The sequence below is a fragment of the Perca flavescens genome, chromosome 19 (genome assembly GCF_004354835.1).
Source record: "Perca flavescens isolate YP-PL-M2 chromosome 19, PFLA_1.0, whole genome shotgun sequence".
NCBI lineage: Eukaryota > Metazoa > Chordata > Actinopteri > Perciformes > Percidae > Perca > Perca flavescens.
Genome location: NC_041349.1, coordinates 29634704 through 29706792, shown reverse-complemented (window position 1 = coordinate 29706792; position 72089 = coordinate 29634704). Strand labels below are relative to the sequence as shown.

The 72089-nt window shown below is 42.4% G+C and overlaps 3 protein-coding genes across 6 annotated transcripts in view; 2 read left to right on the top strand and 1 right to left on the bottom strand.

Annotated features, from left to right (window-relative positions):
* si:ch73-40a2.1 (tyrosine-protein kinase receptor TYRO3) overlaps positions 1–8282 on the top strand; it is a 26471-nt gene extending 18189 nt beyond the window's left edge. For both annotated transcript variants that reach the window (XM_028563588.1, XM_028563587.1), the window contains 5 exons: positions 2126–2247; positions 3960–4069; positions 4686–4845; positions 6950–7086; positions 7681–8282. In XM_028563588.1, coding sequence (XP_028419389.1) covers positions 2126–2247; positions 3960–4069; positions 4686–4845; positions 6950–7086; positions 7681–8023 — 872 coding nt within the window. In that variant the 3' untranslated portion in view covers positions 8024–8282. The remainder of the gene's footprint in view (positions 1–2125; positions 2248–3959; positions 4070–4685; positions 4846–6949; positions 7087–7680) is intronic.
* Positions 8283–8814: 532 nt separating this feature from the next.
* rab1ba (zRAB1B, member RAS oncogene family a) lies at positions 8815–20491 on the top strand. The gene is made up of 6 exons (XM_028563589.1): positions 8815–9135; positions 13075–13147; positions 13307–13402; positions 16847–16942; positions 17545–17676; positions 19514–20491. The coding sequence occupies exons 1-6, from the start codon at positions 9122–9124 to the stop codon at positions 19706–19708; spliced, it is 606 nt and encodes a 201-aa protein (XP_028419390.1). The 5' UTR covers positions 8815–9121; the 3' UTR covers positions 19709–20491.
* An 11132-nt stretch (positions 20492–31623) lies between these two features.
* On the bottom strand, positions 31624–67060 carry peli3 (pellino E3 ubiquitin protein ligase family member 3). Of its 3 annotated transcripts, none has more exons than XM_028564237.1 (7): positions 66586–67060; positions 52309–52509; positions 47441–47570; positions 42047–42148; positions 39271–39495; positions 34277–34465; positions 31624–32491 (listed from the first exon to the last, which is right to left on the bottom strand). In XM_028564237.1, the coding sequence occupies exons 1-7, from the start codon at positions 66588–66590 to the stop codon at positions 31892–31894; spliced, it is 1452 nt and encodes a 483-aa protein (XP_028420038.1). In that variant the 5' UTR covers positions 66591–67060; the 3' UTR covers positions 31624–31891. The 3 variants fall into 3 exon arrangements, with proteins under 3 accessions (XP_028420038.1, XP_028420039.1, XP_028420040.1); XM_028564238.1 differs by having other exon boundaries at positions 52309–52506; XM_028564239.1 differs by having other exon boundaries at positions 52309–52506; positions 66804–67060.
* Between the last annotated feature and the right edge of the window lie 5029 nt (positions 67061–72089).

The window sequence follows — 72089 nt, the reverse complement described above, 5'->3', positions numbered from 1 at the left end:
AATCCCACCAATCGGACCCAAAAGGTCCCAGTTAGAGAGGAAATGCCGTAAACATATTCTTTGTAATTCTTCACAATCATTCCCCAAAAGAACCAAGCAGGCCTGTCTTATCGCGCGATCGAAATTTTCTTCAAAATCTGCCATTTTCAGCGTATAGAGTTTTAGACAACAAAGCGTGTGAGCCACGCGCCAGATGTCTGTATCCTGGACATTCTTCCGTTGATCCAGAATATAGGTCGACAGTTATGCTCGGATCACGATGATGATCATATAATAACTTCTAAAGACTTAACCAAGTTATAAAGAAAGCTCAAACATTTAAAAGCTAAAACACTCTTTTGCATTATTAAATCACTTGGCAGAAAGACAGATTTGGGATAACGTAAAATAATAATAAAGTAAATCTGACACAGTTTGTGCCTGACTTTAGAGCAGGGTTCTTCAACGTTTTTTTTTTTAAGCCAAGGACCCCTTAACTGAAAGAGAGATGGAACAGGGACCCCCTACTACATATTTTATATAAAATGAAGTAGTTTATTAAACTGGGCCCACAATAATGTGTAAGACATCCTAAAGCCTTTATACATACCTTTTTAGTGCATAGAATACTAAACTATTAAAATAATAATTGTCGGCATGATTTTATAAATCATCTTTTAATGTTCCACACATGTGGCAGAGTGAATCCTTATGTACTGTGTCTGTGGATGGCTACCTTAGTGACTACCTTACCTATAGGCCAGAAAGCATACAGTACAGGCCAAAAGTTTGGACACACCTTCTCATTCAATGTGTTTCTTTATTTTCATGACTATTTACATTGTAGATTCTCACTGAAGGCATCAAAACTATGAATGAACACATATGGAATTATGTACTTAACAAAAAAGTGTGAAATAACTGAAAACATGTCTTATATTTTAGATTCTTCAAAGTAGCCACCCTTTGCTTTTTTTGATAACTCTGCAAACCCTTGGTGTTCTCTCAATGAGCTTCATGAGGTAGTCACCTGAAATGGTTTTACCTTCACAGGTGTGCTTTGTCAGGGTTAATTAGTGGAATTTTTTCCCTTTTTATTAATAAAAAAGCAAAGGGTGGATACTTTGAAGAATCTAAAATGTAAGACATATTTTCAGTTATTTCACACTTTTTTGTTAAGTACATAATTCCATATGTGTTCATTCATAGTTTTGATGCCTTCAGTGAGAATCTACAATGTAAATAGTCATGAAAATAAAAAGGAAATGCATTGAATGAGAAGGTGTGTCCAAACTTTTGGCCTGTACTGTATCATCAGTGGGGATTTATATATGCTAATATGTAGGATTCATGTTAAGAAATTTAAAAATGTTAAAAACTTAACAATGTGTCCGTTTAGCTCAGTTGGTAGAGCAGGCTCACATATACAGAGGTCTGTTCCTAGACGCAGAAGGTTTGAATCCGTCCTGTGACGGTTTTCCTGCATGTCTTCCCCCCCTCTCTCTCCCCTTTCATATCTCAGCTGTCCTATCCAATAAAGGCAGAAATGCTAAAAAAAATTTAAAAACATACACTTAACAATAATTTGGAGGCCCCCGTGCAGTGCCTCTGAGGACCCTCTAGGGGTCCCGGACCCCCTGTTGAAGATCTCTGCTTCAGAGGCAATGTAGTCTATATCCACAACGTTCCACTTCCGGGATTACTCTTCTGGGAAACTTTTCGGCCCGGATATCCGTCACCTTCTGTTTTCTTTGTGTTGGAATTTAAAACTCTGGTCGATTTTTATGATGACTGTTCTCTGCAGGGTAAATCCAGACAGCTAGCTAGACTATCTGTCCATCCCCCCCCACCCCGAGGCTGTTTTGCGGAGGCACCGTTGCTGCGTCCGGCACCATCCATGGTGATTGTGATTTGTTTAAAGATGCAAATAAACCAGAACGCGTTTTTCTCCCAAACCGGAATGCTGTGTGGACTAGCCAGACCCTCCTCCGCAACGCTGTGGAGGAGCAAGACTAGAGGCAATGTAAAGGTTTGATATTGTACCCACAGACTCAGTTTAGCCGTCTGTCCTCTAGTGCAGCAGCAACCTTGTGACAGGTGTGTGTGTGTGTGTGTGTGTGTGTGTTTGTGTGTGTGTGTCCTGCAGCGGTTACTTTACAAAGAGAGCAGGACTGTCCTCTGCCTGTTCCTCTGGTCATCCTGCCTTACATGAAACACGGAGACCTGCGACGCTTCCTCATTGCTACACGATATGGCGATATTCCTATGGTGAGATGCAGTCTGCACATGCATGTACATAAATGGGGCTAACTGCAACGTCAGCACATGCTGACATAGACAGATACACACAAGGACACTTTGACATTTGACTTCTGGAACCCATAGAAGATTGGTTTGAGAGTGGCTCGCTGCTTCATGATAAACAGCATAGAGAACAATTACATTACGGTCTTGTTTTTGTAGCTTTTTGAGCACATTTTTGTTTCCCAGAAAGTAAAACCTTTTCATTTTGGTCCCTTTATAGTCTCCTTAGCCCTCCAGACAAAATACCAATGTTTTACATATGGATTTCAGAAACAGAACCACAATAGACTGCATTTAATTCTTTAGACGTGCATTAACGGCGAAGCTCTAAGACAAGCTAAAGAGTTAAATCCAGGGGCAGCTAATTTGAGTTCTGCATGACATTTATGGCTGATCGGACAAAAACAACACACAGTGAACCACAGTTTATACTAGCAAACCGTATTTTACAACTGTAAAATGCTACACCCTGCTACGTCCTGCTACACCCTAAAGTGCCCTGCTACACCCTGCTACACCCTGCTACGTCCTGCTACACCCTACAGTGCCCTGCTATGACCTGCTACACCCTGCTACGTCCTGCTACACCCTGTAACGCCCTGCAGTGTCCTACTACACCATGAACTACTACAACTACTATTTCTAGTCCTAGTTCCATTATCTTTAATGTGACTATTATTGCCACTGTTCATCACACCCCCAACCAGCACCGTCAGACACCACCTACCAAGAGCCTGGGTCTATCTGAGATTTCTCCCTAAAAGGGCGTTTTTCCTCGCCTCCCCCAAGAGCAAGCACTAAATGCTTGCTTCTGGGGGAATTACTGGAATTGTTGGGTCTTTGTACATTGTGGTGTAGTGTGGTCTAGACTTACTCTATCTATAAAGTGTCTTGAGATAACTCGTTATGATTTGATACTATAAATAAAATTGAATTGAAATTGAATTAATATGGAAGACGGACAAAGGGACCTATTATAATAATTATAATGCAGCCTTATTCAACAACCTGCATGCATTTGCAGAATCACACTGTAACAGCTCCAGATTCGTAAAAACAGTATCCTAATAACATTTCAGTAGTCTTACGTCTTTTAGAAGGAAAAAGTAACACATTTATGGGCTAAATGAATCAGCAATCCCACTGAAATTTGGACTGTTAGTAATAAAATACCTGGGACAAACCCCAGAAACACGCAGGCCAGCATGCTGATATAAAAAACGGCAAGCAAATGTTAACACAACTTCACTTTCAGCTGGCTATTTTTGTGTGTATTTTTTATTTAATTTTTTATCTATCAGTAGGAGGATTAACTCTATGTTAGCCAAAGTTTTAGCTGGTCGTCCTGAGCTAAACCCAGGCAGTAGGCCTACATTTGTATTTTAGTGAACAGACGAGAACTACACCTGTAACCATAGTAACATGTATCAAAGAATGTGACCGCTCTAACGCCTATGAAACAGAAATCTAAAATTCATGTAGAAACTGAAACTGATAACATAACTTGTCCTAATGTTTGTTGAACAGTGATCAAATAACAAAAATGTGACTTTTGTTAAAAAAACAAAACTATACGTTCTCTTTACACCACATCCCTCCACCACACAACATGCTTACATCTGCACGTGTGTATGTTCAAAAATGCTAAAACATCACAGAATACACCTTCTCTGCAGTTTGTGCCCCATCAGAGTCTCCTGCGCTTCATGATTGACATTGCAGCGGGGATGGACTATCTGAGCTCGCAGGGCTTCCTGCACAGAGACCTGGCTGCACGCAACTGCATGTGAGTCCATCAGAGGGAGACATTGAGAGGGTGTGTGAGGGGGGGGTGAGGGGGGGAGCTTCAAATGAACGACTCCTTGTCCGTATATGACTGTGTCTCTGTCCTCAGCCATTGGTATTCAGCCATGGCTTGTACCCGGGAAGGAAGCTGCTTAAAATGTTAATAAAGCAGACCGAGGGCCTCAGTAGAGACGGTGTGTTTAGGGACAAAATATAGAAAAAAACCCTCAGAACTCTCATTTTGTTAATTGATCTGACTCCAGAGGGCATAGAGAGCCAAAGTCCCTCCCCTTCCGGTGAACCACAATGGGACCTTATTTCGGGAACAATATGTACGGTAGTGTACGTATAGAGCAAATCAAAGTGATCATTGATACATGATTATTTTCCATTGAATATTGAAGTTCATAAATAAGTGTTTTGGCATGGCTGGCTACCACTATCCATGGTATTCCAAGGGGGATTTAATTCTTGCACGTTTTGTTTTGTCAAAAAAAAAACAATAGATTTCACACACAAACGTCGTCATATGTGTAATTCATGGCTTGGAGGAGGGACTTTGCCTTTCTATTGCCTTACCTGTGCTGATTATGCAAATGCATTTTTTTCATCGACAGGCTTGGTGATGACCTTAGGGTGTGTGTGGCTGACTTTGGCCTGTCCAAGAAAATCTACAGCAACAATTATTATCGTCAGAAAGTAGCTATCCGTGTGCCAATCAAGTGGATGGCCATGGAGAGCCTGTCTGAGTCCGTCTACACCACCAAAAGTGATGTGGTGAGTTCTCCGTGGAACGACACCTTTTTTTCCCGCGACAGTCGCATGATAATCATCTTTGAAAGCAGAGATTAGACTTTCTGGATTGTGATATTTACCGAACGTCTGAATTTGTACGTTGAGTGTGTGTAAAAAAAAAAAAAAAAAAAAAAACATGCCGCCATAATCTGGAATAATGTAGTAGTGTTTTTGTTTGTGCTTTGTGCTTCTGTCTGTGCTTAACTGCAAATGTGTTTTAATGTGCATCTATGCACTTTTACCTGTGTCTATATGTTACTTGTGTTATTCTCATGCCATTAACCTGCCAGCTGTCATGATCTGGAATAAGGGTCGTGTCATTTTACTTGTCTACGCTCACGTGTTCTTGTTTTATGCTTATGTGTTGTATTTTTTTTTTTTTAAAGAGCCCCTATGATGCTTTTTTGTGATTTTCCCCATCTTTTAGTGTATTATATAGTTTTTTGTGTAGGTAATAGATGTATAAAGTACAAAAAACACATTTCACTCCAAAAAGAGCTTTCTATCCCACATACAGCTCTTTCTCAACTGCCTGAAAACGGCTCGCCCACATTCCTATTTGACATTCCTCTATTAGTGATGTCACTGATTGAGAAACCAGCCCAGTTTTTCATACCTGCTGCCCATTGGTGCTGCCTGAGCAAGCACAGCACGCCCAGTGACTTGTTTGAACTTGGTTGACCAATTAAAACACAGAGGGCCAGCTGACCAATCAGAGCAGACTGGGCTTTTCAGGAAGGCGGGCCAAGAGCTGCTTCGCTTCAGAACGCGAACCTCCGATGGCGCCATTTTCTTTGCTACAAAGCGATCACCTCTTGTTAGCATTCCACTGACCGCCATTTTTTTTTTACATCACTTGACAGTGAATAACTTTACATCTGAAGCGTTTAAAGACTCTATTTGTCCATTGTTTATTTCTAAAGAAACACGACAATGTATAAAAGGCTCCATTACCTTGTAGCTCACGTTATAGCTCCGTAGCAGACGTTTTTGTAAAAATAAGCTAACGATTGTGTCATAACCAAGTGACTTACTGTCGCACAGTAGAGGAATTACCGTACAGTACAGGAGAAGCTCGCAGGCAGTTTCGACTTACATTAGCTGTTTAAGTTTAATTACTAATGTTAACTAGCATGTTAGTTAGCAATAATTAGCCTGTGCTTATGTTATCTCCTTACATATACCTACACTCTCCGTCTCTGTAAGATTGGAAATGATTGAGATTTCTCTTGGCACAGCTACCAGAAGACTTCCAACTTTCAGACACGTTGCTCACGTCACATTTACGTTGTCTCTGTCAGTTGGAGGAAAGCAAGAGATCACCGTAAAAGTGCTTCTAATAGCCTTCACTGGTCTCCGTCCAGAGCAACGGGGCCTACTGGTCCATTGTATATATGTCAATGAAGAGCTCAGACAGAGTGCATTTCTCAATCTGTGTTCTTTTATGGACTTGTGTTCTTGTGTCCCTGTGAAACGTCATCTTCTGTGGCCAAGTTCGCATTCCGCCAAGAAGAGTTAAAATTCCCGGAAATGTTCTTGACACGCCCATTTTACCGAGGATGCATTGGTTAGTTATCTTGTATGCACCCGTATCCCAACATTCATTTCGGCATTCAACGAGGGTTGGGTTTCCGGTACATACACAGACCAACGACGACGGGACAATTTTAACAATTCTTATTCATCACTAAATTCACTTCTGAGAAGGTTTTAAAATAAGTGCCAAAAATGCCGAAAAAAGTGACAAAATGTTGGGAAAAGTGACAGCACGTTGGAAAAAGTGACAAAAATGACGACAAGAACTTCAAAAAACAACAGAAAAAAGTGTAAAAAAGTCGTGAAAAAACGGACAAACCATCGGAAAAAGCTAGATATTTTTTTTAAAAGCAAGCAAAACGTTAAAAAAACTAACCCAAAAATGTAGATAAAAAGAACTTTGAAAAAAGCAACAAAACATTGAGAAGGGACAACAGAAGTGTTGTTTTCATGGTTGATGGGAAGAACAACAACAAGGGTTAAATAAAAATTAAAAAAAAAATCTATATATATAGGCCTACTTACTGATTTCCTGTCCCTGTCCTGTCAGTGGTCCTTCGGGGTGACCATGTGGGAGATTGTGTCCCGGGGGAGGACTCCCTATCCTGGGGTTCCCAACCACGAGCTGCTGGAGCTGCTGCTGACCGGACACCGGCTCAAACCCCCCGAGGACTGTGACCACAAACTGTGAGTTCCTGTGCTCCTTCAAGTGGTGTCTTTTACTGGTTTTTAAGGCTGCCTAACAGTAAAGTGATGTCTTTTTCTAAATTTGATTGGGGATTATTTATCAAAGCGCACACTGTGTTAACATTTTGTGAAAGCACCAATAGTCAACCCAAACAATATCACCGCAATATCAACATTGATGTATTTGGTCAAAAATATTGTGATATTTGATTTTTTTTCCATATGGCCCAGCTCTAATTAGGTGCATATCCTAAGAAAACCTACAGTAAGCCCTAGTATACAGCAGAATGTTAGCAGTCCCCCACTTTTCAAAATCCCATTTGTGTCCCCTATTTTATACAACAAAGAAAGTAAGACATATTTTTCTCATACATAGTTTATAGTACTATTCTTTCTGGCATAATTTATCATTATGGTCAACCTAATTATTTCCTGTATTTTTTATCACCTTCGTCCCTATGAATGAATACAAAAATGCAGGAAATGGGATTCAAATTAAAAACATTTTTCTGGCAGAGGACCCTCCCTATGTATAGTTATCTATAGCTCACCCTGCCTCTTCCCTCTTCTGTCTCCATCTCACCCCAAACACAGGTATGAGGTCATGCAGAGCTGCTGGGATAAGGAGCCGACCCGCAGGCCTGGCTTCGGGGAGCTGTGTGAGACACTGAAAGGTCTTCTGTCGGAGCTGCCGGTGCTGGAGGCCAGCCAGGAGGCCAGCTACATCAACCATGGCCTGGAGGTTGCCGCCGCTGCTGCTGCCTCTGCCTCTCAGGATCCACAGACAGATTCTGGGGGGAGATGGGAAAATGTCTACCTGCCTACTCCTGTGGGTGCCACTGCTGCAGCAGCAGCCAGGGATGACGATTTGGAAGTAGATGATGGCTACCTTAAGTATATTACTAGCTCTGTAGTTAAGGGGGATGCTAATCACTAACAAAAAGAAGTTACAAAATGTAATTCTGTAAGTGGACCTCTCCTGATCTGTGGGTGAGGGAGAGGCAGAGAGTGTGTGTGTGTGTGTGTGTGTGTGTGTGTGTGTGTGTGTGTGTGTGTGTGTGTGTGTGTGTGTGTGTGTGTGTGTGTGTGTAAAAAAAAAAAAAAAACATTCAAAGGCATTTCCAGGCTGCAAGAGGACAGCCAGGAGTGGCACAGGCTCCCTCATCTCATTGACTACCATGGCTGCCCCCCTGTATTAAATACTGAAATGATATATTGATTTATATAGAGTGAGAGACAATTTTATTTTGCACTTTTTTTTATTTTTGTATATTTGTATTGTATATCTGTTACTAGATGATGGTAGAAATAAGAGTTTAACTCTTTACTTGTGATTTAAAATACTTAAATGAATATTTTGGCTTATTGATATTGTGTTGACCTGTGATAATTATGGCAATATAAATTGTGTTTATATCACCCAGCCCTAGCAGCTGCTTGAAAAAAGAAAATGTATATCCCTTTAATCCGTGTACCTTCCGTTCATTCGTTTTTCGTAGTGAAACCAAAGAGAAAAAAACGAGCCTCTTCTTTCTCTTTGGTTTCACTACGAAAAACGAATGAACGGAAGGTACACGGATTCCCTTTGTCTTCAGAGTGCAAGCTACTGTATAGTATGTAGTTGTTGTTTTTTAACTTACTTTTTTATGATAAACTACAACTCCCAGCACCACTCTAATTCTCGATTCGTCCTGTTTCTGAGCAATGACACGTCAGCCCACGTCACTACCGCACCTGCGCAGCCATCTTGAGCCTTTAGCAAGCAACGGACAAGGCAGAAGAAAAATAGGAGTGAAATATATCAGCCTAACCTGAGATAACAGGGATATGTCCGCTAGAATCAAGGATATATGAAACAATAAAGGTCGAATACAGTGGAACGACCACGGGACAGTAACGGAGACGGTAAAACAGCCATCTAAGTGCCTCGGATACCCGGACCTAACGTTCCAAGTCATCTCTTTTTTTTTTTTTTTTGCCGGAGTAGGAAGGAAGAGTCGAGTCGCCGACAGAAAAACACATCCACAGTGAAACCATGAATCCCGAATAGTGAGTTTAAACGTTACATTTTAATGCGGCCACTGTCGTGTTAATTTATAAATCAGAATTATAGGTTATGTGGTTTGTGGTGTGACCTTATATAATAATGCATGCTAATTGCTCAGTCGATTAATGTATTTTCAAACACCAGCTAGCTGGCTCCCGTGAACAGGGCGCGGACAGCTTCTTCTTTAATGTTTCAGTCTCGCGAACGGGTTTTCTTTAAACGTCAGCTGACCGTTTGCTCGTGCCTCACCGTGACGGCTGTGGCACGCGACCTTTTCACGGGACAAATAAACGAACAATCCAGTTTGTAAAACTAGTAGAGTAAAAACGTTCATGGGGGAACACGCTGCCATATACTTGTATCCAAAAACTAGTTATGGAAACGAATAGCTTTAGCTTGACGTTAACGTTACATGAAGTAATGAAGTAACAGATGCGGGTTATTGGCTGACCTGTAACGTTAGCCTCGATAGCCTGCTGTTGTTTTTCATATGGAAATATATGTCCTACTGTAACGTCACATAACGTGACGTTGACATAATGCAGCTAATATTATGCCCCGCAACTCTAAATGTGCCATTCATGCAACCTATCGGTATCATTTCAGTTTTTAGAAATGGCTTCCCATTTACTAACAACGTAACAATGCTCACGAGCAGAGTTGCACTATGGTAATTATTTGTAGATTTATTTTACTACCATTAATATTGCTAGCCTACTATTTGGCTAGGGCCGGATTAAAACGTGGTTACCAGGTCCTTATTTTGAATGCTATCGTACCTGCTATCATACCTGCTAGTATGTGTGTTAGCTTCTCTCAATTGCGTACCGTGTCGGGGCTAAACGCTAAATGAAACTGAAGGTAACGTAGCAGATGTTCGACGGCTGATCTGCAGCAGCAGTCACCGAATCTGTCTGTCGGTTCTGAAACGTCTCGCGGTCGCAGCGGCTGTCCTGGAGCCGACAGCAGGAGCTTCCCTTTGAATCCCCATGGAACCTTGTGTAACTAGCTAAGCTAACACCTCCACACCCTTAGCAGACCGTCTTTATTTCCATGTCTGTTTACACACACACACACACACAGTATAGCCTTGCCTCTCGTTAGATATGCTTTAATATTGCATACACTGTGTCTTAAGTAGGCAGGGTAAGTGCACTTGATTCGGGCAGGCTTTCCATCTTCAACGATTTGGTGCCACTTTTTATTAAGGCACCCCTTTTGTATCTAACAAATGGGCGTATTAATGGTTACCAAATCTAATCACATTTTGGGTAGTCAGGTCATAAAAAAAAAATCAATTTGACTGGTGTTTATCCTCCTCCAGCATGACACTTAAGTTAAGCAGGAAACCCCCTTTTCCATTGGATCATTTGACCACATATCTTGTGTAAAAGACTGCAGACTACAATGGACCACAATCCAGTTCTCAACAGCTTATAACCACTTGATAGGTTGTTTACCCCTTATTAATGACTAATTACCATAACTGCAGACCCTGTTGCCAAAACGCCTTTCATTGCTTCATAAACGGTTCCATTCTTTATTTTTAAGCCAAAGGTCAGTGTTTAGGGTTGTCTTAACATGCCGATTAGGAGTTTTGCCTAAACGAAACACGGCTTAAAACAAATCTACGATTAGAGATGGCTGATCAGAGAAAAAAAAACAGGCAGAGCATTTGGTGCCAGTCTTTAGTAGTTTTTGGTGTTCATACATCAGACCACTTCAGTCAGTACACAGTAAGTATTGAGATTTCCTAATGACCTGCCTTGTACATGATACATCGCCTTTGACAGCCTTCCCAAGTGTGTTTTACATTAGTATTGAGCCTGCTTATTTACTCCTGGCTCCTGACAGAAATGGGTCTATTGAAAGCTGGCTTGAAATCTCTGGTCAGATGCCTAATCTTGTTTACGTATTCTTTTATCAGATAGTTTTAGATTTCATACTATTTTATTTGTTCTTGTAAGGCCTTTGGATTCTACACAACAATTTACATTCCAGAAATTCGATTCTTTTGTTAAATGAAAAAGGGCGTTTTGTAGAAAAACCTGTTCATATTCCTCCAGAAAAAGCGACCGTTTTGTCTGTCTATCACCAAATCTCGCACTATTGAAAGGTTTCAAACGATACACTGGCACTTATCTGGCAGTGAAAGCTGTTAATGTTGCCGCAATGACTATTGTTAGCTGGCAGGTTCAGTTTAACTGCCTTTTTCATATCTCAGTTTATTTGTGTATATATAAGGCTATGCACTTGGATTGCTTGTTGCAATAAATGACAACTGATTGACCCTCATCGTCAGTCCACATCAACACAAGCTATTGCCATGTAGAAATGTGAACTGGGCTGATTGCAACAGTGTTGTTGCATCCAGTGTTTGTGAATATTGCCAGTTGATCGAGTGTCGGGCTGCGCTACACGACTGGTCTCAGTTTCCTATGACACAAGAATAGCAGTGGCATTGGGCAATTCTCTACAGCTGTTGTGCTGTGTGTCAAATTCATGTGATGTTGTTTTCCTCTCAGGGATTGGGTGGGGTGGAGGGTGGTGGAGGTTGTTCCATCATTTTTGGAGAGAACCTGCTAGTAGAAGGAGTGGGTAGCAAACCTCAACAGAAATACCTTGAATTCCTCAAAATAAGGCTTTAAAAATTCAGTGTTTAGGTATCAGTACTGAGTTCAGGTATAGGCACTAAAATCCAAAAGTTTTAGGTGTTACCGGACCAGCCCTAATCCTAGTACCGGATTAACCTGCCCAGGGGCCCCGGGCACAAGTCTGTGCTTGGCCCCAGTTAACACTCCCATTCCTCCCACTCTCTGTGCATTCTGTACAGTTTGTCTTATGTCAGTATACTGCCTAACCCTAGAATTGCTTTATTGACCTGCAAACAGTAGTTGGGCAAAAACTCTGACTCTTTGTTTGTTTGTTTGTTTGTTTATGTATGCACCATTCACCGAGGCAAATCCCATATAAGTCTAATTTATTGTGGCGATAAACCTGATTCTAAAATCTACACTCAAGGTCCCCTCACTACCTTTTTCTGGAGCTTTCAACCACAACAACTAAACTGGTTGAAAGACATCCCTAATAAAAGCACAAAACTGAAAAGTGTCTCTTGAAACTAGGGATGCACTGATCCAATCTGATGGATTAGCACCATGTTACCTTACATAAATGTCAATTGAATTAGCACAAACCAAATGGCACTCAGTAAGCCTGGAGCTTTGGGGTCGATATTGTATACTTCTCTTATTGTTTAATCATGTAAAAAGACCCAAACCAACCATGAATGTATCTACCAATAAGTATTTGTGTGTGTGTGTGTGTTTCAAAGCCTGATAGATCTTCTCCCTCTGTGCCATACAGCTCCATTGTTGTCACAACAATTTAAAAACCCATCAGTGATCACTGGGTGACATGTTCCTTTATCACCATGAACACACACACTTCAGTTTATTTTGACTCGATACCACATACACCATCCTGCTGCCCCAAACACTCACTAGAACACCAAATGTGGATTTATCCGCCACTGAAAATAGTCCCAAACAAATGCACTATTTCTTCCAGTCTGAGTGATGTTTGCTAAAAACTACAGTGGCCAGCTGTTTTAGGAAATTACCTAGCCTTTAAAAAAATAAATAAAAAAAATGAAATTCTATATCCGTGAGGTGTTTTTGAAGCATCTTCAGTAGGAACCAATAGGCTTGGGGGGTGAGAGCCTCAGCCACAGACACGGACAGAAAGTATTTTGACACAGACTAACAGTTTTTTTATACTCCGCAACGTAAGGTGGTCTAAAATAATGTTCAGGTAGCTGTACTGACATTCAGGTGTTGTTATTGGTAATGGTGTGTGTGTCAGCACTTGTATCAACTGTGATATTACATGCGGTAGGGTGAGAAATGTCCCGGTTCTAACCTGGGTTGTTTTTCTTTCAGTGACTATCTGTTCAAGCTCCTGCTCATTGGAGACTCTGGAGTAGGGAAGTCCTGTCTTCTGCTGCGCTTTGCTGTAAGTAGTTCTGTCACACCATCTTAAACATGTTTTTTAAATCACTGTTGGCCTTGAAATGTCTCAGTTTCGAGCGCAACCTTTGGTTTGTCCTCATTCTGCTGTTGGCCTGACCCCGTCCTGTTGTATCTCTTTTTCTCTCTCTCTCTCTCTCTGCAGGACGACACCTACACAGAGAGCTACATCAGCACCATCGGAGTGGACTTTAAGATCCGCACCATTGAGCTGGATGGCAAGACCATCAAACTGCAGATTGTGAGCGCACACTCTCTCTCTCTCACACACACACACACACACACACACACACACACACACACATACACACAACACTCTGTAACCCTCACCTGAGCTAGGGCTGAGATCCAACCATTGTTATCAAAACACACAGGAGGGGTGTTTATGTGTGTTTATGTGTTTGCATTCAGACCAAGCTTTAACTGGATCCTGTGTTTTGTTAGGGTATCAGGCTATGCCGCCTCAAAAACATTCAGTTTGTTAAGCAGACATACAGCCGCTCTGCTCATACATATACACAGAAAATGAAAAGCACAGTGAGCAGTGGAGTTCTGTCCCTTTGCTTTTATAGATCACTTTAAACACACCTGGAGAGAAATGGAGTCACTGTAAATGTTCTTGTTGCAATTCGGCAGTCACTCAGCCCATTCACACTGCAGACCATAAACAACCATAACAGTAACCTTGAGCTTCCCATTGCCGAAACCTTTCATAACCTTGTGAGGCTTTGGTGCTAGGTTCTTCTTTGTGTTTCCACTGTATTCACAAACTGGTACGTTTCAGATATATGTCATCAACCAACTATACTATGTAACCCATCATGTATCACGTACATCATTTTAATGAGCCGTTTGGTACGCGATTGAAGAACCGGACAACAATGGAAGAAGTGAAGCTGATATTGTTGTTTATTTCCAAAATTGTGTTCACGATAATAATTTTGATTAATTGCACAGCCCTAGCCTCTTGTCCATCAAGCGTTCTTTTGTTAGTTTAAAGTACTGGTTGACCTTCTCCTTACAGATGCAGGAGTAAAATGGTCCGGGTTGTATTTGTTGTAGTCATTCTTGTTGTGACCTCACATGTGCTCGGCCAATCCTGTAAGACAGCACTGCCTCCAGCCCCTGAAAGTACCCGGCACTGGGATTTAGTATCACTTCCTAAGCAGTGCTCCAATTTATTTCCAGGAACTCTCCTCCAAAGAGGGAGGACAACAGCGGAACAAAATCAGAACTGCTATGACAAAAGTCCCTTTCACACAGCCTGTTCAAGGCGCTGCTGTTGCTCCTTTTTATTCCGCCTCACTGTCTGTAGGAAAGTTAGGAAGACGGATTGGGGAGACAGAGTTGTTGTGCCTTTAGGCCGGCAGCGGAGGTAGTCACAGAGCCATAACAGAGCTGGTCTTTGACAGCGGGACTGTAGTGATGCGCGACTCGACCCACAGGTCAACATAGGGACAAAGCAGCGTTCCGAGTAGCCAAAGTTATTAATAACTTACGGAAACATTACATGCAATAGTCCACCTTCTCTCTCTCTCTCTCTCTCTCTCTCTCTCTCTCTCTCTCTCTCTCTCTCTCTCTCTCTCTCTCTCTCTCTCTTTCTTTCTTTCTCTCGGGCAGGGGATGTGGTCTCTCTGTCCTTCTCTCTCCTGACGTGTGCTACTATAATGCATAAAGTTAGCGTTTTGGGGGTCTAGTTTGGTTGGTGGATTAACGGTGCGGATCGGCTCACACACGCTGTTGTTTCCTCTTTTGCTTCCGGAATTAGAGCTGCACAATACAATGATTTTTTTTAATCATCATCGCAATATCAATTAGCGCAATAAACACATCGCTCTAGTCTGCGACATATTGCTAAAGACTCTTAGACATTAGGATCCCTACAGAGATAGACCTTTTTGATAAAGAGTAAGATCCTTTTTATAAAGAAAAAAAACATCCCTTAGATCACTATCGCTAAACCCACCAGACTCCATGTAAACGAACAGTAATTTAATTTATTTTAATTTATTATAAAACGCACTTCATTTAAAGTCAACAGAAACAAAATAAAACTATCAAAAGCCGTCTTGGTTCATATTTCCACTGCTCCAACAATCGCCACTCTGGTTTGGTTGAAATAAACCCTTAATTCACCCATTTAAAAAAAGGTCTATCTCTGTAGGGATCCTTTCCATAATGTTGTCAGACACTTAAGGCCGTTTTACAGTTGTGCGGAGGATCCACGCAGAGCTCTCGCCATAGCCTTAAAAAGTGGCTTGATGTTTATACTTGTGCGCTGGTGTGTGTGTCGAGCGAGCCGCATGTGTGTGTGTGTGTGTGTGTGTGTGTGTGTGTGGTAGAGGGAGAAGTGAGAGAGTGCCGGCGATTATCTTTGGAGCAAGTAGCGACTCTAGAGTCATAGTGAGAGAAACAAAGTGTCTCCCCTGTACCATGGTGGGAAATCTGTAGAAGGAAAAGTTAACCCTCTCCTTGATTTCATGTTGTTTATGGAGAAGGAGAACCAGGAAATGAGTTGGGGGGGAAAATGCAACGCTACCACGCTACGTGCGTCGCTGCGACGTGTAGTTACATTTTTCGAGAGGTGCACGTCAGGCTACGCCGTAGGGTACGCCGGACCCTGCGCCGTCGATTCGACGCACAACTATAAAAAGGCCTTTAGAATAATAATCTGAGCCTGTAAGAGGCCAAACGGGCACGTTTAGTGGACGGAAATTGACGGTGCTATTTTGCCCCATAGGAATACATTGAAGCCCGTTTCACGGTTGCTGGTCAACCATCACCAGATGTCCAGGCAGGCTGATAGAAGGGGAGTCGGGGGGGGGGGGGGTAATGGAGGAACGGCGGGGTGTGGAAGTGGTGGAGATGATGGGAGGGAACACTGGTCGCTGATGTTACCCTTTAAGTGGGACTTGGGACTCTGGCTTGGATAGGTTTCACTAAACTAGGTTTAGTTAATCAGATTGGGTTTGTGCTCCCATGAGTTCAAAGCAGGAAGTAGAGGAATGCTCACTTTCAATCATGGACAGCAGGACCAAAATACAATAGAATCCACTGTGTCCTTAACACACGCACAGAAATAGAGCTGATGGCACTGTTAGAATCTGGCATACACTTCACAGTCAACTGCCATTAAAGCATACGCTTATTTATTTCTCCTTCATAAATACTTTAAATGACAAACGGTTCTTTCTTAATAAAAGCCAGTTTTTTTTTTTATATTTTCTGATTTGTTGTGGCCACCACGAACAAAGGAAGTTCGCTTATAAGAACGTTGAGATTGGGCCTATAGCTGGACTCTATTAGCTTGTAAATGAATATGGTAAAGTCAGCATAATGTGCATTTACACATCACTAGTTTCATGACTCTGCTGTTCTGTATTTATCGTGTCTTCGTCCACTAATTATTTCACCATTTCTTTTGCCTGCTACACAGAAATAAGCAGACTTGAATCAAAGTCAATGTAGCGTACTGTTTAAGCTTGCTTCAGGTCAAATACACTATATTTGTTTATAGTGCAATCTACTTCCTACTGCTCTATTTCTCACGGCTCTATCCCCTACTGCTCCTTAAAGTCAAACACACATTGTGATAGGAGGCATTCTTTCATTTATTCAGAGTCTTTATGGAATAGTATTTTTGTTGTGTGTTGATTTCTGATTGTTTCTCCCTTGCCGTTCTCAGTGGGACACCGCAGGCCAGGAGAGGTTTCGTACTATCACCTCCAGTTACTACCGCGGAGCCCACGGCATCATAGTTGTATATGACGTGACAGATCAGGTGGGTCAGCCCTCTGGACTTCTTCCTCAGAGTAGGAAATCAGTCCAATACTTTATTGCATTGCATTCAGTACTCAAAATGTTTTGAGGTTCAGTACCCAACCCTGTTCCAGTTGGACATTGTGATTGTGAGGTTTCTCCGGCTTTTCATGGGAACATAACATTTAATTTGCAGGGTACTTCTTCAAAATGTTTTCCAATAATTGGCCCCAAAACACCATTGTTTGATTCGACACAAAGCACACATTCGGTAGGCTACAGTTCTGTTCATCTGATGAACTGAAATCCATCGACAGGCAATCCCAAGTGTTTCTGCTCCCAGCATGACATATAGAGCTCATTAATGAGCACTATAGTTATTTGAATGCTTTTAGAAATCAATCAGCCTCAGAAACGAGCAGAGTTAAATCCCTAACAAGCTCAACAAGAAGTTGACAAATAGTATTCACTGCAGGGCTTCATTGAGTTTTAATAGATTGTGCAGGTGTTATGAATGATAAACTACAATTCCCTGTAGCTGTATTGATCCCACTGCCCAGCCACAGTGGCGTTAAAAACCTGTAAAGTCCCGTTTGTCATGCTCGTTCTCTCGCCATTGCGCAGGAGTCCTATAACAACGTCAAGCAGTGGCTTCAGGAAATCGACCGCTACGCCAGTGAAAATGTCAACAAGCTTCTGGTGGGCAACAAGTGTGACCTGACCACTAAGAAAGTAGTGGACTACACAACAGCCAAGGTAAGGCTGCTCTTTGTGCATGCGGGTACATTAACATGTTAATTATTGGCCTGTATGTGGGAGGGATGCACTAATTGTTTTGATTAGCTTAAGGGGACGTCAATAAAGAAATATTCGATAAAGAACATTTAAAATAAAAGTTGGCACCTGGGTAGCTCACCTGGTAGAGCGCGCTCCCATATACAGTTATACACTACATATACAGCTCAGTCCTCGACGCAAAGGCCGTGGGTTCAATTCCGACCTGCGGCCCTTTGCTGCATGTCATTCCCCCTCTTTCTCCCCTTTCATGTCTAAGCTGTCCTGTCACAAATAAAGGCCTAAAAATGCCCCCCAAAAAAATCATCTTAAAAAAGAAATACTAAAAAAAGAGTTGGTATTGAAATAATCAGCATGAACAAAAAAAAACACTGGACTAAAATGTGTCCGGCACGCATATCAATTTGGGTTCACAACTAAATTTTGGCCCGACTAGTTGTGCACCACACCAAAAAAGTCAGGAAACCGTTTTTCACACTGTAATTGTGTGCCACTCAAAGCCGATTTCTGGCAGATTTGCTGACTTTAAGACTCAGAAATTCCCACACAACCAGAGAGTTTGCATATTCAGGCTGCAACAGGTTGTTGTGAGTCGGCTGTGTGGTAGCTGCTTTTAAAAATGTTTTTTTTTGATTTGCTAAATTCTATGATGGCTAAGAAACCTTTTTTGCCAACTTTTTTAGGGTTGTATGTCGACCAAACTATATGGGAGAAAGCTATATCTCTGGCCCTTGATGTGATTCTCGTTTCCAGTGTGGCCCTTAGAGAAGTTGAGTTTGACAGCCCTGGCTTACATGGCGAATGCAGTGTAATGTCCATTTCCAAAGTGCTAATTCATCAAATCAATGAATGAATTAGCGCTCAATGAATGAATTAGTGGTACGACAGTCACGTCGTACCACTCTGCTGAAAACACCTTTTTGACCAACAAAGTATTTTCATTCACCAGTTAGTGTTTGTGCTTCTTCTACTTGCCATTTTTTGAATGCTGGTAAGCTGCAAGGAGTGGAACTCAACACTTCCTGCTGATCTTTCACATTAAAAGCCTACAAAACAAAAAGGAAGGATTATGCCCATTGCGCATCTGGAAGTCTTTTAATTTGAAACACCTGAGCAGGAAGTATTATTTGATATTATCAGCAAATCCAAATCTGTAAAAACCTAATGATAATAATTCAAATTAAAAACTGTATTTCTGTTAAAGATTGAAACTCTGGGCAGCGAAGTGGTGAGTGTGACATGGCTTTGTTGTACTGATAGAATTAGTGGTTACAGGTAAACGACTAATATAATTGGAATATTTGGATTTTGGCTTCTCATAGCTGATATTAAGTATATTTATATTGAATCAATCTGTCAGTGTCAGATAAAAACTGAATTGGTTTGTATCTCCTAAAATGTTTCGGTTATTTCTGTCGGACTGGACAAGCAAGTAAGAGCATTTAGACCGTTAGGGGACACTATAAGCCAACAGGGTTTGTCCCAGGGCTGCAACTAATGATATTTATTTATTGATTGATTATTCGGTCAATTATTTTCTCAATTATTAGTGAAAGGTGGCCATCAAAATTTTGTAAACCCCACGCTGACGTCTTGAAATGGCTTGTTTTGTCTGACCAACACGTGATTACGGAAGGCTTGTATCATGTGGATGATCCGACAGTTTTGTTGTCATTACTTAGAATTCCTCATGGGGGAGACAGAAACTACGCACTACAGCTTTACATTTCTACAACCACTGTTAGCTCTCTGTATGTTTTGAGTTTTTTAAGTTAAGTATTTTTTATTTATTTTTTAGGAGTTTGCCGACTCTTTGGCCATCCCCTTCCTGGAGACGAGCGCCAAGAACGCCACCAACGTAGAGCAGGCTTTCATGACCATGGCCGCAGAGATCAAGAAGCGCATGGGTCCCGGGGCCACAGCCGGCGGCGCCAAGTCCAACTTAAAAATCGACAGCACCCCCGTCCGGCAGTCTGAAGGGGGCTGCTGTTAAAAGACCCCGCCCCCCCCAAACGACCCACCACCCTGACCATCACCTCCAACACTTCCACCGAAATCTCCCTTTCTTTTCCTGCCGTGTTCCCTCCCATCATCTCCGCCACTTCCACACCCCACCGTTCCTCCATTACTCCCCCCCCCGACTCCCCTTCTATCAGCCTGCTTGGACATCTGGGGATGGTTGGCCGAACAGAGGAGTAAACTGTGAGAGTGTTAAGATCAGGAAACAGATTGAAACTTGGGGCCTGGACACCCATCAAACAGGTGGGAGAGCAAAGCGAGCAGTCTGTGAGGGAGGGACAGAAACAGACACCCAGGCCACTTTTACTTTCTGCCAAGAGGACAGATAGAAAACAGATACGGGGAGGAAGATTGGTATTGATTTAAAGTGGAATGAAGGCAGTGAGAGATTAGGTTTAGATACCGTGAGCTTATTTCTACACACACACAAACACATACATACACACACACACACACACACACACACACACACACACACACACACACACACACACACACACACACACACACACGCACACACGCACACTCACACTCAAACACAGTAGTAGGGTGGCAGAGGTTAAAGAGATTTAAGCCAAACACTTTTCTCCTCAGTTTTTGTCTGTCTTTGCTGATCTCCTTCTTAGAGCCACCCCTCCCCTCCAACTCGCCCCAGCCCAGACTTTTCATCCCTGGAATAATTTACCTACGCAAACACACACATACATACATACACACACACACACACACACACACACACACACACACACACACACACACACACACACACACACACACACACACACACACACACACACACACACACACACACACACACACAGGTGCATTGTGCCTGAGTCGCCCACTGTAGATGCTCCTGAACAGTGACTCATCGTTGCCATTTCTTGACGAGGATCCAGGGAAAGCCCATACGGCGAGCCACCTCTCCCTCCATCTGTACTCTCCCTCAGCTCACACTCTCACAAGGTGTGTTCAGACAGGAAGCAAAGGGAAGTTTTCTCGTTACGTCAACAACGTGAGTTTAACCCACACAGTTTGATCTGACTGGGCACATACCTTCTGTCATGCCGCTCAATTGCCCGTTTGTATGCGCCGTCCATTTAAAGGAAATACTAACCTCTGCCAGCAACGAGCAAATGACGACAACAGTACTTGGCAAATAGCCAATCAAATTGCAGCGTGGCCGCAGGCAATCCGCCACACTTGGCATTCAATTTGTGACATCCCCTTTCATTGCCAAAGGCTTTAGGCATGTGTATTGCTGTTTTCTCCACATAGCGGCCCGTTGAGCCAAGCCCATTTAAAACACCATATTAAAACTATTATATCAGCCACCGATTGTAGAATGTTACTTTTGTTGTTGTTGTTGCTCTAGTTAAAACACAAAAGTACTCGAGCCATTCCATTGACTTTTTATGCAAAGCTCTAAAATTTGCCTCGCGTCCTGTCTGAAACACACCTTTTAAGGTACTGTACACGGACGACTGAAGTAGATGCGTGAAGAATGAAAAACGAGAGCTTGTTTTCACAACTCTTCACACACAGCCAATGGCTGCATAAAGTGAGCGCGATTGCCGGATTAAAGTATCAGAAATTGTCGGATGCAGTTCCCCGCGAAGATGCACCACGGAAACGGGGTTTTTAGATGCTGTCAGTCCATCTGACAAGCATTTCATTTGAAGCATACCGAAGTGCAAAGCGAGATTTATTTCGCATTCTTGTGTAAAAACAAGCTTAAGTAGCATAGTGAGCACTTGCGGGGCTAGTTGGCAAGCCGCTGTGGCCGGGGAGCTAACGTTTAGCATTGTCAGCTAGCCCGGTCGCTAACAGTAAGTTAACAGTTTACTCGAAAGACAAACTTGCACCATCGACTCCTGTCTGCAAACCGTTTCTCTTTACTGGGAATGTTTACATGAACGCGGACGGTACACCACAGCTAATACGATAGCCTCTAGTTCCCTCTGGACCTTTTTCACAGCAGACGTTTTGACTTGTTGTAGTAGGAAAAGCAGAGCTGAAATTGGTAACCTTAAAGGAATATGCCACCGTTTGTTGAAATAGGGCTTATCACAGTTGACTGTAGATAGGTGGGCCAATGCCTTTTTTGTCTCAGTGCAAGTAATTTGTTTGTTTTTTTGTCTTTTGTTGGCTCACTGTTACTCACAACATGCTAACCGGCAACATAGGATTCCATTCACTACGCTAAGCTAACTAGCGGCGGCGCTGCCGGTGTTGCACCGGACTAATACAAAGCATGCACAAAAAATGCGTTGGCCCACCTATCTACAGCTAGAGGAGACCGTGATAAGCCCTATTTCAACAAACGGTGGCATATCCCTTTAACAATGGCTCAATTCCATCAAGTGTCCCAGTAAGCTATTTCAGTGAGTCAGCATGCCCACTACCAGGGCCTCTCCTAAGTGGAATGTAGCCACCATTAATGGTTTTGAACACACCTGTGCTTTTCCTGCTATGACATGTCAACATGTCTGCCGTGAAAAAAAGGTCTCAAGATGGTTTGCGATTGGTCAATGGCACAAATCCACGTGTCAAAAGAATTCACCAAAGTCAAACCAGGGGAAGCAGTGCGGATTTTACTTTGCGGCGATTCCGCTGAAATGAAATTGGTCTCAAAAAGTTAATGCCGGCGTGACCCCCCCCTGGCCCCTTCTCTGTAAACTATAATGAGGAGAGAGAGCTCCACGCAAAGACAAGATTGTAGTTTGTTTGGACGGAAGCATTAGCCAAGAGATTCTCCAACCAGAGTCCCCTGCTCAACACTTGAGTTAGAAGAGGAGCCGCTGGCAGGTCGGCTAATTCCACATGTAGACGTCAGAGCTGGGACGGAGGCGGAGGGTTGGGACAACTGCAATATATATGATCTTAGTTTGGTCCTTTTTTTTTTTTTTTTTTTTTTTTTCTCCAGTCTTCATTTCACACACAAAAAAAAGCAATGTGACAAAATGCTGTAACATTTAGCACGGCGACTTCCTGGAATGACACTAAATATAACAGTCCAAGGGCAGGTAGCGCTGCGTACACACGGTGAGATGTGGGGGGGCACAAGCAGTTTAACTTAAAGAGAAGCAATTGGCAATTCTCTGCATTGAGCTTACAATTACTGTTTTATTATTGTGGTTTTACCGTTTGTTTTGTTTTTATTTTCTCATTGATACTTCTGATAGAGACAACTTGTACAATTAGTTGAAACTCTCATGCTTAGTTAGTATGTGACGGAGTAGGTTTTAGGGTGTCATTTTCTTCTTGCTTGTTTGCAGATGAAGCTGAGGTGGAGATGTGGTGTGGGTGTGTCTGTCGACTCGGGGGTGTGTGTGTGTGGGGGGGGGGAGCTCTTGCAAAAGCTGCTGTTCCTTCCCTGAAAACACAATTGTGTCCCGTTTTGGACACATGGTTGACGCCTGTCTTTTCATGTCGCCGTGCGTTTCGGCTTCCCATGATGCTTCAGTGTTCCAGCTTGTGCCACCGGCGTTACTCTTCTTTTTACACTGGGAGTCTGTGACAATAACTCCCACTGCCTCAGTAGAACTTCAAATGCCTTCAGTTTTAACCAGGACATACGTTTTGTTGTCCCACAACGTCAAAAAAAAGGGGTCTCAGACGCACGCCATTTTGAAGTGCACTGAGGACTTCACGTTCAACACGGCCAGACCTCTATTGAAGACATGTCTTTAATCGTGTGGACATGGACACTTGAAGACATCCCTGGGAAGTTCTAGAGCCATCTTCAAGAACGTGTTTAGGTGTGATCAGTGATTGGTCAGTTTTTCAAATTTTACTCGTGTTTGAGCGTGACGTTTCATTCATTGAGACGCGTCTTGTCACTGACGTATATCAGTTCTCCATGCCCCGGAGCTCTGAGAGGCTCTCTGTTTCTCATGGCTGTGTTATAGGTCTCAGTGGCGTTTCCAGGGAAACTGGCAGGAATGTGAGGAAAGGAGGACCCCCCCCAGCCCCTCCCCCCACCTGCCTTCATAGACGGGCCTCTACAGTGAGCCCTCGTCAATCTGAGCCGCAACTTTTTTTTTTTACCCCGTTTTACAAAGAACCGGAAAAGCTGGTCAGAGGGCGAACGCACTGTAACTGAAGTAGCATAAAGGGCCTCGTGAGAACTCGCGACGCTTTGATTTGTCTCGGTTCTCCACCGCAGGGAGATGCATGCTGAACAGAAGCTAAATGGCGTTCTGTTCCAGACCACACTCGGCGGCGGCGCACCGCGTCGTCGCGTCTGGAGGTTCAGGGACTGACTGGTCTCGGGTTCGCTGACCGGATATGAACTCCCGACTCTCCCCCTCCAGCCAGCCATGTCGCTGCAACGTGAGGAATTCCTGGAGAATGCCCCCCCCACTCCACTCAGATAAGGGAGTGGGTTGCACTCCTGGTTCTCTCTGCCACGAGAACCAACACGGAACCTGAATATACACGAGTCCACGTTACGGCGAGAACAACAGCCCCTGTCGCTGATTGATGCTCAGTCCGAATTCTCGTAAATTCTGGAGCGATTAGAGTGACGTCAGCTACTTCTGGTCCCGTTGGCATCGCTCGGAGATGAGTCGTGTGTGGGTGTGGGTGTGCGTGGGTGTGTGTGGTGGCATAATTTTCCACAGATGCATTTTTAGCCTTGTGTTTCTCAGCCCTGTGTAGGACTGGAATCTAACATTAAGGGGTAGGGAAGGAAACAGCTGTGCGTGTGTGTGTGTGTGTGCGTGTGCGTGCGTGTGTGTGTGCGTATGTGTGTGCGTGTGTATATGTGTGTAGAGCGGGGCAGGGTCGTGTGTAACATTCCTGAGCTTTTTGGACACATGTTGGCATCCTGGCATCACGCCAGTCTAACTTGAGTAGATGCAGAACAAGCAATTATTTGAAACTTAACACACACACACACACACACACACCCCATATACTGGATGTTCAAGGGTTTGACGACTGATTTCCTTTTTTTTTTATCTTTCTTTCAACGAGTCTTGATATTCTACTGATTTTAATGTATTCATTGAATACTATACTGTGTTGTCTCGTCCACGGCAGTCTGAGGGGGACACTGGGTAGGGTGAGGGGGGCTTTTAGCTTATGAATGTGATTCTGATGAAACAACACTTGACTTTACTTCTTCAATTCACTTTTTGTATTAATTTGGGTTAAGTGTGTGTGTGTGTGGGAGGGTATTTTCCTTGTCATTTGCACACTTGTCCTTCGCTGTTCAATGGCTTAATAAAGGCACTCACTAGGTGTTGTTTGTTAATAAAAAAGCACGGAGCTCGCCTATCTGTCACCTTCTGTCTCTTTTCTGTTTGGCTTGTCTCCCTGCTGAGTCTGATCATGTTTTTTTTTTTCTGTACATATTATAAATATATATATAATAAAATGATGAAAAAGATCAACGTCAACACGTGAGCTGGTCTGGTATTGTTCCATATTATGGGTTGTTGAATACTGGGGGGGGGAATGTTTTACTTACACTCACAATGAAGCAGTACAATTTGTATAACTAAAAGTGTGCAAAGAATTTAGGAACATGTAACTCAATTTAAACTAAAATGTTAACATATATAATAATTTCTGCATATGGCCATCACACCTTTATCACCTGGTTTTTGTTTTGTGTTTTTACAATAAATGCCTGAGGGAAAAGTGACATACAACAGTCTGGTACTCTTCTCTGTTTCGGCTTCCCCACCTTCAGCAAAAAGCCTAGTTCTGTACAGTCCCTAACAATAACTTTTGCACTGATAATCAGTATCAGTCAAGTGTACAGTACGTGCTTTCAGTGCCAAATCAATGTGCTGTGTATCAAGCATCGGGATGGGTTCTGTTTCCTACAAAATTCAGAGTCAGTAGAAGAGCCTCTGAAACAGCTGTTGGACATGAAACAGAGAATCTGGAAAGATAAGAATAACAGATGTGTGTGTGTGTGTGTGTGTGTGTGTGTATATATATAGAGAGGACTCTGAAAAAGTTGCAGAATTTGATCCCTTTGGCACATGCAAAAGTATTCTCTTATGCAACTTATTTGGTGTTAAGTTATTATAACAAAGATGATTTATCAAGTCCAATATGATCAATGTGTTTTAATAAAAGGATTATACGATGTTATGTATGATTTTTTTTTTTTTTTGGTTCTATCAAAATATACCTTTTTGGTGATCTTAAAGTGTCACTCAAGTCATTTAGAATTCCACTTCCATAAACTTAACAGGACTTCCAAAAAAAGTTAAAAAAGGAGCCAACAAGCCTGAAGAAGGCTGCTTTGTGCAGATATGCGCCCAGCTTCACTTTTAATGTAAGATTTTGATATGATATAGCCATCTAAATAAAGGCTTTTTATAATAAATTTCACAAGAAGAATGCCTTGGATCCTTTTTTTCTTTGAAACTGACATATATGTTGACTTTTAGTACCTGACATCAGTCAAGCTCCAAAAACTGGATCCTTTTTTTTACCACAATGCAACTCAGTAGTGTCTTTTCATTAGAGCACTTCCTGCCTGCTGAACAGGATGTATTTCCAACTCCACTCCTCCAGTTTGTAGCGCAGGCTTTTTGTTGTAAAGTGTAAGCCAGAGCCTGCGTGACCCTGAAGACATGAAGACAGACTGTCGGTGGGACCATAACACTTCAAACGGTAAAATTAAAATCAAATTTTACAATTATATTCCATACTTAGTATTTGGTTGCAAAATCTGTGACCCAAAGACATAAGACTGGTGGCAGCTTCTTCTCTTCTTGTTTGAGACATTCTACTATTTGTCTTACAGCAGTACAGTGACAACCTGAAACACACACACACACACACTTCTTTTAATTTGCCTGGTAGCATAAACAAAAGGTACAGTATGTAGGAGATAAATTTTAAGATATGATCTCCTACGTACATCTCCTACGTAGGAGATAACATCATCTACGTAGAAGATGAACTTTTTGGTTTGGTTTTGGTCAACTTTGCATGCAATTTCTTTTTCACCTTGCCTTTTGGCTTCTGTATGTTTGGTACCCCATGTCATCTAAATGTTCCTCTTCGTATCCTGATCATTTTCTCTTCTTCTTTTGTGCTGCAGCAACATGTGTCCAAGGCTCTTGAGAATGACCCTCTGTTTGCACGTCGGCCCGCTGACGACGTCCCTCTCGCGAAAAAATGAGAGAGCGGAGCTTCTTCAGGTATCAACATAACCATATGCAACCAGTGCCACATGCCATTATTACATTTGCTTTAATTCAGTTCAATTCCATTTTATTTATAGTGTCAAATTGCGACAGCAGCGAGGAAAAACTTCCTTTTAACAGGCAGAGACCTGGGACAGAACCTCATCACGTCTACATAAGCAGGTAAGGAGCTGTGACATGCTGAGCTGTCTGGCTCAGCTCCTCGTGGTGCATCCAGTCTGGGACTTTTATTAAATACATTGCTTTTTCTGTTCATGGGAACAATATGTGGGAATGAAAATGTATGCTAACTGGCATCATTTAATTCCATGTTTTTGAATTAAAGGATCTTGAAGTAATGTAAAGGTGTAGGATTTGAACAGTTTGGCTACTCACGGCTGTAGCATGGGGAAAATAAAGACACTGAGGGAAACAACAGGGGATGCTGGCCAGGGGGGGTCGGCAAAACATGTCGGATCAATTTTCAAGGGACCGTTGGAATGCATTTCAGATTTCATGTCAATCTGGCCAGAAATCTTGCGCTGTAGCAAAGTGCTGGAAATATGTATATCGTTATCATCGGGCCCAAAATGCAAATTATTATTCGTAGCACCAGGCACATTTACTGATATGTAAAATTGTGATGAAATCCCAATCATGTCCTTGTGTTTTACACATACAGTACATGCTCTCCATAGGAGTGCGCTGTTGCAGTCTACTGAAGCCACCACAGGAAACAGCTCCCTCCCCAGCATCCATTGGTGGAAGAAGTATTCAGATCCTTTACTTAAGTAAAAGTACTAATACCACACTGTAATACAAATTAAAGTCCTGCATTGAAAATGTTCCTTAAAGTGACTATATGTAACTTTTTAGTGTTTCTGAAGCTCTGTCTAAATGACCTGTAACAGCAAACAAGACTAACAGTGAGAAGAACCCTATTTTGATATAGTTTTTATCAATGCCTCTGCCCGGGTCTGATTTGTCCTGCGCAGTCACAGAATGATTTGCGGCAGGTAGACGGAGCTACAGTAACACATTCTGACGGGTCACAGATTTCTTTGTAACACCTGAAAAGCCTGTGTTAGCTTATCCAGCCAGGTAAAAGGAAGTAGGAGATTTCTTTATATAGGCCTAATTGTATTTTATTTAAAGATTATTTTTAATCTTTATAAGTGGATAGACCAGAATGGGGGACGACACACAGCAAAGGGCAGCAGGTCGGATTCGAACCCTGCGCCACTGCAGGACTCAGCCAACACGGGGTGCATGCTCTTACTGGGTGAGCTAGAGGTCGCCCTGTCTTAATATTGTTTTGGAAGTTATCTGCTGTAGTTATGGCTGATACTGGGGCAGGACCATCACAGGAAAGAAGGAAATTAAACGAAGAAGAACTAAAAGCTAAAAGGGAAAGTGAAAGACGACAGGCGGTAACGCGAGTCACACTCGATCAGGCTTTCAACAGATGGAGACAATTACGGGATTGTAAATTTTAAAACCAACCCCAAATTGGCCTTCAGGTATGCAATATGTCTATTTCATCCATAAAATAACTTGATGCTCGATGTTGTTGTACGTCAGTAGTCGACAGGAAATGACGTTCCCCTTCCATTTAGCGCAGACGTTTTAGTCCTTTTACTCCGCGTTTGTGTTGGCCTGCTATTTTCTTTTCCCTTGTTCTTGTGTAAAGCGTCCGTGGGTTTCATGAAATGCGCTATATGAATGTTATTATTACGTTGGTTGCTACAACAATCTCTTAATGCTTTGGCTCTTAACACAGTGACAGGGATAACGTTACCCGGTTTATCTCACGAGACATCCAAAGTAGGCTAAGTTACCGTATGCAACACTTGAAATGCAACGATGCATCTGTAACGTTTTCTCTTATTGTAAATGAATGATTTTCTGTCTGAGCAAAATATTCATTGCGACTATATGACCTCCCGGTAACGCTAACTCAGTAATACAGTGGGTAATACAGCACCGTAAAGAAAAGAGCTTTACGACAGCAGGTGTGGAAAAAACACTACCACTTTGGTCCAAAACGGCCGCTAGAACCAACACAAACTGAAAGTTACATATAGCCACTTTAAGTAAAGGTATGTAAGTATCATCAGGAAAAATGTACTTGATGTAGAAAATGCAGAAAAATCCTCCCATTTTATAAACTGGAAACGATCCAAACTGTTCTGTGTTTAATCGTCTAATCATTTCAGCTGTTAGTGCAGGCTGTTATATTATTGGGTAGTTTAATTTATAAGAAAACATAGTTTAATGTGTAAAGTAACTAGGAACTAAAGCTGTCAGATGAATGTACTGGAGTAAAAAGTACAATATTTCTCTCTGAAATGTAGGAGTAGAAGTAGAAAGTGCCATGAAAAGAAAAGACTCAAATTGGTACTTAAGTGCAGTACTTGAGTAAATGTACTCAGTTACATTCCACCACTGCCATGCTCCATTACCCCGGCAACCATACAGTAGATCTCCTCCTCTGTCATCCACATGGCAGCGCCCTTGATTTGTACCCCTGCCTCTCCCTGGGGACCTTTTAAATAACCTCACCCACCAGGCAGATCATCAGCTCCCCTGTAGTACATCACGCTGGAAGGGCAAATGAAGAGATACTTGATGTTAGATATCGCCAGTTGTTGTTCAGGGTCTGGCTCTGGCACTGATAGAAAAACCCTGCGGCAGCTCTGGGTGGGACTGCAGCTGCCCTCTGCATCCACTCTGCACTCAGCCCTTTTCAGCAGATATCACATGATATGATACAAGCAATATGTGCTCATTTGCAATCTCAAATACCATGTGCACCTTCATGTGGTTGTTATATTGAAGAGGTGTGTAAAGGCGCGCCTTGTGGAACATCCTCGCAAGAGTTCTTGAATCTGTACAAATTGAAGGGTTTCTGCCCTCTCCCCCCCCTCCTTGGTGGGGAGGCATGGGGTGCTTGGTGACCTTGAGTTATTTTTAGCACAATGGGGACACTCATTACACACAGACACACTCCGTAGAATGTGCAGCTTACCACGGTGTAGTATACATGCTGGCTGCCGTTACTACAGCGTGAGGCATTAGTATTCGTCCAGCAACATGCAAACCTAAAATTGATGTAGAGCAGCTTTGCTACTAGAATGTTGCAGCTACGCAGGTACTTGAAGGATAATTCCATTTTTTTTTTTTTTTTACAACTTGGGACTTTTAGCCATCATTTTTCTAGCCCTTATAATAACTACGTGCTCAATAACTTAACTCGCTAATACATGAGAACACAGTTACATTGCTATAACTGTTTATAAGTCTGACGGCTCAAGAAACATGAGGGGGGGGGGGGGATGCGTGGGATTTCCCCCTTTCTTTTCTGAAAAGTGAGCATCATGCGGCGACAACAGGAAAAAAGATTGTGGTTTGGATTAAAACACTCCGGAGGAACGAACAAGCGTTTCCTGGTTGTGCTATTTCATTTTGATATCACTTTCCTTTGAATTTTGAAGTTCATAAATACGTGTTTTGGCATGCCTGGCCGAGTAGTCGGATTAAATTCTTGCATGTTTTGTTGTGCATGATCAAATCGCACCCTGGTTATAAAACATCTAGAGTAAAAGCAAACATATATCCTACCTATCAGATGGGGGGGGGGCAATTTGATTCCGTTTAGGGGTCCTTGATGTGAAAAAGTTTGGGAACCACTGATCTAAACTACTAGCCTGGGAAAACCCTGATGAACTCCCGGCATATTTGAGATTTGCTCTGCAAGTCAGTCTGGCCAAGAGCCCATTCAAGCCCATTTCCAATTTGTCCAAATCGAGGCACTAAGCACAACCGTTGCTTTGCACGATGACGATAGCGCAGCGAAGGCGAGCAGCTTTTTGTTTACATTCAACATCCCGGCCACCGAAGCGCACCAACCCGTTGATGCTGCAGTCGCTGCTACGTCACCCGGATAGTTGGTCTGATTGGTTGAAGGACCCTCCAATTGCACCCAGAGGTATTTGAGCGGCGTGACGCCCCTTTGGAATTAAGCTGCAAATACCCTTCCCCAGACCCACTCTCAGTTTACAACTGAGAAGGGTCTGGTGTCAACCAGGCTACTAAACTACTTAAGTAGTGCACCTGAAATGTTGTTGCCCAAGAAAAGTGTGTGTGTGCACAACCACAAGCAAGAATGGTTGATGTAGTTGATATGGTTCAAGCTAAACCAGGAAGTCGCTCTATAAGGCTTGTAGGCCTATCATGTTTCTCCGTCTGCTTGCATGCAAAAAACAACATAACATGTTTTCTTTTAGACTTTTGAATCCACATCCCAACTGGAAGTTGGATTGACCAATCAGTTTTGTTTAACCTTTCTTGATTAATATGTTATAATTCCTGCTTAAAGACTCCCTGGAGTTCTAGACCACTAGCCCCGCGATGGAGCCATTTTTGTGGGTCCCCGTCACACACACACACACACACACACACACACACACACACACACACGAGTCCTAGCAATGGTTTCACACTTTTCCACTAATCAACAGGTGGCGCTAAAACATGGCAACTGTGATAAATCTTTACATCGGACAGTTTTGGTAATCTTTTTACACATTCACCTTAGTTTTCACCTTTCTTGACTAACCTCGGAGTTGGCTTCCAACATGTCTGGTTGTCTTGTTTTTGGCACCTTCCTTTTTAGTGTTGCACAATGTTATGGGCTGACACTAAGCAGGTACAAAAGATCACTAAACGCATGTTCATTTCAACACAATTTATTTACATATTCTCCTTACATCTCATATTCCATGTGAAGGCTTGGCAATCTACTATTGCATGGCACTTTCAGTTCATCATGTCAACGGTCCTTTTCCTGTACTCATCAGTGCTTTCTCTGTCATCCCACACTTGAGTGTTCAGATTTTTGTTCCAGCACACAGTCTTTTTTTTTTTTATTTATATTTTCTTTTTTCAGCACGTCCACCTCTGCCCAATCCACCGTCACATGTGGCTCCCAGGTCTGGGCTTCAATCGACGGGGCCCTGGAAGATGAGTTTGATGTGGCCCTGCTCCCCTGTCAACCAGGTTCCACAGAAGGGGCAGGCAGCATGGAAGGCATGGGTGCCGTGGGGTAACGGGATCTGGCTCCACCCCACCACAGTCTTTTCTGAGCATACATGGCCGCAGGGGCAGAAAGCGTGAGTGGGCGGCCCGGCATCCAGATACAATCCCCCCTCACAGCCCAGCCACAGCGGCACGTAGGGGCCCACTCGCCGGCACATGGGGCACTCCCTCTCCCCGGTGCTGGCTGGTGCCGTGCCCCCGGGGCCGGCGGGACCCTTCTCCTTGCGGTAGCCCCAATTGTGGTAGCCGTGTACGTGGCCGCAGTTTACGTAGACCCAGGGCTGCTTCTTGTCAACGATCTCGCGCTGGGCCAGACTAGGGAAGGCCAGGGTGTTGAAGCCCACAGGACACTGGGGCCGGGCGGCGTTCAGCTCCTGGCGAAGGGACTCCAGCTGTTTGAGGGTGGGGGTGTGGCGCAGTCCGGCAGGGGTCCTCCACAGCAGAGTAGCCCCACACAGATCAATCAGAGAACCGTCCTGGAGAGTGTTTGACTCATTTTCAACCTCAAGAGGAGAACAGGAGAAGGAAATGTAGCAGGGGAAAGAGAAGAAGAGAGGGTTTGTCAGTTCTCATTACTGGGCCGTCATTAGCTAGGACACAGGAATTGATTTGTGGTGGGGTCTGGTGGGGTTTGTTAAACTGAGAACAACTCTGCACTGGACTGGTACATTCCACTTTGTACCACCACATGATGGCACTGTGCTCAACTAGTTATGGTTCAGACAGTTAACTCCCATCTATTCCAATTGGCTTGCTTCAACATATCATCATCATGTACGCATCACATTTACAGATGGAGTCTACAAATCGATCAATTAAGGATAGTATCCTGTGACAGTTTGAGTTCTTGTACGGGACGATGCAGGTGTTTGAAGTTGAAAACAAGGCTCTCTACTTCATTTACAGCCCCAATGGGGTGTTTAGCCCAACTGCTGCCACTTTAAAAGTGTATTTCCCACTCGCTGTCTTTTAAGTTTGCAGATGACACCGCATCAGTAGGTTGATTTTTAAGAATAATAGAGCTGAACCGGGCAGTTAACTTGAAGGCGAAAGCAAAGATAGTAGTGGTGGGCTGTATGAGTCCCAGTGGCCATTGACCCCTGGTCATAAATGGACAGGATAGTCAACAGATTCTTAGGGTGTATCTCCAATAGTGGGAGGTCAATACCACAACAGTGCTGAGGAAAGCTCAGTGAAGACTTTTCTTTTTAAGACAGCTAAAATTTGATCACGCTGGCATCTGCATGTTCTTGGTTACTGTGTGATTGACAGCACCTCAGGTCAAGACAGGAACGGCATGAACAAAGTGGTGAGAATTGATTCCAAAATCTCATGCCAGGAGCTACTGTCCACTGCTGAGGTTTACACCAATAGGGACAAGGTTCTACAGCATTATACATGACTTCATTTCTTTCCTTCCCCTTTAAAAATACTGAAAAGTATATAGGACTACCAGGTTCTGCAACAGCACCAGGGTGTTCACTAGGGCTCCAACTAACGACTATTTCCATTGTCGATATATCGATTAGTTGCTTGGTCTAAATTATTTTCCCAAAGCTCAAGATGATGTCCTCAAATATCTTGTTTTGTCCACAACTCAAATATATTCTGTTTACTGTCACAGAGGAGTGAAACTATACACTAATATAATAATAATTTATTAATCCCGCAAGGGAAATTCCAATGTTTTCACTCTGTTAGAACACACATTACACACAGGTCTGAAATACACACAGACGCTCAGTACCTATACATGCAACAATGGCGAGATGTCAGAGTGGGGGGGCTGCAACTGTCGATGGACAGGCACCAGCAGTTGGTGGTTCAATGCCTTGTCCAGGATGTGAACTGGCACCTCTCCAGCTACCAGTGTACCAACGTACTTTCATCAATATGGGGACCTGAACAACCGACCATCCGGTTCCAAACCCAACTCCCTACAGACTGAACTACTGCCATCCCCAAGTATATAATATTACATATTATATATATATATTACAAATAATATTTACATTTAAAAAGCTGGAAACAGAGAAATTTTTTATTTTCATAAGTGAATGACTCAAACTGATAATCAAAATAGTTGCCAATTCATTTATTAGTTGGCAACTAATCCATTAATTGATCTTTGCAGCTTTGGTTGTCACGTCCTTACATTGCATTAACAAACCCATTTCTACAGAATTCCCTGCAGTTTACGGGCTAAATCAAGGTCAGTAACTTCAAACATTGTGACCTTATCGAAGCAAACAAAGGACTCGTTATCCCATCAACCCCCTTCACCTTACCAGTTTTCCCCTCTGTTGGGCTGAGCGAGTCTCCCTCAGGGCAAAGACGTTTCCACAAACTGAGATTTCCCTCCAGACGCCCGGAGCCGGCTCAGACACAAACTCCCCCGCCGGGTGCATCACCAGCACCCCGTTGGTGGTCAGGCCGTCCATCAAGCCATCTGACGTCCTCCATTTGGCGGCCCGCTCCTGAGAGACCCCGCCACACACAGACACCAACACACACGCACCAACACACACAGGCAGACGTAAAGGTTAGAGCAATATTGGGGAGGCACAGAGGGATGATAGTGGAAGAGGATATAAGAGGTGGCGGGCTAGAAAATGCAGCTAACGTTGCTTTTCTGTGCTGCTATATTTAGCTCAGTACAGAACGACTACTGTACAGAGATACGCCCACGCTTAAGAATGAACCCATCATCGAGAGAGAGACAGAAAAGATGTATTATGAACACAAATTAGCTCTGATGAAACAGCAGATTTCTGGCGTGTGTAGCAAAGGAAAAGAAACAGTCTGGAGATGTACTTCTCAAACATTTCTTTATGGCTGTTGCTGCTCTGGAGAAGAATTTCACTGGATGAGTTCAACATTGATGATTAAGGCCAAATAATCTGTTTTTTAGATCACAAGTTAACAAACTCAAAGCTTGACTTAATAATATATTAACAATAAGTAAATGATTGTGTAATGTGAAAGGTGTCACGTGTAAAGACGAATCATCACTAACTCTGCAGTTCCTTTTTAGCCTCTTTCGGCTCATCGTTTTAGTTTTATGGTCCCCGAATGTACCGTTTTGGTTCAGTCTCACCATGCACTCTTTTAAGCTTAGTTTAGTGAAAAGGTATCTGATAAAGCCACTGTACACTACCTGTTCAGCAGGGGACAGACACACTAGCAGACATAGAGGAGCATTTAGCAGCTAAAGAGACAGATATTTTTCTCAAGAGTTGGTGGAGACCAAAGAAGAGCTAAAAGGAGAGTTAATATTGGGCTTTATCAGGTGGACACAAACACCACATCAGCCATATTAACTGTATAAGGTTATCACCTTATACAGTTAATATTGTTAACGTTATGTTTTCGGCTCATATGCCTAAAGCTTAAAAGAAACTGCTAAAAATGTGTCATGTTTTTAACGTGTCCCTGCAATATCATCTCTCTCTGCAATCTCTTTATATGTGTATTTGGTATCAAACTTAAAACGTTGCAGTGGATGTGTACATGAACTTATTCAATCAAATGTGATTTGTTTTGACAAGCTAAACTTCGCCACCTTATAAAACCACACTTTTTTTTTTAGCTTGTGGGTCGTAGTGGCTAGCAGAGCAATATTTGTTTTGAGTTTTTTTCTTATACATTTTTCTCTTGGAAAGCACTTTGTGACTTTGTCTGTAAAATGTGCTAAATAAAATAAACATATGATTATTGTGGGTCAGATGTGTGTATTTGGATATCATTTTGCAAAAGCGTTGTTTACATTTCCAAAAGAGCGTGGTGGTTGTCTAAATCAGGGATTCTCAAAGTGAAGTCCGTGGCACTTCTTACAAAAGGCTTCATAGTTCAACACATATTTAAATTTTTAAATCTATATCTAATAGTTTATAGATTACATTCTAATCTAACAAATCTATAACTCTAATACTAATACTTGCATTACATTTCTCTTGTGTTGTTCTATCATACCTAAGAGTAACAAGTAGTAGTGTAAACAATAGGCTAGGTCAAATTATTCCAAGGGACGTACATGAGAGGGTCCCCAGTATATTCTCTATCTTGAAAGGGGTCATTGGCTAAAAGACAAAGAACCTCTGGTCTTAGGTATTTAGGTATTCATCCTAAGCCTCCTGTTCTAGAAATGAGGGAGAGGTAGATGGGGTTGGAGGCCTCTACTGCTCCAAATCACTGTGGTTCTCCAGAAACCTATCACTATCACTGAACAATTCCTTCTTAAAAATCTCCTGCCTGCATATTCATTTTACTTGGACTTTAAAGCCACTGTAGCCATGTAGGATTAGAAAATGTCAGCAGGCCACACTGCCTGGAGCTGTAACTCACAGAAATAAAACAGAAGAAGAGCAACTGGTGTATCTGTTTAGAAAGCAGCCAACAAATCATAACTGAGAGGAATAGTGTTACGTTATGCCCTATAACATGCTAATTTTTTAGGTTCATACTTGTATTTTGGGTTTCTTCTACAACATGTTTACATGCTTCAATGTTGAAAAAACACACAAATAAACCTGTATTCCCCCTCTGTCTGAAACGCGCCTGTCTCTTTAAGCCCCCCTCCCAAAAAAGCCCAGTCTGCTCCGATTGGTTAATGTTTCCAGGTCTTCAGCATCTGCCCTCTCATGTGTCTGCACCATCATTGCAGCTGGGGAATGACTGTAACGGAACTGTAGCGACACTTTCTACCTATAGTATGGTTGTGACATCACAGTCCTGATGGCTCGATTAAAGGCACAGTTTCTGAATACGGTCTGTGTACATTTCTCTGTGGACTGAACATTTTGATACTTATACAGTATTTATATAGCACCTCAACCTGCTTTATAATAAAAAATAAATAAATAAGACTAAAGGCCTCAGCATGCTTCAAATCTGCTCGGTCTCTGCGCTAAGTGGGTGTGATTGTCGGACTGTTTAAGAAAGTTGAAAAATCCGATGCATACCCCCAACTCCCTCCTTTAACTGTTGGAAAGGGGTTTTATAGGACTATTTGACAGCACTTTGTTTTAAGCACACTGAGGCCTTTAGGAAGACAGTCAACAATGTCGTACAACATTGTACACTGAACTCAAATGCCCAGCTTGTGTCTTCTGCATTATGTTCACTATGTACATGCATAATTTTCTGTAAACCCAGTTGTGTGTCAGGATTCCAATTTGAATCCAATCTGAGAGAGGCAGACCATCAGCAACAATGAAAACTATTATATAGAGAGGTAATGACATTGTGTTAATATATTGAACGGCTTGTGCTGAAAACATGGCGGCCATGAATGGTATCAAAAACGGTGGTGTTATATAATGAAATCTTAACAATTGTTACTTTAAGGTCCTAAAGTAACAAGTTCCTATAGATAATCATGCATTATTTATCAATCACACAATAGTCTTATCTGCATCACATCCAGCACACAGTTCAGAGGTGAACCACAAAGCCTGACTTTTAATAAAAGGACAATATTTGTTCCATATATCATTGTTATTGTAGTGCTAAAGGCTGGGGGAGTTATACTAGCATCAGTCACGTGTGTGTGTGTGTGTGTGTGTGTGTGTGTGTTGAGCGCTGGTTGCTGACGTCATCTCTGACTGCTGGCCTAGTTGTCGGGGGGGTCTTGATGAATCTTGCATGGGATGAAGTCATGCTGTCATGAGAAAGGGCTATTATTGGTTTGCTTTGTGCACCTACATGTCACGTTTTAGACCGCACCACCCCAGCAGCTCCTGCAGTTGTTTTGGGAGCTTTCACATCATGAAATATATCAAAGAAGGGTCTACTAACTTGGGACAGTGCAGGGCGAAATAACTACTATGTGGTTAGTTCATTTGATGACATTCCTATATTGAAATGGGTCGGGGTTTGGGTTACTTTTTAAAATAATTAGCCGCTAGCTGTGGTACGGCTGCAGACAGCTCTACTCACTGAACTGAAGATACAGCAGGACAGAGCCCAGTGGAGGAGTGCTGAGTTGGCCTGATGGTGCATGACTGTGCTGCCTTAATGAACATAAGCAGTGTGCTCTTTTCTATTTAAGGATCATTCTGGTTCATTCCAATTTGGGTCTTCCCATTATAGTTCTGGTCTTTCCTACCAGTGATGATACAATTGTAATCACCAAGTTAAAAGAAAACTATGGTTTATTACAATTTGGGTTTGAATTCTGTAGCTTTAACCACTATGATAATATTGTACTCCTATATTGTAAAAAGTGAGATTTCCATGTCTTTTGATTATAAAGCAGGTCAAGTGCTATATAAATACTGTGAAAGTATCAGAACACTCAATCCGCAGAGAAATGCACACAGCCTGAGAAACTGTGCCTTTAAACACAACTATACTATATATAGGTAGAAAGTGCCGCTACAGTGACGTTACAGTCATTCCCGGCTGCAATGAGTGCAGAGACGCCAAGAGCGTAGATGGAGAAGACCCAGAAACACTGACCAATCAGAGCAGACTGGGCTTTTTCAGGAGGAGGGCTTAAAGAGACAGGCGCTAAAACGGAGCATAGACAGACAGAGGGGAAATACAGGTATACTCAGACAGACAGTATGAGAAAAAAAAATGTGTTGTGAACATAAAAGCGCGTAAACATTTTCTAGTAGAAACAAAAAATACAAGTATGAACCTGAAAATTAACATACGGTAATATAAGATCTTTAAAAACAACACAACTTGACACTAATGCTCTCACTATGTCCCCTTTAAAATAAGAGCTGAGATCTCGAAGCGTGACTACATCACTAAAAATAGGTCCAACAGGGTGAGAAATGTGCAAGCAAACTAATTCCCAGATGTCAACATCTCTTTTGGTCAGCACAATATTATCATAACTGATAGAAATGATTGCCAAAACTAAGAAAGTAGGTTAGAAGCACCAAAACCCGAACTATTTGGTGTATCACATAGGGCCTACAGTACATACGTACATGCAGTGATACAGTATACTCACGGACTGGTTATGTAACCTGACACATACGCATCTCACCAATAGCTTGAGACAGTAACATACGACCAGAAGCAGTACATAACACACACACACACACACACACACACACACACACGCACACACACACGCACACACACGCGGCTCCTATGCTATCTCGAGCCAGGTCACATACACTGACACCAATTCCTCGCAGCTATGATGTCACCCGTGGGTGGCACAGCCATGTCCCTGATGTCGCTCTCACCATGGTTGCCATGGTTACCAGTCCATGTGTAGTTTACCAGGAGAGGCTTAACCCCCACAAGGGAGAACACTCACCCCCAGGAAGATGTTCTTGGAGGAGTCGAAGCCGGCGGCGTAGATGCGGGCCGTGTAGGGAGCGCTGCGTTCGCACATGATGCGGCAGGCGTAGCGGGAGATGGTGCTCTGGGCCGACTGGCCTCCGCCGCCACCCTCCCCTGCCGCACCCCCGCCTTGGCCACTGCTGCTGCCCGCCGTGTCAGTCACCACAAAGTCGATCATGCTCTCTGTGGACCGGCCAATCTGAGATCACCGAGAGAGAAGAATCCATATGGTAAGACAATGATAAGAAGACAAACAATACACGAGTGTGATCATGTTTGTACTAAAGGGCTAGTTCACAAAAACTTCAGAATATTTTCTCACTTGCATGTAGTGGTAAGAGCCATGTATGGATTTTTCACCTTGGAATACTAAATCATCAATGCCAGTGACCAAATCAGTTCATCTTTACATAGGTGACTAAAAGTGCCATTGCGTCAAAGTGCTGCCAAATTGGGTGGTTTTCCACTATTATTTGATTGTGTCAGGATGGTTTTGGGTTATTACAATCCAATGAATTGGCCCCTCACCTCCTCCAATTAGGATAAGTATGATTGAGATTGACTTCACTGCGTCGAGTACCAACTATGGCTGCACGATATGATGAAAATATGCGATGTGCGTTGTTGAACATAGCGATAACGATATTACTTGCGATAAATAAACAGTGTACACTAGCTCAAAAAATCTCTTGAGTGTCCCGAAGGACTGCGTTTACATGCTGGTAAATCTCCACTGGATGACTCCCTTCACAAGGGTTAAAAACCGGCACCTTTCCCTCTTTAGCGTTTAGCTTAGCGCAGCGCCGTTGCAACCATTAACAACACTGCCTTGGACACGTCATCCTTCCCATCTCCACCCTCTCGTCACGTATGGTTTCAAAACCCCCAAGATGGAGACGTTCAAATTGCCAAACTCGAGGCCTTAAAACGGCAGTCAGCAGACCAATGGGTGACATCACTGCTGCTATGTCTACCAATTTTACAGTCTATGGTTGAAATCTTTCTTAAATCTCTTTTTCCAATACTATGAGCAACACAATAGGAATTCCATCCGCCTCCATTGCATCTCGGTGGAGGCAGAATATCACAGATATCTAACATATATCTATAAAAGGTTGGCAAAGCAAACACTGTGGGTGAACCTTCCCTTTTTAACAGAGCAGACAGCGGCAGACAGACATGGATAGATTGGAGTGGAGCCCTGTTGATTCTGTCTGCTGGAGTCACAGCTCTGTATGGATCTCCTTGATGATGAGAGAAGGTGGATGGAAAAACAACTGTGAGCTACTGAGAGCGGACAGGTCTGACTCATCTCCTTCTCCTGTATATTTTATATCTCCTCAGCCTTTCGTCTTCCTTCCTTCTCACGCTTCATCTTCGTTCCTGATGCCCTCACTTGCTCTGCTGTTCTTTGACTTAACAAGGCTGTCAGCCTACAATGACTGTTTGACTACATATTCAAATGTAAAAGACACCTTAAATGAATAGTCTTTTTTTTTCCTTTTTTTGGAAGTGCGCTTATTGGCTTTCTCTTTGAGATATGGATATTAGACTGAAAGCTAGCCTGTAACGTAATTATATAATGAAATGAATAAGCAAAGGTCTCGGGATGAGCATCGGAAGCAACTGTCATCCTTAAAACTTCTTCATACTGACAGTGGAAGCACAGCAGAGCATTGGTGCATTTAATGGCAGGATGAAGAGTTGTGGATATTACTACATTAAGCTAAGACATTGATTTCTTAATGAAATGAGGTTTTCTACAGTGGTTTTTTAAAGGTTTGCAATGTTGGTGGAAGAGATGCAACCAGAGCTAAATAATAAAGCAATACCACTATCTACGACAAAACTATTGACATCAGCAGCATTAGTATCTTTAGGCTACATCTACACTACTACATTTTCATTTTTAAGCAGTTTTAAGACAAACACAATTTCCATCCACACAAGAGTTTTAGCAGAACTAATCTCCATCCATATTAACATGTCTGACAACGCATATCACATGACCATTCTCATACACTGGGCGTGCCGGTGCAAACAGGAAGCAGATTCTCTGACGTTACTCTGCAGTTAAAAATCATGGATGTATAAGTTAAAAACACAGAAAATACTTTGGAGAAATAATGGCAAAAAGTAAGAGCAGGGATTTATCAGCTCGGACCAAGCCTACCTAACCGATAAGACTGACTGACGCGCGTCGTCCAGACTACAAAGCAACCCCGAAATCTTCCGACCGAAACGGGGGCCGCATTGTTTGCAAATGTCTACGTTTTAGGGGCCCGGAAACACTGCAGTAGTGTGAAAGTGAGGCGTAAACGTCTGAAAAGATGTTCTTTTTCATACCAAAAGATTACATTAGCAGTATAACAGCTGTGCTGTTTCTAGTGCTAATGTAAATGTGTTAATCTGCCACTTTTAGCTTATTATAGTGTCAAAATGTCCACAGAAGCTTTTCAAACCTCTCCTGTAGCATATATGATCCACTTCTCCGCTGTTGACCCGTACGTTAAGTATGTTCCAAACAATATTTGGTGTTTGTTGGCTTGGTTCAAAGCGCGTTTCTCTCACCTATTTACGGCTCTTTTTTTCAGTCAACATGTCTCTTTTTTGACTTCCAACGTCCTATTTCTACAGTAGGTCACACAGCTGAAAGGTTGAGTTGGCATGGCACATGTGGACGTGTGTGTGTGTGTGTGTGTGTGTGTGTGTGTGTGTGTGTGTGTGTGTGTGTGTGTGCAGACACTGACCTGAAACATGTCTGTGTTGGTGTCATGCGTGTACTCCACAATGACAGAGTGGCTCCGTGACAGTGTGTAGGAGATGCTGTGCTGGCTTTTGTTGCTGAGTGCCTGCCAATGGAAATGACATTATCCAGGTCACATAACAAGGAGAGCTGAAGGTCTGGCTTCCAGGAAAATCTTCCCAGAGGACATTTCCTGTTCTAGAGGGACAACCCCGGCTCTAATTAAACTGACTGGTACCATTTTATTAGCGGATTTGTTGTTATGATGGAGAGAGATCATATATTGTTAATATACTGTGTGACAGTTCATTACAATAAGGAAGTGATAATTCAGAACATATATACAATACAATATATTTAAAATGTACACATACAATACAGTTTGGCACAGCAGTGCTATTACCTAAAATAGTAGCATCAGCACCCTAACATGCTCACACTGGTCCTGTTTCCATTCTATCGTCAAGTGAAGTTTAGGCAAACTTTTCACTAAAAAGAAATGTGAATTAGGTGTGTTTCCATCAGCTGGTTTTGAGTCAATAAACTCGGCTGCAGCGTAGTTTGATCAGAAGTTGGCGCTGTATGCTACGTATGGCTCTGGTAAAACTGAGATAGCCGTACAGTCAAAAAAAAGAGTCCAAAATCTGCTTTATTAGCCCGATGACAGACCACCCGGAGAATGCAAAAAGCTTATCGGCCAGGAGTTAAGGAAGTCCTCAGCTTCGCAGGGATGGTTAAACACATGGTAAAACCATCCATTTGTAATTTTTACAGTAGGAAAAATTCCATGCCTATCTTCCATGCTGTGTCATCGCTGGGCCAAAAGCTTGTTGGCGTTTGATTGTATGGTTACTGTAGTCTGCAAACCTCACAGTTTTACCATCAATAATGACAATAAGAACAGCCTGACGGGAGGAATAACGAAGGGTCTTGAAAATGAGAGTACGGGGTCTGTAGGGACGAGAACCACTCAAGCAGAGATCGTGTTAGAAACTGCCCTCGGCCCCCTCTTTCAAACCAATAATGCGTAAGTTGCCGACTCCTTTCTTCCATGTCCTCCATTTTAAATTCAAGGCTACTTCAGGCCGACGCGTGGCCCACTATGGCCTTTGAGTTGTCTAAAACAGCAACTTTTATGGTCAACATTTCAGCGTGGATTAAGCCAATACTCCCCGAGAATGAGATGACATCCAGCTTACTGTCTGTGACCTTGGCCAACTCATTCAGCTGCGTGAAGCGAGATTCAAAAAACATGTGTCTGTAATTGCGCCGAGCTCGCCACCGCGTTGCCCTTTATTTGTCTCGCAGAGGCTCCACTTGCGCTGTTTCTCCTCACAGCATCGGCCATTCCTACTCTTAAAAGCTGAACACTGTTGAGGCGACTGAGAAAGTCAAACTTAATGGGATAAATTAGACAAGAAGGGAGAGTCAGACGAGAGTGAATATCCTAAGCTGCCATCTTGTCCAGCTGGCCACCATCCATCCATCCATCCATCCATCTTCGTCCGCTTATCCGGTGTCGGGTCGCGGGGGGAGCAGCTCCAGCAGGGGACCCCAAACTTCCCTTTCCCGAGCAACATTAACCAGCTCCGACTGGGGATCCCGGCGTTCCCAGGCCAGGTTGGAGATATAATCCCTCCACCTAGTCCTGGGTCTTCCCCGAGGCCTCCTCCCAGCTGGACGTGCCTGGAACACCTCCCTAGGGAGGCGCCCAGGGGGCATCCTTACCAGATGCCCGAACCACCTCAACTGGCTCCTTTCGACGCAAAGGAGCAGCGGCTCTACTCCGAGCTCCTCACGGATGACTGAGCTTCTCACCCTATCTCTAAGGGAGACGCCAGCCACCCTCCTGAGGAAACCCATTTCAGCCGCTTGTACCCTGGATCTCGTTCTTTTGGTCATGACCCAGCTTTCATGACCATAGGTGAGGTAGGAACAAAAACTGACCGGTAGATCGAGAGCTTTGCCTTCTGGCTCAGCTCTCTTTTCGTCACAACGGTGCGATAGATTGAATGCAATACCGCACCCGCTGCGCCGATTCTCCGACCAATCTCCCGCTCCATTGTCCCCTCACTCGCGAACAAAACCCCAAGGTACTTGAACTCCTTCACTTGGGGTAAGGACTCATTCCCTACCTGGAGAAGGCATTCCATCGGTTTCCTGCTGAGAACCATGGCCTCAGATTTAGAGGTGCTGATCCTCATCCCAACCGCTTCACACTCGGGTTGCGAACCGATCCAGTGAGTGCTGAAGGTCGCAGGCCGATGATGCCATCAGGACCACATCATCTACAAAGAGCAGCGATGAGATCCCCAGCCCACCAAACTGCAACCCCTCCCCACCCCGACTACGCCTCGATATCCTGTCCATAAATATTACAAACAGGATTGGTGACAAAGCGCAGCCCTGGCGGAGGCCAACCCTCACCTGAAACGAGTCCGACTTACTACTGAGAACCCGGACACAGCTCTCACTTTGGTCATACAGAGATTGGATGGCCCTGAGTAGAGACCCCTCACCCCATACTCCCGCAGCACCTCCCACAGTATCTCCGGGGACCCGGTCATACGCCTTCTCCAAATCCACAAAACACATGTAGACCGGTTGGGCATACTCCCAGGCTCCCTCCAGGATCCTTTGAGAGTGAAGAGCTGGTCCGTTGTTCCACGACCAGGACGGAATCCGCATTGTTCCTCCTCAACCCGAGGTTCGACTATCGGCCGAACCCTCCTTTCCAGCACCTTGGAGTAGACTTTACCAGGGAGGCTGAGAAGTGTGATACCCCTATAATTGGCACACACCCTCTGGTCCCCCTTTTTAAAAAGGGGAACCACCACCCCAGTCTGCCACTCCTTTGGCACCGTCCCAGACTTCCACGCAATGTTGAAGAGGCGTGTCAAACAGGACAGCCCCTCCACACCCAGAGCCTTGAGCATTTCTGGACGGATCTCATCAATCCCCGGGGCTTTGCCACTGTGTAGTTGTTTTACTACATCAGTGACTTCCGCCTGGGAAATCAACGACAATCCCCCATTATCCTCCAGCTCTGCCTCTAACATAGAGGGCGTATTAGTCGGATTCAGGAGTTCCTCAAAGTGCTCCTTCCACCTCCCTATTACCTCCTCAGTTGAGGTCAACAGTGTCCCATCCTTACTGTACACAGCTTGGATGGTTCCCCGCTTCCCCCTCCTGAGGTGGCGAACAGTTTTCCAGAAGCACTTTGGTGCCGACCGAAAGTCCTTCTCCATGTCTTCTCCAAACTTCTCCCACACCCGCTGCTTTGCCTCTTTCACGGCAGAGGCTGCAGCCCTTCGGGTCCTTCGGTACCCTGCAACTGCCTCCGGAGTCCTCCGGGATAACATATCCCGGAAAGACTCCTTCTTCAGTCCGACGGCTTCCCTGACCACCGGTGTCCACCACGGTGTTCGTGGGTTACCGCCCCTTGAGGCACCTAAGACCCTAAGACCACAGCTCCTCGCCGCAGCTTCAGCAATGGAAACTTTGAACAATGCCCCCAGCCTCCACAGGGATGCACGAAAAGGTGTGAGTTGAAAGGTGTGAGTTGAAAGTCTGTTGGACAGGGGCCTCCTCCAGACGTTCCCAATTTACCCGCACTACACGTTTGGGCTTACCAGGTCTGTCCAGAGTCTTCCCCCACCCTCTGACCCAACTCACCACCAGATGGTGATCGGTTGACAGCTCTGCCCCTCTCTTCACCTGAGTGTCCAAAACATACGGCCTCAGATCAGATGAAACGATTATGAAATCGATCATTGACCTTCGGCCTAGGGTGCTCTGGTACCAAGTACACTTATGAGCATCCCTATGTTCGAACATGGTGTTCGTTATAGACAATCCATGACTAGCACAGAAGTCCAACAACAAACAACCACTCTGGTTTAGATCAGGGAGGCCGTTCCTCCCAATCACGCCTCCAGGTGTCTCCATCATTGCCCACGTGTGCGTTGAAGTCCCCCAGCAGAACAATGGAGTCCCCCACTGGAGCCCCATGCAGGACTCCAGTCAAGGTCTCCAAGAAGACCGAATACTCCGAACTCCTGTTTGGTGCATATGCACAAACAACAGTCAGAGTTTTCCCCCACAACCCGCAGGCGTGGGGAGGCGACCCTCTCGCCCACCGGGTAAACTCCAACACAGCGGCGCTCAGCCGGGGCTTGTGAGTATCCCCACACCCGCCCGGCGCCTCACACCCTGGGCAACTCCGGAGAAGAAAAGAGTCCAACCCCTATCCAGGAGTATGGTTCCAGAACCAAGACTGTGCGTAGAGGTAAGCCCCACCAGATCTAACCGGTAGCGCTCCACCTCCCGCACCAGTTCCGGCTCCTTCCCCCACAGAGAGGTGACGTTCCACGTCCCCAGAGCCAGCGTCTGCCGCCCGGGTCTGGTCCGTCGAGGCCAGCTGGCCACGTGACTCCTTAATTGTTCTTTCATGCTATTGGCCAAGTTTCATGCTGTCCCGGAGAGGAAGACAAACACAATATGGGAATATCCAGGAAGACGCCGACAGCATAAACAGCTGATCAGTCCTGTGAGTTAAATGTTCGCTACTTCAGAACTTGAGGAGCTAGATGGGATATGGAAACAATTTTTAATCAAAGTCGTTTCCATATCCCATCTAGCACATTTGGGCAATTAACCAGGTTTTATGATTTTTTCCGTTTCCATACAGCTTTTCTAATGCCATAGGCTTACTTAAGTGCGCTTATAAATATGTTTATTGATACACGGCTAATGACAATGCTAACATACTGCAGGTGATGTTGACCTTTTTCACCATCGCTCATTAACTAAGCACTGATGTAGAGTGACAATTCAATTGTTAACTAAAACCATTTTCAACACGATATTATTACATGACATCATATATCAACAATCATATGTAAAGAAATTTAAATATAATCACCAATAAGATTCTGCAAAAATTAGTTTTCACGGTTAGTTTTTGACATTTTGGTATTCAAACTGCCAATAACTAATGTCTTTAAATTCACCCATTTGCAAACCCAAAATCACACGTTTATAATTCATTAGAGAGAACATTTCTTAAGGTTTGTTCCATCATACTAACAGCATGAGAGAACATGTCAAATTAAAATCAATATGTATTTGTTCTTTTAACACTCCCATTTGCCGACACCTGAAATGAACACTGCAGTAGAAAGAAAATCCCGAATTTGTTAAAACTACAGCTAGTGCTGTTTAATGTACCACCCTCACTATGATTTATTTTTCCATACTTTTCCTTAGAGATTTTCACTACAGATGCACGTTATAGTAGATTTGTCTTGTGTCCGAGAATATAGAATATGTGGTTCCTTTCTACCTGGGTCAGGGAAAACACAATTTCAGTGACAGCCAAAACTGTAATGATCCTCACCTTTGACACCAGAGGGGTTGAGACATTGTGAATAACATCAGGTTTGACCCCGTTAGCTTTAGGTCTCTTATAGAGGGCCAGGCGACTTCTTCTGCGACCCTTGTCCCCATTGGCCAGTGACCCATTGTGCCTATGAAGCATAAGAAGAACATTTACTTGATTATGATGATGTTAATAACTGGGTTAAATTGATAATAAATGCACTGTGTGTTTAGTTTTTACTTCTCCCCAATATTTTGTTAGAGTGTCTAAGAGTTGCGGAGGAGGGTCTGGCTAGTCCACACAGCATTCCGGGATGGGAGAAAAGCGTGGTGTGGTTTATTGCCATTTCTTTAAACCAATCACAATCATCCAAGCGGAGCCATGGTGCCACTTCAAAATAGCCTTGGGAAGAAACTTGTTTTGGTGTTCGTTCAAAGGTTACTTTAGTCGTGCAACAGAAAACTCAGATTGGACAGATAGTCTAGCTAGCTGTCTGGATTTACCCTGCAGAGATCTGAGGAGCAGTTAACCATAGTCCTCATGAATTCACCGAATTTAAAATTACAACACAAAGAAACGTCAACATTAATATTACCAAAGAAGTCCCATTCACCTTGTCTTACTTTACCATCAACGGAAATGTTCAGTTTAATGTGAATTACAGCAGCCGATAGCCTGCTAGGTCACTTAACAATTATAATCCGAGAATATGGAATGGGATTCCTTTCTATATATATAGCTCACTTAACAATGCCTTAGCTAATGTTGTGTCAACCAGCAGTGATTTAATAGAGCAGCTGAGTGAATATATTTGTCCACCTATCGATATCAGGGCAGCACCCCATCACAGCCCAAATCATTTCACTTCTAATTGGCACTTCTGTCTTATTTGTGTCTCTTAAACCAGATGTACACACAGTACTGTCCAACTTCTATCTGTCGACATTTTGCTAACAACGGCTAAGCTGGCTAGTGCAAACATTCTGACTTGTTGTACTGTGTCAACTCGTGTGTGACCAAGTGGAATGGAACGCAGCATCAGGTACAAATTTATGCCACACATGACTACTCATTATAAAGAACTCAGAGTAATTGTTCAAACACAAGCAGTGTGAAGTATTAGCAGCCAAGGTTTGAACAAAATTTAGATCATTGGCATCTTGACACGTCACCTGAGATACAGTTGATAAATGGACAGATGTACATTGCAATATTTTCTATATACTACCTATTCTCCATGGATTGACTACTGATGGCCCAAGGGGTTAGAGAGCCCCTATAGGTCTTGGTGTGTGTTTTGCATCTCTCCATCCACTCATATTTCATGCAAATGCCTATTTGCCTATAGCTTGCCAGTGAACAAAGCAAATGGTTCTGTGTGAGAGTTCATTTAAATTTCCTCTTAAATGTTCTCTCAGTTACTTAGATAAGATTTAAACCAACTAGCTGCTAGGTTATCACACCTAACTCACATTTATTGCACAACAATGTATAGAACCAATTGTCCAATGTGAACCAATTGTAGATTAGTACGAATATATACAGTATATATATATATATATATACACATATGAAATAGAATATATATACTAAATAGGCACCAAACTGGTCACTCTCTCTCTCAAATGTTTGATGCCACAGGAAATCCAAGTATAATATCCTTGGATTTATTTCAGATTGGGTGAATCATCCAGTATTACCAGACATGATTATTGCATATTATGCTGCAGGTATAATGACCAACACACTCTCTCCATGTTCTGCTGGCCACAGAGAAGCCATGATTGGATGGATGTTGTAAAATGTCGGTGGCAGGTAATCCCACCTCCCTCTGTAATCCCATTCACAGTGAACCAAGCCATACTCATCATCCATCAAGTGTTCATCATCCTGTGCATGGATCAATAGGTTGAGGAATGGAAGCATATGTCTGTGTCTCTATGCCTATGGGAGAGACATCCTTCTCTGACACTCAAATGCAATGTATAACATGTCTATCTGGTTGCTGTTCCTCATGGAGGTTTAAATATGCCACTGTGGCTCAGTGTGTGAAGGCCTTTTGTGTGGAGTAAAACAAGCTCTTTTTCCTCTTATTAATGGTCTTAACTATATATTTTAATAGCATGCTCATTTTCAGGTTCTTACTTGTATTTTTTTTCTACTTAAATGTTAACATGCTTTAATGTTCAAAAAACACATTTCCTCATTCTGTCTGTCTGAATATACCTTTATTCACCCTCTGTCCGTTTCAGTTCTTAAATTAAAATGTTCAAAAAACACATTTTTCTCATTCTCTCTGTCTGAATATACCTTTATTCACCTTCTGTCCATTTAAGTCCCTCTGTCCGTTTTAGTGCCTTAGTCTGTTTAATGTCATACTAATCCAAAACAAACCCAGGCTGATTTGTTCCATGTAGCATAGCCTTATATAGTGTGGTGCAGAATATTAAGAGGCTTTTAAGATATGGTTGGTTGGTGGCTGGCTGGGGGAGCCTCATCGAAGCCAATGGTTGATTTATGAGCCTGCAGTTGTAAAAAAACAACCTTTTTCTTATTGTTTAAGGTAGGCAATTAACTCTGCATACTAAATTATTGATTTCCTGGGCCTGGTAACCCATTGGATCCCATCTGACTTGGTTAATCACTAGCATTTCTCGACTACTTAGGTTTCTAGATTACTTAAAGTAATCGCCCAGTTCAGACGCTAAAGTTAATACGTGGTTAGCCTAGTTTAGCATAAATACTAGAAGTAGAGGCAAACAGCTGGCCTCCTCTGTTGAAAGTTCAAAAACACACTTACCAACACCTTAAGGCTCATTAACATGTATCTCCTTTGATTAATCTCCACATAAACAGAAACGTACTTTGTATTTTTTGGGCAAGAATAAGATTCACATTCATATAAATGATGTCCATGACACTTTTAAAGTAGGGCTGTCAATCGATTACATTTTTTTATCGCAATTAATCGCATGAGTGACATATTTAACCCGTGATTAATCGCAAATTAATCACACTGTTTTTAATCTGTTCTAAATGTACCTTAAAGGCATATTTTTTTTCAAGTTTGTAATGCTCAAGTGGTATATGATTCTTGATATACCACCGGAGGTAACTCAGTTCACATCGACACTACATGCAAATAACTTTAGTCTTGTGGAGAGAACCGTCTGAAAGGGCTTTAAAACTCAAATTGCCATTCAAGAGACCATTACTTTATTCATTTCTGCCATCTGTGCTGCAGCCTGCACTGAGAGAACATTTAAGAGGAAATTTAAATGAACTCTCACACAGATCTGCATGCAAACCATTTGCTTTGTTCACTGGCAAGCTATAGGCAAATAGGCATTTGCATGAAATATGAGTGGATGGAGAGATGCAAAACACACACCAAGACCTATAGGGGCTCTCTAACCCCTTGGGCCATCAGTAGTCAATCCATGGAGAATAGGTAGTATATAGAAAATATTGCAATGTACATCTGTCCATTTATCAACTGTATCTCAGGTGACGTGTCAAGATGCCAATGATCTAAATTTTGTTCAAACCTTGGCTGCTAATACTTCACACTGCTTGTGTTTGAACAATTACTCTGAGTTCGGTCAGATTGGTTACTTTGATCGGCCTTAATGGGGACGCTATGAGATTACCATCTCAAACACTGAGGTTCACTTTCAAAAGGAGATCTGAGAAAGACTCAGGGACATACGGACCCACATCATTATACAGTATAGGGACCCACTGCATCAGATTGAATAAAATGTAGACCTTGGTTCACTCGCGTCCAGTTGGTTCCTAGTGTGATCTTACTACCTTATATTCAATCTGATCTTAGTTCTGAGAACTCAACCCAGTCTTCTTGAGATCAGTGACAGCTAGGGTTGGGTATTGCTTATAGAATTACAATACCAGAACCAATACCAGTACCAGTACCAGTTCCCTTAAAGTGATACTTAATCTTTTTTTCCTACTTCATTAGATACCCATTTTGTTAATGGAAGCATTCCGTTGTGTAAAATGCCTCCACCTATCCTCGCCATCCAAATTATTTTTATACAAATGCGCACAGCATTCCGGGATAGTTTGTTCTGGTTTATTGGCATTTCTTTAAACCAATCATAATCGTATAGGGCAGTGCCGGACACAATAACTGCCTCTGCAAAATAGAACTTGTGCTCGTTCAAAGTTCAAACTCAGATTCAACAGATAGTCTAGCTAGCTGTCTGGATTTACGCTGCAGAGATCTGAGGAGCAGTTAACCACAGTCCTCACAAATCCACCGGAGGTTAGAATGCCAAACAAAGAAAGCGGAAGGTGAGGGAAATCTGGCTGAAAATGAGGGACATCCGGCGGGTCTTCCGCCAGGATCAGAGCAATCCCGACAAAATAATTGTCATCGATATAGACTAGCTGCGACCAAAACTATTAAAAAATAGTCTTTTTTTTAGATCTTAGTACAAACAAGATTGAATGCAGGTACTGTTTGACTGGAGAGGTTTTATTACTTATAGTTGCTACTGTGTTATTTTGGTCCAGGAGTACCAAAACTCAGCTCCACTGACAGCGCAGCGCTTGAGATTGCAAGCTCTTATGGATCTAGTTCTTCACTGAATTTCAAAGCCACACTCACACTTGAGGTCTTTGGACCTGTGGAAAACTATATTTTCAAAAGAAGAGACTCACTCCAAAAGGAACCAAAGGACACACACAGACCCCAGGAAGACCTTTCTGTACCTGATCAAACTGAATATAATTAAGACCTGACTTGAGTCTGAACCCGGCTCATGGTCCTACAACTCACACATGCATATCACAAGCTCTTACTCAGCCACAGGCAGACATATAAAGACATGTACATCAGCGGACATGGCGCTTCCATATCTCACCCTAAGACGATGAGCTCGCCGTACTTGACGGGCTCCTTGTCCTCAGGGAAGACTCCGTCGTGGGGTTGCGAGCTTGAGCCCAGAGGAGGCGAGGGCTGGCTCTTGTTGCAGGATGGACGCAGCTCCAGAGATGGGGGGGGACACAGCGCCTCTGAGCTACCCTCCAAAACCATGCCCACCGGCCACAACTGGGGCTCACTGCTGGGGAGGGAAGGAATGGGGGTTCAAAGAGAGAGAGTCAGAAGATCTTATGTTACTGATGAAGAAAGTGAATTTAATGTGTCAGAATAACATGCAATAAAACACTGTATGATACCTGAAAGAAGGTAGCTTCTTTCTATATAGAAATAAACAACCGACTATTTAAATTGTGAATTGAAAATCATCAAAGATAGGAAAAGTTACATTTGCATTAATTACATTCATATTACAGCATTGTAAACATACAGATTTAATTTAGAGCTAAGATTTGGATAATATTTATATATATATATATATATATATATATATATATATATATATATATATATATATATATATATATATATATACTGTATATATATTCATAAGTGCAGCTCAGACATATTTTGTATATAAAACGGAATCCCCCAGCTTGTAAACACACATTTTATATTAGCACCATTATTATTTACAACCATACACTGTGGAAACATGAGGTCATAATGACATCACCCACATGTTTCAACAGGTACTTCTGAAGCCTTGAGTTGTGTTTAACTGGCATCTTTGTCATTTGAGAGCAATACCTTTGAGAGAAGCGTGCTAACAGCATTGATTTTGCCAATTGGGCGCAGTGATGGGGGTCATTGTCCCAAAGGTGCACTCTGCATCAAATGCTGATTTTGGCCATGCTGAGATATCGGTCAATGCAAAGCCACTCATTTCCAGTCCTTTACATTTGCATCCATGTTCAATGGCAAAACAACTGAAAAGGCAGCAAATGTAATTCAGGAATAATGGGCAGAATGTGTATTATTATTGCAGCACAGGATGGCTATCCAGCTCCAGTCTTTGTGACGTTGGGTTGGCTCTTCTGGTAATTGTCATCCTCTTTATGCGACTGAAGTGCTTTCTGTTTGCTGACACAGGGCCTTAACAAAGCAACCGGCCCAGCCAATATGATTGGATGAGCACAGGTGATTCAGCTTTTTCCACAAATGCAGATAAACTGATACCTGCATCCATGAACCCTGCTCATAATTTATGAGGCATGTGTTTGTGCCATTTTAACCGCGGCGATGATTTACACTTGACACGTGACTTCTGGCGAGTGATACGGAGCCCAGAGAGGAGAGCTGGAAACAAGAAAGCATGTCCCCCTAACTTACAGTTAACAATCAGGCAACAATCAAACATTTTATACCCAAGATTCTTAAGGAAGCCAATGGCCCTGAGCAGCAGCCAGCGAACAGAGAGGTGGAGCAGCTCCATGATCACTGCCTTTCATTTCTAACTAGAGTTTTTTTTTTTTACAATGGCATTTCAATGCTTTTGATTGCAGTCCTGTCAAATCAGACTAAAGGCTTGGCATTAAAACACTTTGGACCCAACATACCATTTTCTGATAACAGAAATCCATAATACACCAGCAAAATGACAATGACAATGGCATTTAATTAACTGGCGAGAGAGTAGAGGAAAAATTAATATTATGCTAAAAGGAGTGGGGCCATTCCTACCACATACAGTATGAGTCACTATGTGGATATTTTGACATTCGTTTCATACAAGTCAAACAAAGCTCAATCCCTGTCTCTGTGCACAGGTTCCAAACCAGTTCTTAATGCTCAAGCCTTTTATTAATCAGAGTGGGCGAGACCACCTACACGGTGGAAAGCGAGCGGTGAAAAAGCATGACAAAGCCCTACAAGCTTTGTTCTTCCTTTGAGCAGATTAGATAATCATCCTGGCAATTTGAAAGAAATAATAATACTGAAAATACTGTCCCATGTTTGGACACTTCCTTTCCTTCCCTTCCTGTTTGATTTCTATGTGTCAGCATTAAGGAACGGCCCTTTTTAGATCATCATTCACACAAAACTAAGCCATATGGACTACACTACCAGTGAGTGAACTACATGGTCGTTATTAGACGTGATTGAATTTTGGCCATCTGATGGGAACTGATGAGGAGGTACCTCCTCATAATCAGATGACGGATGGCAAAGGGCAGATTCAGGCAGCCAGTGGCCATTTCATTACCCGGGCTCTCTGTTGCCCTGGCTGGATATTGAGCGGTGGAAGTGATGCAGAGGTGGAGGCATAGTGGGCTCAGGGGAGGCTGGGTGGACAGAAGCAAATGAGGGGAGAGAATACAAGCAGGAGGAAGAAATATAGAAGAAATGGGGGCTTCCTGTGGGTGGCAGAATGCCTTATTGATTGTGGGGTACTTCCAGGGCCCTCTAGATCTTAGAATTTATCTAAAAATATAAAAGCCAAATTAGGGATTAGAGTCGCTGTTACGACTTTTTCTCTCCTAATACTAACTCCTGATCCATAGGATCCCAATCCGGCAGATTGGTGCATCCCTAATTTAATTCAATTTCAATTAAATTATTTTCATAGTGTCAAATCATAACAGAAGTCATCCCAGGCCGTCGCCTTCTTTACAGTGGTGAAAATTACTTCAGGAAGCAGCAGCCAGAAACTCTATAGCCAGATCTTAAATTGTGGCGTGTACATATTACTTCAAGTGATTGTATTTTTTTTAAAGCTGTAATCATGGTTCTCCAAAGATAGAAGCATTGTACAGACATGCATATCAAACATGCTTATTGGTTGATCCAACGCCTATCAGGAGGGGAAATCCCTATGGAATGGAAAACAAACAAACACGAATTTGTACAGGTATGAAAGAAACCGCCCTGTGAATGTCTCTGACCTACTTCATAGAAGATAGAGAGAGGATAAAAGGTCTTAGTCCAAAGGTCACGATCTGTCACTGGTTTTCAATATTAAGATGATTTGCCAGCTTTAAAAAAGTAGATATCACCATAGCAAAATCACAGAAATGATAAACCTCCTGTGTGAATTTGTGAGAGGTTAATAAATAGGCTACTGCACTGCAAACGTGCCCCCCTCTTCTTTTGGACTTTTACTCAGTCTCTGCACTGTAAATGATCTAACTGAGCAGAATTAGCATGAGGATCATCTATAAGAGCATAAGAGGCATGACTGCCATGGGTGGATGAGTGGATGCAGACGAGGAGGAGGATTGTGAGCTGGGAGTCAGAGGAGGAGGAAGAAGAGGAGGAGTGGGTTTGAAGGGCAAGGAGAGGTGAAGGAAAGCTATGAAAGGAGGGGCAGATGTGAGATGCTGCTGCTGTTCTCCTGGAAGAAAAAAAAAAACACACACACACACACACACACACACCAAAGCTTCAATGATCTGCATGGATGATGAAGTGAGGAAGGAAATGAGGAAGAGGACAAGGTGGAGGGTGTGTGTGTGTGTGTGTGTGTGTGTGTGTGTGTGTGTGTGTGTGTGTGTGTGTGTTAGCAAGCGCATGCGCGGAAGTGGCAGGCTTTGGCAGGGTGATGGATTGCCTGTCCTGTGCCACGCATTTTCTAATCAACCCACAGCCACATCCTGGGGGTGGAGAGAGAGGGAGAGAGAGAGATAGTGAGGGGAGAGAGAGAGAGAGAGAGAGAGAGAGAGAGAGAGAGAGAGAGAGGAGTGAAACAAAGAAAAGCTGTCTAACAAAGGAAGACAAAGGAAGGAGAGAATAATAGAAAGAAATAGATAAAGGGAATGCAGTCGGTAGGAGCCGAGTGAAGTGGCTTGAGGGTCTGTGGTAGGAACGGCTGCTTCTGCTGCTGCTGATGGTGCTCAGGCTAAACACACTCACACACAGTGTTACACAACACAACACACTGCAAATAACACCGCCCTGTAAACCACTACAAAGCCAACAAACCAAAACCACGCAACATACAGTAATACACCGTATCACAGCATTACACACTGCCACACTACACATCACGGTGTTGTGCATACAATTTAATACAGGGGAATGTAACAAAACCCTGCACGCACCGTGTAACAATAAACACAATACATCACAACACAACTCTACACATCAGTCAAATACAGTGATTTTCAAGTCCAAAACCAATATGGTTATTTGAGAGCTCAAATATTCAATATATACTTGTATTTTGAGTTTCTACTAGAACATGTTTACATACGTAAATGTTCAAAACACATTCTATTTCTCATGCTGTCTGTATAAATATACTCCCCCTCTGTCTGAAACACTACGCTTTAGCGCCTGTCTCTTTAAGCCCCCCTCCCGAAAAAGCCCAGTCTGCTCTGATTGGTCAATGTTTCCAGGTCTTCAGCATCTGCCCTCTCGGCATCTCTGCACAGTCATTGCAGCCGGGGAATGTAGGGCCACTTTCTACCTATATATAGTATAGCTGTGACATCACAACCATACAGAAGTCCTGACGGCTCGTTTAAAGGCACAGTTTCTGAATACGGTCTGTGTGCATTTCTCTGTGGATTTAGCGTTTTGATACTTTGACAGTATTTATATAGCACCTCTGCATGCTTTATAATCAAAAAAAGACATGGAAATCTCGCTTTTTACAATATGGAGCCTTTAAATTTCATCATTAATGGTGTACTATTGCTAGCAGCAGACATTAGTCTGTCAGTTGGTCGGTCCACCGTTTTGGTGACTGAAATATCTCAACAACTTTTGGATGGATTGTTATGATATATATGTTTTCATTGTCTAAAGTTTTGTATGGTCTAGGCTAAGATGGCAACCATGGTAAACATGCCTAAACATGTTTGCTGGTAAACATTGTCAAGCATTTAGCAGCTAATGAGACAGATATTTTTGTCAGGAGTTGGTAGAGACCAAAACAGAGCTAAAAGGAGAGTGAATATTGGACTTACATTCATCAGGTGGACACAAACATGACTCCAAATAAATGTTAATGTTGCTCTGTAACTGCTGGCTGTAAAGATAGGCATATTTGCTTACACGTTTGCCTTACTTTAAGCGACTTTGAGTTTGTGAAAAGCGCTATATAAATTCAATTTATTATTATTATTATTATTATTATTATTATTATTATTATTATTATTATCTTCATAATGTATGGTGGCAATTCATTTTGGGTTTAGCTTGTTCAGATAACCAAGGGTGGCCAAAAAACAAGACAAAAATCAATTAATGCAGCATTTAAGAATAGAGTGTTGCAGTGATGACATATTTCTGTAGTCCAACCCGAAAGATAACATCGTCCCGGTTTCCTCAACCAAAAGTCAACTGAATTTCTCCCTTGGAATTTGGATTGTTGCAGGAAAAAAGCTCTGTAAGCATACTTACACGTTTTCTTTAGCAAGATAAAAGGAAGTAAAATGTTTAACTTAGGCTGTAAACAAACTACACCACGGTCGCTTCACCGCTAGCTTCCACCTGCTTTTGCGTGTTTGAGATCAATCAATCAATCAATCAATTTTTTATTTGTCATATGTGATGACATACAACAAATATGTGAGGGCGTGATGATGTTTGTAGTCTTATTTAGCCACTTGTTAGCAAAGCCTTTTTTAAGTGACATACACGCTTAAAACACTCACAAGTGAGGTACTGACAGACATATTTTATGTCATAGAACAAAACGTGAAAATCTCTTAAGCTTGTGTTAACCACAGACCTTATTTTTGAGACAAGGAACCGGTAGTGCAAAAATGCTCACTCATTTGCAGGTTTTAGGACTCATTCCTGCAGCACTCTATAGAAACCAAAATGAGTAGTGAGCAGGACAAAGCAATGAATACTTTTTTTTTCAGTGGCCGTTGCCAAATACCACACTGGTTGACTACTTTTGTATTCCGTTTGTTGATCCCAAATTCACATGTTCTGGCTGCAGGGTCATTTTAGGAGGAATATAGTACATGCAAAATGTGTACAGTATACTATACTTGATATTGTAGCTCAACAATCCCCCCTCCATCCTGTTTTTCTTGAACATTTGTTGTCCTCTTTTCTTTTGCTGGCTTCCCTCTCCTTCACTCCCAGCATTCACTCTCTCTTAACCACCCACTGCAGGGGAAGGGCGAGTGTGTGTGGAGTGTGTGGGAGAGAAAGAAAGACGAAAGAGAGAAAGAAAGGAAGAGTCAAATTTGTCTCTTCCAGAAACAAATGAACAGAGAGCTAAATATACTCTGACTGACAAATGAACTCTGCAGTGAATTATGGCCTCATGACAAAACTCATCACACAATTTCTCCTCTTCAACCTGTTTAAATAAAGATTTTCCTCTTCACATGTATTCTTAGTCACTGGAACTGAGACAGTACTTTTCTGTCTCAGTAAGTCATAAAGAGATGGTTATGGTCTGATTAAATCGAAATACAATGTAGCAATAACAGCAGATGTCAAACATATAACAGTGCAAAACAGCGAACCATACACAGATTGGTTGTGTATGTTTTCGTAACTGAAAGCATGACAGAGCCAGAGAGCATGTCTGCTCCACATTATGTAACACTTTATACTGTACAAATCCTACAAGCCAGTGTGACGAACGTTTCTGTTACCCTCCCCCACCACCAAATCCAGCCTCCACTCCTTCCATTTCTTTCACTTTTCTCTTTCTGCTGACATTTCTGATTCCATTCCATTCTATGGTTGCTTTTTTCTTAAATTCACCAATCCCACTTTAAAGGGTTAACCTTATGTTTATTTATTGTATGTATGGGATGCATCTAACCCAGACCACTGAATCACCCACATCGCATATCTAGTTTTCTACGTTGCTACATCTATGAAAAATTGTGACGGAAGATTTGCAATGTGTGAATGAGATTGTTGTAGCTGTGCCATTGGGGAACTTGTCAGAGACATGTATAAAATTGATGTAACAGAGGCCGATTCTTTCTGCCATAAATGTATAGTCTCAAGTCAAAATGGAGATACCCCCGATGACATCACTAATATTTTTTTAACATTATTCAGACTTTAGAAAGCTTCCTCCAGACACGCAAAATACCTTAAACAGGATCAACTCCTCTAGTAAACTGAACTTCATGTGTAGTATCCCAGCCCGGTCTCATGGCAGTTTGTGATATGGTCACGTTATTGAATCTATTGAGTCGTGGACAGGACGCGATAATGTCGTTTTTTGTCGCGTGGTGATTACGAATTTTAAAGCAATGTATTTCAATGGGAAGCATATTTCGTGATCACAGAACGATGACGGTAGCGAGTTGTATTGATAAGGCGAAAGTCCGCGCAGGGAGGAGGTTGGTCGGGGTGGTGGATGGGTCAAAAAACACAGGACTTTCACCCCGGAGACCGGGGATCGCGTCCCGCGTGTTGCAGTTCCTTTCCTCGTTATTCTCTTCCTAACCACAACCGTCCCGTTCTTGTGGCGTTTCATTTCCCCGTTGTTGTGTGCCCCTGTGCCCGGGGATCGCGTCCCGCGAGTGCCGGCCCGTCCCGTTGTTGTGGCCGGCGTGATGCATTTCGTTTCCCCGTTGTTGTGTGCCCCTGTGTCGGGGATTACGTCCCACATGTGGCGGTCCGTTCTGTTGTTGTGGCCGGAGTGTGGCGCCTCATTTCCCCATTGTTGCGTCCCTCAGAGCAGGTTCCAAAATCGTGACCTGTACACGTTCAAAATTTGTGACGTGTACACGAAATAAACGTCAAAATCGTGACCTGTAAACGTATCAATAAATAAAAATAACGTGACTATTTCACGACCTGGCGTGAGACCAGGTTGAGTATCCATAAATAGGCCTTCAAATCGGCATATTGCTTCAATTATCATGAAAAAGACTGAGTGAACTGCTGCTAGCATGTCGACTGGAAATGAAATTGGCAAAATAGATGATCTCATAAGCTCTCATGTTTAAGAAGACTAAGAGTCTACATCCGTGCTAACAGCTCTGCAACGCTGCACTTAGGCACACTGGTGCTTTGCTAATGTAAGCATGCTAACAGCCTCACAATTACAATGTTCCTTTAGATTTCCAGCATGCTAACATTTGCTAATTAGCACTAAACACAAAGTAAAGCTGATGTTTTTAGGTATTTGTTCATAAAGTATTAATACAAAATGGAAATATTATAACTCATACTGTGATACATTTTGATATAGTCCATAGCATCCTAGCTAGCTACTTTGTAGGATTGTGCAATGCTCAACCCAGTTGCTCTTGTGTGTTGGGAACAAAATGTTAAACAGAAGTACAGTATATCCCAAAATGCCACAGTGTTACTATAAGGGGATACTGTCCTGCCCCCCAAAAAACCCATATAAATTGTCTGTTCAGGTAGACAGGTTGGGGGGGGTGGATGGGTCAAACAAACAAACAAAGGACTTTCACCCAGGAGAGCAGGGTTTGAGTCCTGTGTTAGAATAAAAGTAAATAGCGAGTTTTTGTTTTAACTTTTGTTCAGCGTCACATGCAGAACCGGAAGTGAAGTATCATCTGTTTTTTAACCCAAACCACAATCTTTTTCTCAACCTGGTGGGGTTTTGTGGCTTTACATAACCAAACTGGGACCGTTTATGTTCAAAACCGCAACTGACATTCTCTGGTTTAGACATGAGTAGTCTCGCTTTGCCAGACCCCCCTCCAAAGCGCGCTGAAGAAGGGTCTGGCTACTCCACATAGCATTCGGGAATGGAAGGAAAACATGCTCTGGTTTAATGGCATTTCTTAAACCAATCAGAAGCTCCGCACAGAGCCGCTGTAAAATAGTCATGCGAGAGAAAACTCTGATTGGACAGATAGTCTAGCTAGCTGTCTGGATTTACGCTGCAGAGATCTGAGGAGCAGTTTACCATAGTCCTCATTAATCCACCGTATTTAAAATTCCAACACAAAGAAAGCGGAAGGAAACGGAAAAGACATGCATCCGGCGGAATTTTCTGCGGCACCGGGGCAATCCCGGAAGTGGAACGTCAAGGATATAGAATAAGATATGAGGACAGAAAACGCTCCTGTGGGTCGTAGGTTAGGAACAAACAAACCAATTTGTTGTCTGGTTTGGAGGAATCGTTGTTATCAGGGACATGCCACCATGTAAGGAATCAAACTGCATCATATCAACCTTGTCATGCCGCTCTAGCAGCCTTACTGTGTTACCATGCATCTTTAATCAGTACGCTCAACACAAATGTACATAATCCAGAAGTTCTTTTCTCCATATAAACCCATTTAGTATTATGCATCTAGCAACGGAGATGTGTGTGTGCTTGTGTGTGTGTGTGTCCTGCAACTCTGTCTGCTCCTAAATAGCCCCGCTGTCTCGGATGCAGTAAGGCGGATGAAAATGAGGAAAAAAGCAAGAAAGCTCGAGAATGGGAAACGCTCAGATGGAGAGAGACAGAAACGGAGGAGAATGCACCTGTAGCACTCATCGGGTCGATTTGAATATCAAAGAAGGCCAGTTCACATGACCCTGTTTGCAGACAGGCCTGACCCTGGGAGTGGAGATGAAAGTAAAAGGGAATGTTTAAGGCTCACCTTTGTTCTCTCCTCTCATCATTAAGCACTACTCACTGCAATTCAAAAGGCAGTCAACTAGAGACACAAACAGCTGACAGAAAAGCCTTTGTACCAGCCACAACATGGCTCTCTCTGAAGGTCACTGTCAGGGGTGTGTGCTGATATTTCATACCTATGCAGGGACAATCAGTTTGAGTTTCATGGGGACAGGGAAAGGGTTTCTGAGTCATACCAATGGCTCAATATTTATTTGGGTGCTGAGATCTTACAACTCAAAGATTTGCTACAAACATAAGTGGCATGAGGTATGTTACAACATATGCATATATCATGGCTGTTGCTATGCAACATCAAGTATGAACAGCTTGTGACCTGTCTCATAGAGCATCACAGTTTGCAATTCTGATAACTGAAAATGAGTCAGCGCATTTGAACTGTGCTATTTCAGAACATAAGGCATGTGGGTAATGTTATGCAAGCAATAGTGCCTCTCCACCCCAAATACCCAAATTCCCTGTGGGAAAGTTAAGTGAAAGGGAGCTGGAAAAATTGTTTGTGATTTGGCAGTGCAGTTGGAATGTGGTCTTATATAACTTAGTAATTATTTTTTTTTAACTTGGGCCTTATTTTTGTAGCTTTGTCCATCACTGCCGTCCGTGATAATACACCGCAACTACCAAGTTAAAGCTGGGGTAGGCAGGTTTTTTGTCACTGGGCAAAAATCCCATTACAACCTTTCAGCATATCGTAATTCAAGTGGTCTGAGAAAAAGCTGGACTTTTGCACCTCCCATTGGCTCAGTTGATTGTTTGATTGTCAGTCTGATTGGGCAAAAAGTCAGATGGGTTGCAGAAACAATCAGCAGACTATCAAATCCACTTTAATTTCAAGGTAAAACTGAAAGTGCACACACCGGAAATGTTTCTAATAATTCCTCACTGGACATATAAACTGTGTGCACACTACCACGGTAGATCAACGTTGAAGCACGAAGTGGGACTGTAAACTGTGGTCTGCAAATCGATGTTCACAATGGACAGTTTGTTGGACTTTTTTGTAGTGATGTCACCGTGCTCGAGTTTGGCTACAATCTCTAGAAAATTCTACAATCTCCCGAAAATGAACCGACTCCATCCGTTAAACATTACCAAATCGCCTACTACTCAGATTGAAATGGCTTAAAACTAGAGCTCAAAGAACCACTTCAGAACAGTTTAACAGCAGCTCAAACTATTTTTGTGTTATTTTAAATCTCTGCTTTTTGTGATTGCAGGCTCACCTCCTCTCAGTTTGACCCCTCAGGCTTCGTAAGAGCTTCACAGGTGGGCTGCTACTGTGTTACCTCATCTCTCTGTCACGCACATACACACAAAATCTCTTGTTTGAAGCTGTGGTTTTGGTTTGTGATTATCATGTACTTGTCTAACAAACCGTACATACCTGCCAACATTGTACTGTGAAAAAGAGGGAGATTTTCTGGGGTATCGGTTGGAATGACCTACTTGCAACGCCCCATATAACCTACACCACAAATTAATACAATAATGACTTTTAATGAGCTTTAAATCCATAGCAATCTAAAATGTACAAAATGTAAAATGTACTGTCTTGGTTCTTCTTGATGTGTATTTGCAAGCAATCGCAGAGTCAGGAAACATGTCTGCAACACTTTCTGAACTCATCACAAAATGAAAAATAAATGTCAACGAGTCGATGTTAGCAGTTCCTCTCTGTGACTCCACAGCCTGTTTATGTTATGCTGTTATGCTGCAATTAGCATGTTTGCTAACATCATTTTCCCGCTAAAGTCTATACTTTGCAACACGCATGGTGTTTGCTGACGTGGCTAGCGTCTGTTCAACAGGACAGGCATTTTGACGCATACTTCTTCTTTTTAGGAGCTGTTTATTCATTTTCAGTTCAGTTCATTGAGATTGGAACGGGAGCTTGAATGCACAGCACGTCAGGCGGAGTTGTTTGGGTTGGGTTGACAGGTAGTACCACGACATATCCTACAGTCTGGATGTCACAGAAATTGTGAAACACCCATTTAAGTCATATCGCTATGAAATCCGGAGATTAGCGGGACAAATTACCAATCAGAAGCAGGGCAGAAGAAAGGGTTAAAAGTAGGGAGACTCCCGCGTAAATCCTGGGTGTTGGCAGGTATGGCCTAATTCCAATTTGACATGATCATAGTGTACTTATTGTAGCTTGGGAATCAAATTATTTCCATGCTGGGCAGTTTTAAATATGTCTCTACATGTCCTCGATCTAATATTTTACTTAATAATAGCTCACACTTCTCTTTTAATCAAACTGCATCATGCCTCTTAATTCTTGAGTTTCCTCTATTCAAACAACTGCATCACAATGATGGTCAAAAGAGCTAATCCGTTTAATACTGTTACAGTACTGTTATTGATGCTATTACTACTACTGCTGATGCTAATACTACTACTACTATTGTTAATTTGATAAATTGCCGCTAATGCTACTAGTACTGCTACAAATGCTACCGCTGCTGTTACTATCAGAGGTTTATGATACTCAAGTACTAGTAATACTACTACTAATAGCCTACTGCTATTAGCTATGTACTTCTACAGCTAACCCTGGTAATACTGTTACTATTGCTGACACTATTACAGCTAAAACTACTACTACTGATGATATTACATACTACCTCCTCTACTATACTCTTAATGGTGCTAATGCTATAGGCTTTATACTACAACGTCTGCTACCACAACAGCTTCTGCTACAACTACAAAAAGTATAAGTGACCTACTGTTACCGCAACTACAGATAGTAATTCAGCTGGTTCTAGTATCCCTGTTTGTTAATACTACCATCACTAATAGCGCTGCTGAAAGTGGTATTCATACTATCAGGCTTCTAAAACAATTTAAGGGTCGAAACTGACCGACAGTTGGTGGCGGAAATACTGTATTCCAACAAACACTGCAATTCACCGGCAAGGGCAAAAAAGAAGACTGCTAGCTAGGAAACTAAAGATTTTTTTGTTTTTAAATCTGCGTTGCAAATATTTTGTTAGAGAGGAAATTCAAGGGCGCCCCGGTAGCTCACCTGGTTGAGCGTGCGCCCCATGTACCAAGGTTCAGCGCAGTGGCCTGGGTTTGAGTCCAGTCCGTGTCCCTTTTGTCATTCCCCCTCTCTCTACCCTCTTTCCTGTCTTCATCTGTCCTATCAAATAAAGGCCAAAAAGCCCTTTCTAATACACATTCAACATGTGTATTAGAAAGGAAAAGCATTCAACGTGTTTTCTAGACGTCAAGAATACACACATTATCATTTGGTAAGAAACACTCACTGTCAACATAACTGCTTTTGTTGACGACAGGGCACCTTTAAATAAAGCCCGTCATTTTTAATATAAACATAATCACAGTGGCACAAGAACGGAAGCTTCAAGTCAGCGAGCTGACTCCGTCAACTGACTGTTTAACTATACAGCAATAGCTATCTAAAGTTCGCTAACAGCTAACATTAGCCACCATAAGCTACTGGTCATACCAGACTGTAGAAAGTGTGTTATTCATACAACTTTTCACTTGTAAGACAACTGTTGTGTTATTTCTACTTTCAAAAGTTACATAGGCTCTTTAATCCAACATGTCCCTTTAAAGTGAGACTGTTATTTACGGTTCATACGTGTACAAATGTGACACCTTCAATGCTAAATTCCTATGTAAGAGTTTTAAATAACTGCAACTGTTGGAATAAAACATCCACATAGGTCATCTCGCCAATAAATATGAACGCATAAACTGCATCATATCCATTAATGCAGAGGTGGATGACAGTGAAGTATCTGGTTTTACATATTTTGGCCTCGCATATCTGCAACCGGCCTCAGCCTGACTGTAATCACAACATCGCCTGGGATCTATGTTTAGGCCCATATGCCTAAAACTGTCATTTCCCAGCAAGCTACAAATATTACTCATTACTCAGCAAACTGTAAAACTATTGGATCACGATAACAACAAAGCACTGCTGCTACGTTTTGTGTTGTGTGTGCCATTTAGAACTCATTTTTCCCCTGACCAAATTCTTTTTTCTTAAAGCATCCTAGGAGCATCTAGAAGCAGCGAAATATTGCACGAAACTGTTAGTGCGCCAGAAATGCCTCATTTCAGTCCAAGATGATTCAAACATGGCCTCTATCTGCTCTTGTTATTCCTTGTTATTCCGCACAGACACAGAGTCTGTGCGGATTGCAGCGGATTGCGTTTTCCCAGGGCCATGCTGTGTGGATGGGCGCGTACTTCTCCTATGCTCTCTTTTTTTTTACATGATGATGTAGTAACCTGATCTGATTGGGCCATTAACCGGTGTGACATGCGGAAAAAGGAAAAATCAGCATCCAAGCAAAATCGATTATTTCCTCCTCTTTTTTTCACATTAAACATCAGTTTTTGGCGACGTAAACAGGCTATTTATTGTGCCATTTTTAAAGCGCATGCAGGTTGGGTTTGTGCACAGGGGATTCCACCGCACAGACAACACACACTACACACACACACACACACACACACACACACACACACACACACACACACAGACACACACATACCCTCTTTTACGCACAAACACACATTTCCCTGTCATAGCCTACACACAGCGGCGATAGAAGTAAATATTAAAAAAAGACGCGCAGACATCAATGAGAACAAAATCCGCTATATGCTCCCACGAAAGCCCTATTTTGCATCACTTCCAACAGTTTGACATCACTTACCAATCAAATTTACCTCATAAAGATTCGCGTCAGCTTGAACAAAGGCGAGAAAGTCAACAATCCACAAATAAAACGGGGACTTTAACCTCCATCATTTCCCTAGAAGAGCAGTAAAGTGGACAACAGGCCAGCTGGCGTCTCCTGTCATCTGCGCCTGTGTGGATGGATGGATGGATGGGGCTGCTGTTATAAAGACAGGTGATGGGAGAAATCAGATAAACAGGCCCGTACCCGCTGATGTTTGCCAATGGAGGACCGGGACCGGCTCGGATCTGTGCGTAATTCCTCCTCTGGGTGTGTGTGTGTGTGTGTGTGTGTGTGTGTGTTGTGTGCGGGTTGTGTCAGTCCCCGTACGGCCTGGTAAGCGTAGAGACGGAGAACGGGAGTGAAGACGAAAAAGACGAAGAAAGAGAAGAAGCGCAGGGCATCGGCGGCGGTAGCATCGCCTCTCCTCCGTTCATGTTACACCGGAGACTGAGACACGTTCATTCCTGCCGGATATAACAGCAGACAGCCCGATGTCACGCCTACGTCTCTCTCTCTCTCTCTCTCTCTCTCTCTCTCTCTCAAAAAAAAAAATCTTGTCACACGACTATTGTGTTGCCTTTAAGGGATCCTTGTAAATCCGGGGTTCCAAATCGGGTGCCTTCAAGGACCGAAGATCCAGTTCTGTCTAAATGCACAAATGCATCACTTTAAGACAGGGGTCAACGTTTTTTAGGCCCCCTAAGGGCCTCCTTGGATGAAGAGAGGGGGAGCAGGGACCCCCCCAACTACATACTGTAACAACATTGAGTTGCCTTTACACATAAAATAAAAATAATAATGATTGACATATAGTTATACATCATGTTTTAATGTTAAACATGTAGCAGTATAGCCTCGAAGCTTACACTCTAAGAAATATCTGTGTATTAACATCGGCCCCTATAAATTAAGATTTGTGCACACCTGTCATTTTTGTAATGCAGTAGCTAAGTTTAAAAAGTCCTTATTTTTCAAGTTATGAAGAAGGACCTAAAATCCACGATAACTACTGTAAGAAATGTCCCAAGAAAATGAATCAGCCTTGGATTTTAATAAAGTGATGGATGACTTTGTGCAGCTGAGGAAGGCGAGAAGAAAAATCACCCGGTAAAAAGTTAATGTCTTACTGCGTATTCATGTTCACGACTGGTTAATTTGAGTTTGGCAGGCTGAGGGTTTCATTTCTCATAATTGACAAAACTCCTTCATAGCCACAGAATACAAATGCTACTGTTTTCACGGGCTGAGTCGTTCTCCTCGTGACATCTCAGTGTAAAATCTGAAATCTTTTGTAACTTAATACTAACAAAGCCTTCATCCTGCCCCCAGGTTTTGCATATCGCACACAAATAGATAGAAAATCCAGATAGTCACCTTTCAGTAATAAGCTACTCATATGTACCACAGACTGTATAAAATAGATATGAACCCAAGTCATAATGAATGCCACTACATGTATAGGGTTTGTACAGTCATTACTTTGGCTCCATCTAGTGGCAATAGTTTTTAGTTTCCCACAAACTAAATAACCTACAGTGTAGCCTACACCAGTGGTTCCACCAGATTAGACCACGGACCCCAATTTAATATGATTTTGTCCTAGGTGCTTCCATCTGATGGGATATTTGCTTTTAGATGTTTAATTACAGAAAGTGTGTAGTATAGTGTTTGTGTTACATGAATATGAGTATTTCACGAGTATCTGTAGAAAAAACCATCACAAAACATCAAATGTGCTTCATATCTTCTGAAGAGTCAGTTTCTCATGCTTTGGTCTGTTACAGAGATTGTTCAGGGATGCATAAAAGTGAGACAAGAGCTGTTCTTTAATCATGAATATGACATCGCAAATAAGTTTTAGGCAGTCATCAACTATTTTGTAATAGGTATTTAGATAAAAGCTGTACCATATATTCAGAAACATGATTTAGTTTACTGAAGCAACCAAAAAGTATCCATCGTGCACACGCTTCGGGCACGCACAGAGACGTTTGTGCTCAATCAAAGAACCTTTATACTTAAGACAGTACACACTTCCTGTCTCCTAAAGAGGCGTGGCCTCGTTTGAACGTCGTGTAGATGAATGAAAAGTTATATTTCAATAATTTATTAATATGTTCTTTTACTAACGTTAGATATGTACAGAGCTAAAAGACATATTTAGCATCACGGAGATTAGTTTTGGCTGGGCGTTCACCAACGTTAGCTGACGTTAGCTGTGTCGCCAGATCTCGTGAGAGTTTGGTCCCGAGACAGAAACAGGTCTCAAACTAAGTTAATTCTCTCCTGATGTGGCCGTCTGAAAAATGCCATTTTAGTGTCAGAATGTTCTAGAGATATGTGGCTTGTGAAAACTGGGTCCAATATCTACTTTGGTGATTAGGGGCGAAATAATTGCTCATAATCTGCGTTCACGTTCACTTTTCCCGTTGGAATCAATACACTCGGAGCTGCCGCTAGTCTCCTAAAGAGTGATAGATGATGTAGATGAATTTGCAGAAAATATTAGTGTAGCTATGGTGGAAGCTGCAAGAGCTTCTATTGCCGAGTCGAGGCCGGGAAGTACGAGGCGGAAATTGGTACCATGGTGGACAAGTGACTGCACTCAAGCAATAAGCAGTAGGAATAAAGCGTTTAAAGAGTTTAAAAATAGTTTAAGCTTTCAAAAGTATATGGATTATAAAAGAGAGCAGGCTAAGGTGAGGAAAGTAATTAGGAAAGTTAAAAAGAATTACTGGATAAAGTATTGTAATACTATAGGACGACAAACCTCTTTAAATGATGTGTGGAGAGTTGTTAAAAAAATGAGTGGGGTGCGGCAATCTTGGAGTTATCCAGTCCTTAAGAATGGTGAGACTATGGCAGTGGAGGATGGAGATAAAGCAGCATTAATGGTCAAAGATATAGCAAATGTTCATAGTAGTTTTAACTTAACTGAAGATGAAAGACATAAAAGAGAGGCAACAAAAAGACAGTACCAATATCTTTTAGAAAATGTAGAGGATCGAGATGATAGTTTGAATGCGAGTTTTTCGCTAGGTGAACTAAAGAAGGCTGTGAGCAAGGCGAAGGTAACAGCTACGGGAAAAGATCGAATAAGTTATGCAATGTTGAAGCATCTCGGTAACGAAGCTCTTCATACTATACTGGAGTTAATCAATAAAGTATGGGAACAAGGAAAAATTCCAAAGAGCTGGAAGATGGCTGTTATTATTCCAATTAGAAAGCCAGGGAAAGATCCTACTATGACTTCTAACTATAGACCAATTGCTTTGTCATCCCACCTAGGTAAGATAATGGAGAGAATGATTGTGGAGAGACTGACTTTTTTGTTGAGTCTCGAAATTTGATAACGTCGTTCCAAAGCGGCTTCAGGAAAGGAAGATCAATTATGGATCCGGTTATTAAATTGGAGAGTGATATAAGAAAGGCCCAAGTATAAAAAAGTAGTAGCTGCTATATTTTTTGATATGGAAAAAGCGTATGATATGCTTTGGAAGGATGGTGTGTTAATTAAAATCCGAAGGCTTGGAATAGACGGGAAAATGTATTGCTGGATTAAGGATTTTTGAGCAATAGGCAAATTCAGGTGAGGATAAATAGTAGCTTCTCTGATTGTGTTTTTGTGGAAAATGGTGTACCCCAAGGAAGTGTTATCTCACCAATTTTGTTCTCTATTATGATAAATGATATATATGATACACTTGATTATGATATAGGAAAATCATTGTTTGCAGATGATGGCGCTCTCTGGAAAAGGGGTAAAAATGTTCAATTCATTGTTAGAAAATTGCAGAATGCTATCGACTGTGTAGAAGAATGGGCTGGGAAATGGGGATTCAGGTTCTCTGTTGAGAAAACCAAGGTAGTGTTTTTTCTCGTTTAAAAAAAAAAAAATTGAAGAAAGGTTTACGTTGAAATTGTATGGTAGAGATTTAGAAAGAGTAAAATGTGTGAGATTTTTAGGTATGCTTTTTGATTCCAAGCTTACCTGGCATAATCATGTGGAAAAGGTAGTTAGCAAGTGTAAAAAAGTAATTAATATAATTAGATGCTTGTGCAATAAGGAGTGGGAGCAGATATGACTTCAATGAAAAGATTATATGTGGGATTAATTAGATCCATTGTTGATTTTGGTGCGTGGCTTATGGGTCTGCTGCAAAATCTGAATTAAAGAAGCTTGATGTTATTCAGGGTTCAGCCCTCCGGATATGTTCAGGAGCAATGAGAACCTCCCCTATATCAGCGCTCCAGGTTGAAGTAGGGGAAATGCCATTTGATTTGAGACGACTGCAAATGTCACTATCATATTTTGTTCATCTAAAAGGACATGTGGAAGACCATCCAACTAAAAGTGTCCTCATATCAACATGGGAGCAGGCAAAAAGTAAAGAGAGACGTTTAGTGCAAGTATACATGAAAAGGTAAAGCAAGCGGCTGTAGAACATTTTGAATTTGGTCCATCTGTAGTCTATCCACCGCATCCACCGTGGCTGCTACCGGTTCCAGATGCTGATATAACTTTGCATGAAAAGATAAAAAACTATAAGGGGGATAGTGGACAAATGGCTATGAGGTATGTGGATAACTATTATGGGTATGTGCAAATTTTTACTGATGGGTCAAAGCAACCAGATACAGGGAAAGTGGCAATTGCATATGTGATACCAGAGTTTGATATTAAGTTTTCTGCAAGAGTTTCGGATCATTTGTCAGTGTTTTCAGCAGAGTTGATAGCTATTGTGATGGCCTTGCAGTGGGTAGAGCAAAGTAAACCGATAAGAGTAGCTATATGCTCAGACTCGTTGTCAGCCTTAGAAAATTTTAAATCAGGTAACTCATGTGAAAGGTCTGATATTGTATGTGAGATATTGACGTTGCTGCATAGTATTCAAAATTGTGGGACGATGTAAAGTTTATTTGGGTTCCGGCTCATGTAGGCATGGTTGGTAATGAGTTGGCAGACAAGTTTGCTAAACAGGCTTTGAAAGCGACAAATGTATCTATTCAGTGTAAAATATCAAAATCAGAGGCTAAGTCAATGATTAAAAACATGTTAAAAAGTTGTGGCAAGATAAATGGGACAGGGAAGTTAAAGGGAGGGATTTTTACAGTGTAAATCCTGAGGTGGGTCAGGGTCGTTTAGTACTAAGGTGTCGAAAAGAAGAGGGAATTTATACAAGAATGAGACTAGGGCATACTAGACTAAACAAAACATTACAGTTAATAGGAAAACATAATACAGGAAATTGCGAGATTTGTAATGTGCCAGAGACAGTGGAACACGTCTTTATGATGTGTAGGAAATTTAAAAGAGAAAGGGTTTTTATGAAAAGGAAAATAGAGGGCAGTGGAGAAAGTTTTATCCTTAGAGATCTTTTGTCTAAGGGCTCTGATCACAGAGTAATAAAGTATATGCTTGAATTTTTAAAGAACACTGGACTCATTGACAGAATATAGGGTTTTTTTTTTTTTTTTTTTTTTTTGTAG

Coding starts and splice junctions, on each gene's coding strand:
- peli3 (XM_028564237.1), bottom strand. Junction 39,496..42,046: donor CCAACACAGACATGTTTCAG/GTCAGTGTCTGC, acceptor CGGTGATCTCAG/ATTGGCCGGTCCACAGAGAG. Junction 34,466..39,270: donor CCAAGAACATCTTCCTGGGG/GTGAGTGTTCTC, acceptor GGGGTCTCTCAG/GAGCGGGCCGCCAAATGGAG.
- rab1ba (XM_028563589.1), top strand. Junction 13,148..13,306: donor GTCTTCTGCTGCGCTTTGCT/GTAAGTAGTTCT, acceptor CTCTCTCTGCAG/GACGACACCTACACAGAGAG. Junction 16,943..17,544: donor TATATGACGTGACAGATCAG/GTGGGTCAGCCC, acceptor GCCATTGCGCAG/GAGTCCTATAACAACGTCAA.